This window comes from Manacus vitellinus, unplaced genomic scaffold, assembly GCF_001715985.3.
Source record: "Manacus vitellinus isolate BGI_N305 unplaced genomic scaffold, ASM171598v3 scaffold_3_pilon, whole genome shotgun sequence".
NCBI lineage: Eukaryota > Metazoa > Chordata > Aves > Passeriformes > Pipridae > Manacus > Manacus vitellinus.
Window position 1 is genome coordinate 3,663,633 of NW_021940535.1, and position 72,089 is coordinate 3,735,721.

The following is a 72,089-nucleotide window of genomic DNA, read 5'->3' on the forward strand; positions in this document are numbered from 1 at the left end:
CTGTGGACAGAGTTTCTTCCTTCCAAGAGAGGGCACTATTAGCTTTCCTTCTGCTGTTCTTAGGAGCAGGGGTAATAGGAGTAGTCCCACACAGGCTTTGCAAGCTTGGTTTCCTTTTGGAAATCTCAAATAGCTGCAGATGCATTCTACAAGTGCCCCATAGGATGTCTGGCTGCAGGGGCGAGCACTGTGCCTGAAGGATCCCACCACTGCTGTGCCAGAGCTGCATCCCTGTGACATTTATGCCTAGCCCAGCTTGGTTTGACCTAGAATGGCTTGGTCTCCATGGGCAGTGGTAGAGGTCACATGTTGCTTTATTTCTTACCCATGGCCATTAAATTCACACACACAACTTCAGCTTTTGATGATTTAACAGTCTCCAAGAGCTAGATGGAAATCTATACAACCAACCTTACTAGCTGTACTTTGGCTTGCTAAATCAGTGCCAGTACAAATTTGGCTAAATAAAAGCTGTCTGTGAGATAAGGATATCCATCTCTTATACCATCATTGCTCTTATCTGAGTGACAGTGTCTAGTCCAATGCTTAAATCTGCATCCTCCCAAAAAACAAAAGGAAAAAAAAAGTGTAAACCACTCCATACAATACAGGATAAAGATGACAAACACTTACTGTACTATTTCTGAGTTAGTTCAGTTTTACAGGGCTGTAACTCACTGAAGGCAGCAGTCTCTGGGGTTAACACATGCATTAAATAACATTCCTTCTGCTCACTTTAGAAAGAAAACACATTTTCAAGTAAAAGGCTTTCTGCAACAAGTGCTCTGGTGTTGAACTTCACACAGATGGTGCTTATTAGAGAGATTTCAATGCCCAACAAACAATTTAAAGCACCACCTGATCTGCAATTTCAACTCCTCTCTCAACTAAATAGCAGCAAGAATTCACATTGTGGGATTGGAGGCTTACTCCCCTGTATATACTTACAGGTGGGTTCCAAGCAAGCCACCTCATCCTGTGGACAGAAATGTGGGGAGCAAGGTCAGCCACGCTACTGAGCAACCTGAGCAGGACATGTCCCTTTGTGCCTTCTGTGATACCTTCTTGGGGTGCCATGGGTCTAACCCAGGTGGGCACTGGCATAAGAACTAAGCCTGTCCCAGCAAACATAATGCCACCTTAAGGAGGCCGAGTCACCTTCTCTGCTGTTCCCAGCACCTGCCTTTGGTAACTGCAAGGTCCCTCTTTCTTGCCAGACTCGTGCCTGGTACAAATACTTCTTATCAAGTGCTGCTGCAGAAGCGTTGCCCTGGTTGGCAGCCTTAGGACAGGAACAAACAAGGTCATTTGTGACCAGTTACTGCTGAAATGTGACTGCCCTGGAGAGTGACTGTGAAGCCCTTCCACGTTCAGTGCCGAAGGAGGTGTGTAGATCTGTCCCAGGTGCCATGATAGGTGGTCTGGCTATGGCTGTGTGTCTCCTCAGAGCATGTTGGCTCTTATTTCTGATGTGATCTAATGTAATTATTGGGCATTCAGATTAGTTCCTCAGAAGCTGGTTTTGTTGTTTTCCTGGGTCAAGGTCAGGAGTGCCAAAAGGTAAGGCTTGCTTAGTGCTGCTGCTGATAAAGTAGAAGCATGTTGGAGAGTTGTATTCCTATCATTAAATAGTAATTTTCTTTATCTTATCTTAATCTGCCATATCCTGTGCAGGCAGTTATGAGGGTTAAACTGCAGCTGTCTTTCTTTGGCTGTCTTCTCCTCTTGCACCCTCTGTCACTTTTATGTTCATTTGAAGTTGGCAGCAGTGAACTCAGTGGCATTTCTGCATGTTCATCCTTCCCAAATACCCATGCTTTTCTATACTTACACCATTCTTAGTTGTAAATTCTTCTCTTTTGGTGCTTTGACAATGGGATTTAGCACATCACTATCCCCACCTCTCTGGAGTAAGGATGGAGGCACTGCTCTGCCTCTGACAGAGGCAGAGAATAGCAGTTTCCGGTGTGATAAAGACTTTTGGATCTAGGAGTTATTTTCTGATCTTCACAGAGGAGGTGCATAGATGTACAACATACATTTCAGTTTCCTTCTCGATATTAATACTAATTATTCTTCTTCATAGCAATACTAACTTATCTAGAATCTTCTCAAGCCAGCTGATCGCTAAAGGGGGGAGGGAGAATTATATGCCAAAAGAGCAAAGATTTATTTAATTACTTTTATTAAAATAAAAATATCATGCATTAATACGCATTAGACATTTCTGAGAACCAGTAATATGAAGATTAAGACTACATAATTTCTGCATAAAGTAGGTTGAGCTGGTAAAACATGCAGCCTACGTACTGGAAGGGACTGTATGGAAAAATGAGAATGACAAAGGTGCTGTAGTGGCTTTCTTTTTTTTTCTGTCTACAAAGTTCACCTATTAAGACAAAAATTATTTCATTTACTAATTGTGATACTGGGGACCTATCCGGGCTGAATGCATACTGACAGTTCCATCTCCTCTCTTCTTTACTGTCTTGCCAATGCACTGTATTTTGCTCTGTTATGTTGAGGACCCTGCAATTCCTTTAATCTTTGTCTGCTGCATGTTCAACCAGTTGGATAATTAAACACCAATACTAAGGGGACACCAGGGCTTCTTTTGACTGCCACTGCTAACAAAGTTTATCTTTCTGCCTAGTGTAGTACAACAATGTAAGTCACCAGTAACTCTGGTTGAGACTTTATTTTGCCTTAGCTATGCAATTAAGAAATGGCCAGCACTGTGGCTTCACATACCACATGTCACATGGATTTCGAGGGATTGCTTTCACTCTGCTTCTGCTCTTGTCATGAAAGTGAAGTGAGAACCTGCCATGTAATTTACAAGATCAGCATTTTTAGGGCCCTGATAAGCAGCACCTGGGCTTTCATATTGCACTTCCAATGGTCACGAGTGTTACCTGTATTATTGCTCACATTATGAAACTCCAGCACTGTGCATACAGACAACCAAAGAGTCTTGGAGAGAGGAAAGAGTGCTGTTACTAGCTTCACTAAGCTCTGGATAAATCCCCAAGGTGACAAATTTTACCAGAAAAAAAAAAATCGAAGTCCAATAAAGAACCCATAATGTGAGTTCTTCTTTGGCTACAAGCTACAAGCTAGCCACTGCTTTCTTGTTCCCCCCAAATACAACAGTATATTACAATAACAGTTTTCCAAAAATTAAAAACAATTAAAAAGAATAATATACACCTCATTTTTTATCGTCATATACAAACAATCTTTGATCAACAGTATAAACCATTAAACCATATAAAAGTCAAAAGAGTTTCTTATTGTACAAATAGTGCTTTCATAGTTGAGTAACTTTACAATGCTGCAAGGGTACCGTCAGTATCTATGAATATATTGCTTGACAGTTTATAAAAACCAAGACATCATACCTTATATTCGGTTGATTGCATCAATACAAAGCAGCCTAAAACGGGCAATGGATCCATAGGATCTCTGATTATTGTGAGGGATTTTCAAAAATCACTCAACATTAGTCTTGTTTTATACTCTCAGTGTAATGAATTTAAACATCCCATTAATTTCAAGGGGAACAATATAAGGAATGTAGGATTAAAAAAGCAACCTAGGTATGTGAGCCAAGCCTCCTATCATTATAGCCAACTACTTTGATTATTCCCTTTCATAAAATATGAGGATAACATTGATGGTGCTAGCAAATGCACACTCTCTAGCTAGCTTGCAAGAGGTAAGGAGAAGAGTCTGGATAAACTCCAGTGTGACTGGAAATGATGTACCATATTGGCTATGTAGGAACAACACCTTCTACCAGTCCTATTGCTAGCGGCACTTTTGATTTCATGTTTTCACTTTATTAATCAGAAAAATCCATTACTTCAAAGTGAGAGCTACAGTGAGACCACAGGACCTGTGCTGTTGTACATCCAGACAGCTCCATCTGCATCATGTAAGACCATGACAGCAAAGTTGGTGAAGCACCAAACTTGAATCTTGGCTGAATGCATTTTGCTTGCTGCCAACTGCCTGTTGCCAGCACTGCAACAAGTGGTGCATCTTTTGTCAGGTAGGTCTGCAGTTATCAACTTTTTCCCCTGGGAAAGCCAGTTTTGGACGCTGTTGAGGGTTAGCTTGACCACTAACTGTGGTACAGCCTACTATAACCGCACTTTTATCTCCCTGCATAAAAAGAAGGGGTTGAAGCAACCCACACTTCTCAATCCACATGGCCATGGTAATACAAGTGATCTGCCTGAACACTTGATGTCAAACGCAGGCAGGATGTATGGCAGAAATCAAAGCATATCATGGGAATGCCATGATTTCAACTCCCCTGCATAATTAAAGTAATACATAACAAAAAGTGTTATCATTTTAAAATCTCACTGCCTGCCTACACACTTCCTCACCGAAAAACCCATCATTCTCATCTTCATATTATTGTATTTTTTCCTGACATTAAGCCAAAACATCATGTATTTGCTTCTTTTTTTCCTTGACTATGTCCCTGTTTAGATATTGCATTAAGTGCAATATGGAGTACAGGTTGTAGGTTTGGCCCTGAAGTGATACCTTGTCCTGATATTCAGTTAGTTTTCTATGGACAGGTCTCACCCTCCTGCCAAGCTCTCTTGGCTCAGTGGAGGTCTGACCCAGCCCCAATGAAGAGTGGAAATCTGTAGCTCTTCTCTGTAATGAGAGGCAGTGGAAGTAGTGATCAATACCCTATTCCTTTAAAGCAAGAAAACAAGACATAACATCTTTGGTCCTAATGCAGCCCATTTGACAAGCTACTTGAAGGTGTCATGGTTTTCTTTTGTATAAATTTTTTTTCCTGTTATTTTCCTCATTATTTTAAAAAGGCTCCTTGAAAGTTTTACGTCAGAACAAAGAGGGAGCATTTACAAAAAGAAGGCTAGAAAAAGGGATCCCAATATAAAATTTGAACCACTGGTGATAAAACATTACAAAGCATTCTTGCTAAGTGTTCTACCCAGAGTTTGACATTTCATGAGTATACAGTTTCCATCAAGAAGAAGGACACAGGTACATTTTCATATTTGGTCCTGATTCAGATGTTTTCTCCCAGACAAATGCTGGGGGAACAAAAGCCAGCGTACCGTAACTGCTCAGCTGAGAGGCAGTGGTCATACTAACAGATGTTGAACTCCAAATGTGAAAAATGAGCTCTTGTCTGGAAATGCAAAGTTTCTCCTTGACACATTGGAGCATCCACAGACAGACCAAGGACACCTCAGGCACCTTGTGATGGGACCTTTTCATGCTGTTTGAGGTCCTGTGACATTGTTGTAAACCTAACTACATCTCCCTGGGAAGAGAAGAAATACACCCATAGTATGAATGCCACGTACATTGCTTTTTGCACAAGCAATCTCTGCAAGGGGGCTTCACATCTAGCTGGTAGCAGGGATAGGATCTACCTATACCTGCAGGAACAGTCAGTGGTCTCAGTGGCCCTGGGCAAATTCAGCAGCTATCTTAGATATGGATGGGCCAGATGAAGCCCTTCCCTTGCATTACTCTCCCTACACAAGACCCTTCTTTTCAAATAAACCATGAGACCACATTTTCTAATGCCAAGGCTTCACGTGGCCATCTGATGGTGAGATTGGTGGGATGGGGCATCATTCCAACGCATTCCAGAAACCACCATCTAGGTCCAACTCTCTGTCTAGAAAACTCACTGCAATGTTGCCTGTTAGCTGGAAACACAAGCAGGCTCTTGGCCTCTCAATGAATTTACTTCACAAAATCAATTGCAACATGAAGAAAATTTCCCAGGCCAACTCCCTTTGCAGTAGGAACAATCCAAGGCCCCAAATGAAGTCAAGTGCACTGTACACAATCACTGGAAAACATCAAAGATGAAGACTGTTGATTTAACTTACATTTTCATATACTAAGCAGTTATTAAAAGTCCTAAATTATTATTGCAAAAGGAGTTCTGTATTAACTGCTGCTTTATGATAGACACTAAGGACTGACTTGTATTTTATTTTGCCTTCCATTAAAAATTCCGTAAAAAGGGAAATTTTAATTTTCTCAATTAGTAAGACTTAGCTTTTAAAAGTGGTTGTGACATGTTCCATTTCCCTATTTAGCTGTGTTTTTAAAATCAGCCTTTTCTACCCACACCTGCAGCTGAATTTTCAAGGTTTTTTTGGATGTTGATTTATGCTGCTACACCACGTTTGCCTGTATAAGCACCTATGATCCGCAGGGGCCTCCTTGCTGTTAAATGTGCAATGAGCTGCAGTGGGAAAACCAGGACATTTCAGCTGCTTATTGGTTCTTTTTTTTTTTTCTTTTTTAATTCTGCTGGAAATCATTTGGTTTATTGCTATTGTCTGTTACCCTACGAGCATCACACTGCACAGCACCTGTGCCTCCAGTGACAGCCATGCAGCTGCACAGTCCCATCCACTCCCAGTGCCACTGTATCTGCCCCTGCAGGCACAATCCAGTTTTTATTTTTTGCTGGCTTTTGAATAATTACTGACCTGCCAATTTACAAATCATGGCTTACAGGATGCCTATTCACCAGAAATACTTCACAATATAGCTGATCCACCAATCTGGAATTTACGTTCGTACTGAGAGTTTGTGGTTCTACATTTTCTTTCCTACTTTTTTCAACAAAAACATCACATTCAAAATGTGATGCTCTTTTAAACTTACATTGCATAATTTTTAGATTAATCTCCTTGTTTCTAGCAAGGAATTGCTACTGAATCCCTCCTAAATTGTTTTAATGGGCAAGTGTATTAACCTCTATTAAATAATTTTCATGCTACATAATGCTGGTGGATACATATTGATACTGCTCAGTGGCTTTCTTGTTTTAGCTAAGAAATTAAAACAAAACATCAATAAATTCCTTTGTGCAATAGTGTTCAGCAGATTCTGTGGGAGAACATGCATTGTGTGATTTTCTAATGTTCTGCCTGGAGACATAGCAGCTTTAGCAAATTGAAAAATTATCTGTGAATTCTGTTAAGATCTTTTTTTAGTTTTATGTACATTTCTCCCAAGGCGGTGGGTGGAGAACAGCAGCAATGCCTGTGCATACATGTTGCACGCTTGTGAGAGCAACACAGCAAATCTGCTCTCAGGAATGCAAGGAGAAATCTGCTGCTAATTGGACATGGGAACTGAAGTTTGGTTAGTGTTTTAAATACAAGCCACTAATAATCAAAGTCAAACATTGCATCCTCCAGACTGCTATGCCTGGGGCTTGGTCATGGTGAGACACACCTACCAAAGAGGACCATCTTTGGATTCTGTCCAATATCACAGAATCACAGAATGTGCTGAGTCAGAAGAGACCCAAAAGGATCATCCAGTCCAACTCCTCACCCTGCACAGGACCATCCCCAAGAGTCACACCATGTGCCTGAGAGTATCATCCAAAAGCTTCTTGAACTCTGTCGGGCTTGGTGCTGTGACCACTTCCCTGGGGAGCCTGTTCTAGTGCCTGACCACTCTCTGGGTGAAGAACCTTTTTCTAATATCCAACCTAAACCTCCTGTGACACAACTTCAGGCCATTCCCTCGGGTCCTGGTCACCCCAGTATGCTGCTTTATGCTAGACTGCAGTGTGGCCCATGAGCCACTGTACACACACAAGCTGTTAATGCATTTTACACCATGTTACTTACAAAAAGGGTCATTCCACATGACTGTTCTTCTCCTTCCCTCAATAAATCTATAAAAAGAGTGTTCTAAGGATTTGCTGCTTGATCTTGGACTTCAGATGCAATCCTTAAACTGAAACACAGACTGCTGCATTCAAACCACAGCAGAAGCATAAATTTGACTCTTTCTTGCTACTTAATATAGACTACAGATCCTCTGCAAGTCAGCTGCTTATGCTACCCTCAAGCAAGTTGCCAACATTCAACTAGTTAAGGGCCTTTGTCCCAAAATGAGCATTTGCCTTCTGATCTAGTGGTTTGATTAAAATAGCACTGCCAAGTTGCTGGTGGGATGCATCTAAATGACTGACTAAATTCACACTTTAGGCACTTTACTCCTCCTATGCTCATAAGACATGTTAATGATGGAATAGTTTTATGGGTCACTGGAAAGAGTAGTTGCTTTTGCTGCTGTGATTGATTTATACTGTCAAGCTAAAATCTCAGCCTTGCCTTGCCTGCCTATACCACACTGATAACCAGAAGACGATGCTGTGTATTTTAAAGAAGTAGTAGGCAGCCCTATGTTTTAGAAGAGGGAGATAATATATTCCATCACTCTGGATTATTTTTTCCTTAATTCATTTTCACTGCTCCTCCTGCATTGCCAGGATATGTAACCCCAAAGGGACATGTAACCAGCCCCAGCCTCTGCCCCAGTGTGGAACAGCAATTGGCAGTATTCTGCCTTGAAGTGTAACACTTATATACTCCTTTTCTTTGCCACATGTATAAGGGAAAATGATTTCTGCCCTTTAAGAAGGGAAATAAAACTGCTTGGCTAGAGCTACCTGTGTTTCTTGCCCTAGTCAAGTCTAATTTAGTATAGTTCTTCCAGTCTGTCTCGTGAATGTTCCAATTTGCCACCATTAGCATTTCCTTGACATTTAATTAAGGTCTGTTAAACATTATTTGACACTTAATTTTTCAGTTACGGCAACATCTTTAACAGTTTTGTTGAAGAAGAAAGGCATTTTGACAACTTGACAGCTGCATAAGGGATCAGAAAAAAAAATGTCTTGGGTTTGACCATTAGAAAACAGACTAGTGAGCGCTTTAGAATCATGTATGATTCAAAGATGACTTGAGGTGAGTTCCTTCTGTCAGTTCTTAGCAGTAGTGGTTAGCAGGTGATGCATCGTGCCACTTTGCTCCTTGTCCTAAGTTTCCTCTGGAGCAATCCAATCCATACTGCCCTGGGAAGAATTGCTCACACCTCCCTTAGGATCACTTCTCACCTTTGGGCCAAAAGGCAGTATGTGGAGCCAATTTGTAAAAATTCAGTGGTTTGGAATAACAGTTTCTGTTCCAGGAGTTTTGGAAAACTATTGGTAATATTTTTTTTCCTGCTGGTGATCTGAGCACCACATAGCAGAACAGCAGTACAAGCATCTGATTTTGTAAAAGATCCAAAAGTTCTGTTAGAAACATTTATAAAAATACAGACTGTAGAAAGGAATTTGACTGTACAATGTGTACAGCTCTCAAGTTCATCCCAGAGTGGCTTTTTACCATGCTACCATTTGAAAATGAAAGAAATGCATCCATATTTCTTCAGACCAGGAAGATCCTGCTTCATCCCAACAAATGTCCGAGTGCAGGCTATGTGCCTCAGTTATTTCATGGAAATGGGCAAGAAAAGATCCAAACTGCCATCAGATGGGATTTGCAGTTTCAGCCCCCATGCCGAAAAGGAGAGGTGTGCTTATTGGTGCATTGCAGTTGCCATTTGCTCTGAGCCAGAGTCCATTCTTGCAGCAGCCATATAGTTCACTTAAGAGTCTGGCTTGCCTTGCTGCAAGAAGAAATTCTCCATGGTCATGCCGAGGCTTCAATGTAGTCACTTTTTGGTGCTGCTACCCTCAAGTACTCTGGGTTTTCTGCTGCAGGAACTTTCAAGAGACCATTAGGTTTGGTTTCGTTCGGTAAGAAGTCCTGCTGGTAGTCAGGATTGTCCAGATTTATTTGGTGGTTGCCTGCCTGGATCCAGTAAGGGGAACTTTCAAAGACGGTCTTTGCCAGTGGAGACTGGTTAGTGTTGAGATACTCGGGGTTGTCCACAGCTGTGCTGTGTGAATTCTGGTAGCTGGAGTCTGTGGGGACCTTTGAGTTTGCTGTGAGAGAGAAGTTGTTGTAGATTGGATTCTGGACTGCTGAGGCAGATGCTTTCTTGGGCACCAACTGATTTACATACTCTAGAATAAAAAGAAAATAAAAATAAGAAAATGAAGACATAAAACTAATGCAGCCATTTGCGTCCCCTGACATGTAGTTTCAACCCAGCTGCCACTTGCTCTTCGCTCACAGCACATCACTGAACTTCCCCAAGTGGAAAAGGGCCAAAGGCAAGAACTGCCATTCCGTGGCACCAAATGCACCAAATGCTCTGCCCTGAGGTTCACCTTCAAGAATTTTGTTTGCAAACCAGCAGAAAGATGGCTTGGACCACGACACAGTGAGATTGCTACTGCTGATTTTAGTGACGTGTGGGTGGCTATGTCCCAGATAGTGTTCTGAAATGGCAGCCTGGGAGCTCAGCTGCCAGAAGCTGTTTCTCTAGAAAAAATGTTTGGAGATGAGAAAAATGACCAGAAAATACAGGGACTCCACATTTCACTTCAGTGCCGTTCCTCGCAGGGCCTTTCACCCTTTTTACCTATGGCATATTCTTGGAAAGGTTGGTTGGGATTTTTTAAGGACACAAAGCATCCTGAATGTGTAACGCATTCCCCATCCCCCTCAGTGCTTGCTGGCTCGCTTTCTGATCACCTACGCTGTAAGTCTATGTGAAACCATAAACTGCCTCCTGTGAATCCACTTCTGAAAGCAATGAAGCTGCCATAAAGCTCTTTATATTGCTGAAATGATTTAGGGGATGAAACCCATTTTGTAGAGGATATTTTCTCAATTAGAAAGATTTAAACATATAACCACACATGCAAACTCCCTGGCTAGATGGCACATACAGCAAACATAAGGAACCTGGCTTGTGAGGGAACTGAAATGAGAAATGGGCAGAAGCAGCCAGATAAAGTCTAAGAAAAGGATATGTGTGCACTTTTCCACCTCTGTTTGCTAAGCAAAGAAAGGTAGCAAGCATTTGAATTGCTTCCTGTAAAAAAGGAAGGGCAATGATTATATTTACAACCAAAAGGCTTGTGAATGAGCGGCCATGAGATGGAAACACAGGAGAGGTACTCACCTGGGGCTGGCAGGAAGCTGTCATCTATGCTGTCCTCCAAGAAAGCGCCTGTTGGGTCTGAGCTATACCTCTGGACAAAACTGTCTTCCCGCACAGGGTGCCCCTGCTAGGTGAAGTAGAGAAAAACAATAGTAAAGGAACTGTTTTGTAGAAGTTGATCCACACAGGAGGAGTTACTCCTTTTTTAAAGGTCATTCCACTTACCCCATTCCTGTCAATGCAGGTTGTAGCAGAGTTGTTGCTAGTAGCACTCTTAAAAGATAGAGAAAGAAAATACAGACATTATGAGAAGCAGTTCACTCTTAAAATTGCTTATCATGTTTCCACAGTGGAAAAGTTTCATACCAATGAACTCAAGAGGGGAGTGCGGGATGTCGAAGGGCTGTTGAAAAATCCCTGGTGTGGCACAAGATACTCATCCGCATCCACTATATCTTCCATGTCCTCCTCCTCCATTAGGGTGCGATAAAACTTGGAGTCCGTAGGGCTGGGCAGGTGCATCCTATCATCTCCCTGTGGAAAAAAGTCAGCATGGGAGAGGACTTGCAGACTCCTTTCAAGCCCTCGTTATCCCCTTCTCTGTGAGACAAAGTAATTTAGCAAGAGGCCCAAGATGCAAAATCTGGATCTATGCATTTAACCAAATTTCTTCAGAGTTTAGGGGAACTTGGGCCTGCAATCTCTGTCCAAGCTGCTGTAAAATAGATACATTTTGAAGAGGATCAAACTCTTGTTTTCCTCTCATGACTGCAGTATGGACTGTTGCTGGTCCTAGACTGGGACCAGTACTAAGAAAATAGTGACCAGTCTTGACATTTTGTTTGTGGTTCTAGCTGAATGTGTTAAGACCTGGAAAGCAACAATAAATCTGGCCTTAAGTTATCAGTATTATATGTTTTCATATGCATTACTAATAATTTTGGGCTTCATATTAAATGCCCATCAGACATCTTCCCACCACTGTGGTTAGTACCTGTATAACGAGATAGCGTGGAGGGTCACGAGCCATTTTCGAGAATTCGGCTATCAGTTCACGAAACTTGGGACGGCTGTCTGCATCGATCATCCAACCTGGAGGGAAAGGAATGCACAAATAAAGTTGTTTTGGTGATCAAACACAGTTTAAAATAAAATGTAACAGCAAAAAGAGCAGTGCCATGTGTGGAACAAAGAAAGAAGCTACCCCTAAGGGACCACCATAAAAAGTTCATTCACCAGCCACTGGTGTGAATTTCAGCATTTAAAATGCAGATCTTGGGAGTTTTGGGAAGAAGAAAGGAGGTAAGAAAACCCTGTGTTGGAAAAGCTGTGGGCTGAGCCTGTCTCCTCTCCTGCTGGCCTATCTCCATGTGGGCAGCAGGTCCCACCTGAGGGATAATGCAAATTAAGCCTGCTTTGAAAATGCTTTTGAAGGAGAGAAAGCAAAAAAACATCAGTGGGTGCCTGCAGAGGTACCATGATTTGACTGTCTGACAGTCACTGCACTGCTTCATGGAGTCCTGGGAAGCCTACAGCAGAAGCCTCCTTCTGTACCAGATGTCTTCTAAAATTCAAAACATCCTCACTGAGAACATTTTAAAATTAACTATATCTAAGCTGTATTTAATTAGTAAACAGACTCAAACAAAAAGCAGTCCTATAGCTTGCTGTGGATCAATGGTAGAAGAGATTTAGAATATAGATACTGGTGGGTTTACATGTGCTATTAGTTAGGAAACCCACATTTTCTGTCGTCAACTCACAGATAAGCTGATCTGGAGACTCTTGTGTTTAAAACTAAAACCAACAAAAGTCAAGCTTAGTGTGTCTAGAGGAACTCAGAAGAAACACCTTATCCATAGTAATGGAGAAATGAAGTGCTAACATGTCATCTGAAATCTGTATTAGACAAAATCTCATAATTTTCAGTGACATTTTACCATGCTAGAAATATATCTCTTGATAATTCAAGAAAAGCTTCTTGCTTTTAGACAGAGTGAAGCATTTGGAAGTTTGCTGTTCTTACAGGAGTAGCATCTACTGTTTCTCACTTTGAGTTGCCTACATTTAAGTGCTGTTTCTTAAATTAAAAAAATAGTAATTATTGTGCAATAACTTTGAACATTTCAGCTTATACTTTCTGCTTATAAAACAGGTACTCGGATTCCTGTATTCCTTTACACAAAATGGCACAGCTTCAACAGGGTCTGTGCTGTAGCCTGCAAACATGAGGTGATCAGAGCAGTGAAAGATGTGCAACTGAGCCCTGTGCCAGAAGGAAGGCTCAAACCCCAGATCCTAACACTCTTGCATTTAAAATTCAGTGCAGTAGTATGAAAGCAGATGGGGACACTCTATTGGTTATGTTTTAAAAGCAGCAGGTACCTGATTAGGTGCCTGTAAAAATTCATCCTTTCTACATCTGGACTAACCCTACGGAAAGGCAGTGGGATGAGGCGTCAATAGGGTTCAGCATCTGTGAGGAAGAGTTTCTAGGACACTGTTTTCGGGTCTGGGCAGCTTCCAGGCTAGATGCACACACCTGTATCCATTTCTTGCCTGCCCTGTTAAGCATGGGATCAGGGTCACCTTGCGTGGCACCTGTTCCAACACAGTGACATGTGGATGCTCCAGGGTTCCCCAAAAGTGCTGCACTATGGAGCGTTCGTAGTAGCGTGGCTCCGATTTCAAGAACAGGTATATGTTGCTCCAGTGCAAAGGTCTTAAATGCCACCTAGTGGGCTGCTTATCAGTATCCTCACAGCAGCAGGCAGGGATGCAGCAGTTATGGCCTAGAGATGCGTGGGAAGCCAGGTAATAATCTGACATTTTAGCAGGTGATATAGATGGAAAGGGGGTTAGAGGTCCAGAAGCCCTTTGACGTGCTGTTAAGTGGCCAAAAAGTGCTTCAGAGAGTCTCTGCTCTTGAGCTACTTTGCTGCAACAGCTGCATGCCAAAAAGGGGCCATCCAAAAACGAGGAAGAAATTGGAAGAGGAATTCTGGACCCTTATGTGTATCTGGCATTATAGTGTTGCCTGTGCTCCTGGCATTCCTTTAGTAAAAGGACATAATCCACATATGTGGTTGCAGACGGAGGCATATTAGTGAGCTAAGGGTGAGCCTGGAGGAGAAGGCAGTGGTGATTTTATTTTCTAGACATACAAAAACAGAGCATCAGGTAAACTGGTTGGTGTTATGCTAATTTATACTGCCTGACCATATCCATTTAAAATAATTGATAATATCAGCCAGTGGTGTGAATGGTGAAAAAAACATTAGTTGGTTGAATTAATGACTCATGAAATCATATCCCACGCTCCTAAGCAAAGCTCAAGGTGTGGGAACACACTCTAGTGTCACCACTCTTTTTACATAACCCTACTTCTGTGCCATTACCAAGAACACAGCACACACAAATGCAACCTAACGAAGGCAACTGTGTTACTTATTCAGCTTAGATGAGCACCCACAATCCGAAATGCGAACTCACATTTGACCATGATCATGTACACATCGATGGTACAGATCGGGGGCTGCGGCAAACGCTCGCCCTTCTCCAGGACAGAGGAGATCTCACTGGCAGGGATCCCATCATACGGCTTGGACCCAAATGTCATCAGCTCCCAAACTGTCACACCTGCAGAGTGGGAAGAGAAGACCATGAGAGCAACTTTGCCAGGAGCTAGGCTGCTTGGCATGGGTGCAGAGAGGTGGCAAGCAGAGAGGGCTCTCCTGGAAGCACTGCGTTGCCAGAACCCTAACCAGAGAAAACATTTTCTGCTACGATTTTAAAGAGAGACTAATACAACAGGTTGAAATCATTCTGCTTTCCTTTAAGGATTTGCTTTCCCCCCCCCTTTTTTTTTTTCAATCTCAGCTAATATCTTAGTGTTGAACATTCCACAAACTTCCCCAGCCCCACAGAAAGGAAATAAAGGTTACTGATTCCAACTGAGCAAGTGGTTTTAAAAATGAAAGTTGTCTTTTTGTTTGAAAACAATCTCTTTGGAGACAAGCAAAAGCAGTTTTTGAAAGATGTGCAAACCAGCTGCCTCAGCGTCATTTGCTGACATACCATGGACTCTTGCGATGTGGCTGTTGTGATTGTCTAGTAGCTTAGGATACAAAACAAGATTTTGGATGCCAAGATACATAAATGGATTAAGAGGACCCGAGGCTGTACTTCTTTTAAAAGAACACAGGATCTGACCATCTGCATTAAATATTTTCCAGAAATATAAGAGCTAATGGGGGGAAAATTTTGCAATACATTGCTTTGCAAAGTTTCCTTTCCGCTACTTTTTTTCATGCTAGCTTATGAATTACACCAAATACAAAATAAATTCTCTAAGGAGGTTATCACTTTGCTTCCCTTTTAGCATAGTCTTCTCAATACCAGGACAGTACAAGCTTTTTAGCCCACAGCAGAGTTATTTGACACTGACTGACAATGTTTTTACATCCTCCTTCTAGTTAAGTGGCTTTATTATCAGGTCCGTTATAATTCACGTGAAGCTGCTGAAGAAAACCATCAGCAGAACTTCAGCAAACAGACCAGAGTCTCTTACCTGCAGCCCTATTCAGGGGAGGGATCATTACCTGAAAGCATATTCTGCAAAACTTCTTACACCTCACTCACTAACATGCAGTTTCACGGGAATTTTACTTTGTTGGATAGGTGATTTCAGCCCAGAGTTTATATATCTGATCTCTTGTTCTTCTCACAGTAGAATGCAAAAAGGCCAGTGTAGAGTCACTAGCAAATCCTGCAATTTTCCAACCCATCTGCAAGAACTGTAGTTGCTTTTAAACTCACCATAACTCCAGACATCACTTTGATGAGTGTAAATTCGGTGTAAAATTGACTCCAAGGCCATCCATTTAATTGGAACCTAGGAAAATTCACAAAGAATCCTTAAGAGACTGATCCAAAATTTACCAGTGATATTTACCACCAGGTGGTAAATCAAGGAAGGAAAAAACCAACCAACCAACCAACCAACACAGCTATCTGAATGGTAGAGCAGGCAACTTTTGAGTCCCTTTATTATTTTTATTTTCATATATTATGATGAACCTGGGAATGTGTGGAGTATTAGACATATGAGAAATATCTCTTACAAAATAGTTTTACAACATTTTTAACAGTCAAATAACTACTTGTTAAATCTTCTGTCATAACAGGACACAAATCCAATCTCAGGCTACATGACAAAGAATGATCTACACCCATATGGTTTCTATTTATGGTTGCTGCAATATTTGCAAGCAGCTTCTCTTTAATTTCTCAGCAGGACACATTCCCTCCATCAGCACGTAGTACAACATGAAGGCATGTTGAACCAAGTCTGACAGGTCTTTCTTCTGCTATAAATATACAACATTCCCTTTCTCTTTATAAACTGCACAGTCTTATTGGTCTTGGCTACACTGATGAATTCAGCCTTTTTTTTTTTTAAATAATCTTGCTTTTTCCCAGACATTCTGAGTGGGAATTTCAAAAGCATTCACTGCTCTGCTACCTCTGCTCCCACTGCAGTCCCACTGGCCTGACGCTGCTTTGGCTGATTTCAGAGGACTTCCACAGGCTTCAAAGGCAGCATGCTGAGATGGCAGCTGAGTGCTATGAAAAACACACTCCCATTTTTTTCCCTTTGTTTAAGGCTTGTGTGGAAGCACAAGCTCTAGCGATTGCACAGCAATTGATTCTCTGATGTGCTTTACCTTGCCTCCCTCAGCGTGATACTCCTTCTCATCGGCACCGAGCAGCTTTGCCAGCCCAAAGTCCGTGATTTTCACGTGTTGAGGAGTCTTAACGAGGACATTCCTGGCAGCAAGGTCACGGTGCACCAGGCGACGTTCCTCCAAATAGTTCATTCCCTACAATAGGACACACTGTTGGGTAGGCATCACACACTTTGAGCCTGGACACACAAATAAGTCACCAAACTTCAGCTGCTCTCTGGTAACTATGCACACCACTGTAAACACATGGTAACCTATCCCACTTCCAGAAAAAGGCTGGCTATTTCAATTTACATAATGTTTATTGCAGGGTGAGGATCAGTGCTTGCACAGTTACATGGAGAAATAACTGTTACCTTCCAGGAATCTTCTTGTGGGTCCATGCACTGGTAGAGAGATGAAGGAAAAATAGACAGTAGTGGGTATAGTACATAATAGCAGGAGATGTGGTTCCTTTGGGATTTAGCTCAAGAAATACGAAATTAGGATGGAACTTACAAATAAGGGGATAAATCCTTCTTTCAGCTGCACTTGTGCAACCCCAGTGACTCCAGGAGAGCACAGTACAGAGTTGAACTACCACCTTCCATATATATGCATCCCAAACCTACAGAGAGTGTTTAGGCAATCATTCAAAGTTGCTGATACTGAGTCTTATTACAGTGTACTCTGTCTTCTCCCTGCTAACAATGCCCACCGCACAGGTGAAAAATAAAAAATTAAAAAAATCATCATTTTATGTCTGAACTCAGAGTTACATCCATTTACAAGTCCTCTTTGAAAAAGGCGAGTTCTTCCAGTTTCACTGCCTCCCACGATTAGCCTGGTTTCACCATAGCATATGTGCTTTTTTGGTACAACTGCCTCTGGAGGAAGAATATGACTAATTGTGCCAGTTTGACTTTGAAAGCGTAAATTTAAGAGCTGTGTTTCTGACTACAGAGATAATTCCCCTTTCCCTCTTGGTGCATGGAATAAAAAATGTTAATGACTTCCAAGTTTCCTGCAATATCTTTTCCAAAACTCACAATTATTCCCAGTCCATAGGTTTCTGCTAGCAGTAGCTTATGTGCTTATGATTTTATGAAGAGAGTTAATAAAACATTACTTTTAACCTACAAAGCTAACACCAAAATGATCATGTTGATGTGATGGCAGAGGACTGGAGGGAATAATTGCCTTTCAACCTCCACCCGCTTCCTAAGCCCACTGCTAACCTGGACCACCATCGAATCCTCCATCCAAGTCCCTGAGCAGAACTTCACCCGTGCACTGCTGATGCTGCCAAAACAAACCACCCAAACGAACTGGCCCAGTGCCACTATGTAGCGTGCATTGATTTACACAAATAGATCTTTAGCGAGCAGAGCTCTTCAAATAAAAACTCTTGAGCTGCTGACAGAAAACAGGCCATCTTAAAAAACCTAATAATCCCGTAATCTAGCCCCAGTAGGACAAAAAATTTCCTGCTAAACATGAGTTGCCGCAGAGACTAATAAGACTCAGAGCTGCTGAAAAGCAGAATATCAGTTTCACACTAAGCTGTTTAAGACGCTGATGGTTGAAAGGCTTGTGCACATGCATAACCTTACACTGAAGATGTTGAACTGCTTGTCTAGAAAGTTCAGCAGATCTTTAACTGTGTGCAGGCCTGGGGTTTAAACCATTTTTCCATCGTTAGGCATGAGACCTATGTGTTCCAAGAGTTCCTTGAACAGTGTTTCTGCACATGGAGAATCTATGCTCTGTCATAACATCTTGTCTGAAAGAGAGGACTCCATACCTCAGTGAAAATAATGTTTGTAGAAGATGAAAAGAAAACTTATTTCAAAGCTGTGAAAACAGAAACAAAAATAAACTTCCCAGGGAACTTGCCTCCTGCTGGTTAGTTACGAGACATATATTTGTGGCAATTTTTTTCCCCCTAGAAAGTACATTTTTAAAGAGTCAGAGAATGTCCAAAAATCTGGCACGACTTTATCAGAATAGTAACACCAGACACATTGGTGGGAAAAAGCCATATGCATGATTTACGAGTGCTTTGAGGAGAACTTCAATGTCGAACAACACAAAAGAGTATTTTGAAGGTCAGGCATCGCTGGCAAGGGTAGAGGTTGCTATGGGCAAATGTTGAACTGACATGAAAAAATCAAATAGAAGCTAACAATTGTGAATGGCAACCTTTTGGGCAAGTGATACCCCAAGGATCCATTTGGGGACTGATTTTGCCACCTTAAAGATTAAAAAGGAGAAGAAGGAGGAGGAAGAGGGAAATGTGGCCTCCAGCTAATCCTCCAAAGGGACTGAAACCAGGACAGAGCAGTAATTGATTTTAAACAAGAGAGCAAAAGAGTCAGAAAAAGGCAGCTCTTATCCCGGGTGGACAAATAAATTGAAATTCACTTGTTGTAGAATGCAATGTAAAAAAGCACACACACACTGAGATGAAAAATGTGCTCAGCAGATTTTTGGTGGATACGTTTCTGAGGTCTTCAGCATGTTTCCTCAAAGCAAACCACGGCTGGGCGAGTCTGGGATGTATACAAGGTCTCAAGGGACCGATAAGGTTTTAAGTGTGTGGTTAGCCTGCAGACCAGCATTCCCGAAATAAGCAGCATTAGAGTAGCCAGGCTTTGTGGATACTGGCATCTCATATGATGGATGTTTGACAAACTGCAGTTAGTTTTTTGCTCCATTCTTCCACACTTGCAAATGGCTAACTACCATTGAAATACAGCATATTGCTGCTAAGGGCTAAAGGCTGTACTTCAGTCTCCTTTGCTGCTCTTTGGCAAACAGTACCAGGTGTGACAATAAGTACTTTATGGCCATTGCAGTTAGATTACAGACACCAACTCAGTGCCTATAAATTATGGAACAGCTCTGGGTGCCTGAGTGTCTCTCGGTCACAGCCAGCCTGTACAAGAATGGAGCTGGTATTCAATAATCAGCAGTTTGATCTCAGGCCTCAGAGATTTCAGCCTGAAATTCTATAAGGCACACAGAAAAGGTGTATTCAACAACATCACTGTCCTGTGACACAGCCCAAAGAAACTCACTGAGGGAAGCAGCATTTTGCTATGCAAATTGCCAAATTCTATTCCCTTCCCTGCCCCTGTGTTGCATCACATTAGGATCACATTATTATTTCAATAGCAGGTGTTTGGTTTGGCTATAAATGTTTTGGTGATAATATTATTAATAGGAGCATTTTGAAGAACAGTTAAAGTTTGCTCATCAGCATGAAAATGGTAAATTGTTTAAGATGAAGTAACCACTTACTGTCACGTATAGGATATCTAGGATCCAGGTGGTGAAACAGAAAGATTTACGGAGACAGGTAAGTAAATAAATACATTACATGCTGTCAGATCTCTGAGTTTTAGCTGATCTGGAAGTGTGCTGTTGGCTTACCTTTGCAATCTGCACACACCAGTTGAGAAGGTACTGGGAGCCGATGTTGTCCTTGTGCTCTCGGATGTAATCAAGGAGGCAGCCATAAGGCATCAGCTGTGTGATGAGCTGAACAGTAGAAGTGAGGCAGATTCCCAACAAGCGGCACACATGAGGGTTGTCAACGCTAGCCATCACATAAGCTTCCTGAGAATAAAGGAAAAAAAGCAATGTGAAACACTCTCTCTTGCATGATACAAATATTTGGAGGCAGTTTAAAATAAGTTGGTCATTCAAGAGGTGGCCAAAATATTATATGCAAACTCTGTGCCTCATATCACATACAAAATACATATATTTCCCACTCTGTGGACCAAGTATTTTCCATTTAGTGGAACGTCCAGATTTTTAACACTGAATCATCACTGAGATGCCACAGAAGAGCCAGTCTCCCACTACTGGTACACTAAGCAAGCACTGAACATAAAATCCCGGGGGGATTAAAACTTACAGACCTAGGAAGACTTAATAAATTGAACATCAGCTGGGAGCTGATGGCATTTCCCCATTTGGACCACCTAATTGCAAGGGCAACACATTTTGTGAACATTTGTCATATGGTTTTTTTAACTCTACAGATCTTTTCACAAAACTGACTGGAAATCAGTATTTTTGAGACTTCTGCTCCTCTGTCAAGGTTGGTACTAACTCAGAAAGTCAGAGTTGTCATCTAGAACATGACTGACAGTTTCATTTTTTGAGACCATATTATTCTTGATGATGTTATTCTTCAGTCCATGTCAAACCAAACAGATTAATAATCAGTTCACCACTTTAGAAACTTGAATATGTGTCTTTAAGTAACACCAGTGAAAATATTGTCCCAATTTGGAAAAGGTCTTTTACACTCATATAGCAATGTAAATTATCTAAGGAAGGTACTTACAATGTGGAAGCCCAAGCATAATAGACCCTTTGGTCAACTGGAATTTCGGGTGTTAGTTTCACAAATATGTGAAAAACTCCTTTTTCAAATCTGGCTTCACCCTATGTAGCTTTAGGTACTTAGCTAAGGTACCCAAGGTACCTCCTTTTCTTTTGTTCTTTTTTAGGAAGGGAGAGACACTTTCAGAGGCTGATGCACTACACTCCAGACACACCGAATACATCCTTTAACATGGCCATCAGGTAAAAATTCCTGACTATATGACTTTGTGTGCAAAAACTACTTATGGTTGAAATTTGAGATCTATATTTATACTGAAATCCACTGTCAAGTGCCAGCTCAAAAAATGGATTCCAATTGGGGAAAAAAATTAGAGCTGCAGTTATTTGGTTTGTTTAACTAACTTTGTATCTTATTTACAGTCTGTCAATTCTAGATGTTTTAGAGGAAAAGCAATACAAGGGGAAATAAAGGGGAATTTTCCCATTCAGTGAGTGGGTCAGCATCTTAACAGCGTCTGGAGTAACACCAACTAATCATCCTTTGGTAATTCAGGCTAGTAGCCCCTCAAAGCCTAAAATAATAGTGAAGACACTATTGGGGCAAGGAAAGGAGCAAATCTGCTCTTTCTAAGAGCTTAAGAGAAGAAATACCATAGCACTTTACTCATCATCTAACAAGCGCTCCACATAGCTGTATAGCTGCTAAGAACTATTATTAAACAAAGTTATTAAAGCAATGACGTTCAAGAAATAAGCAACTCCAATTCTTAAGCAATACTTTCTGGTCTTGGTATTGTTGTTTAACATGCCAGCCTAGGCAAAACATGACGTAATGCAGGTTCTTCTGAGGTGCTAATTCCGCATTTGGTATCCTTGTTTTGGAGCCCCTGGGATGAAAGTGGCCTCGAGGCAGGCAGGTTAAAGATGATCTCTAGCACAACTGCGTAAGTGCTCCTCAACCTACTGCATGTCAGCAGGTCACTGAAAAACAACCCTCTGCCATGAATAGTACTGATTATATGGGCTAGCTTGAGGAAAGATAAAGCAAGAACACAATATGCTATTCAGTTGTGTAGATATTTGTGGCAGCATTTTTTAGAGAATCTTGCAAATTTGTTATCCAGTGCTCAGATGTAAACAGAGACCAAAACAACTTTATTTCCCTATGCTTCTAAACTGAGCTGTCATAATGAGGAAGGATGCCTGTTTTTTCCCTTGCTTCCTGTTGAGATTCAAATCCATATTGTATTCATTTCACTGAGACAGGGTGGGGGGAAGTCTGCAGAGTCAGAGCTTTTCTCACTGCCCATCTGCTGCACAGTCCACATGGGGCTGACCCGGGGGCTGAGAACTGGGAAGCTGAACGAGTGGGGTGGGCGTATGGGCCACACAGCTTTCGGAGAGCGTCCAAGTGTTGACACTGCCTCTTACATTTGATACTGCAAAGTAAAATAGGCCACTGCCTCCTCAAAGGGAGCAGAAGGGAGCTATTGTGTGGTTGTGGGTTCCTCTAAGTAGCCCAAGACATTAAAGTGGGCCTTTGTTTCAACTGTTTATCTTGGAAATCTCTTTGGTTCGCTCTGACCTGCTCCAAGTATGCTTGGTATTCAACAACAATCTTCTGAATTAGCCCTACCCTAACAAAATCAGCAAGAGCTTGACTGGATTATAAGGGATGAAGCTGCTGTGCTTGTTCTATACCTAGTGTGTTTCTGTAAGACAAATCATCTTTAATTGGACATGATTATCCCTGAGGTTCCAGTGACCCTGAAAAATTGGTTGTATAGCAAAAATCTGTTTTGAGAAGAGCTTTTGGAGTCACCTCCCTGACTTCTTTTCTGTATTTTTTAAATTTTCTTCTGAAATATAGAATGAATTCCACCAACCAAATCATCTACAAAATGAACAGGATTGAAAAAGCAAAAGCTTTTTGTTAAGCATCCTAATTCAAATGAAAAGATTATGTGGGGATATGCTACAGAAACTTCTTTTAAAGGAGAAAGTACTTTGATACCACTGAAGAGCACACAGTCCCTGCACCTACTGTTCTGTCCTGTGACTAATTTGATCTGCTGAAGGCAGGATGAAGTATGGTAGGCTTGTTCACTAATCCTTCCTTCAGGATACAGAAATGCAGTTAAGTCTAAAGCATCCTTTGTGAACAGTGTTATACTCTTTATCACTGTGAAGAGCAAAATGAGGGGCAGATCTCAGAGATGCTGAACAGCATCTCTGCCAGCTCCTCAATGCAGGGAATGCCAGAGAAGGGAGGGACCCCAGCCTGCTCGCAGGCAGGCAAGGGGCAGGGATGAGGGCCACATGGGTAAGGACCTGGGGAAAGGCTGAGACTGGTCTGGAGTCTAGCTAAACTGAAATCAGGATGGATATTGCTTCTTGTATGGATTTCTGAAATGGACCACCTATTATTTTGCAGGGTGACTTGAAAAATCTAATGTGCTTTATTATTGTAAGTAGCACAAGTGGTGGTTTGTTCACAGCCATTTATACTGACAGTTCTCACTACCAGAACTGTCTTTTTGTTAAGATCTTTGCCAGCTTCAAGCATTTGACATGAACCTTCCCTACTTGAGGTGTCATTAGCCGGACAAAACTGGATTTAAAAAAAGAAATCCAGCTAAATTCAGTTCCTACCAAAATTTTAAAAATCCATAGTTTTTTCCATGGTTGAGGAATTTGTGTGTTTGGTTAACACCACTATTGCTTCCAGACAAACAGGTCCATTTGGGACATACCAGGGACAGGACAGACTTTTCTTGTTGCTTAGGACTTAATCACAGCACCGGAAATACGAAGTTACACTGGACATCTGAGTGCTCCTCTCCACGCTTATCATTGTCCTTTCCTTTCATATAAATTTATATATCCTTCGTGCTGTATGTTCCATGGCTTTAAGATTTTCTATTTAAGATTTTCATCAGTTCCAAGTTCAGGGAACCTTGTATTTAGGACTCTAGCTCACTTGTTGTAAACTCACATATTTATGAATTCCTAAATCAGTGTTCTATAGTCTTTTTCCTTGTTTTCTGAAGTGATGAGCTATACCCAAACAAGAAAATAAAATTCTCAAGCCTCTTTCAGAGTGAGATAATTTCTTGTGTTTTATGGCAGAGAAATCAGACAGATGGGATTTTTTTTTTTAATTTTGGATTTATAGTTAATTTAATCCTATGTAAGCACACAACTAGCTTATGCCAATCTGCAGTGTCAGCATTCAGAAATCATTAGGTCTATTGTTATTTGCTTTAGTTGTATCACGATAATGACAATGAATGCTACAGTTTAAGGCCTGAAATATCAGAATAAAGAAAAAAGAATTAGCGGTAAATGTATGTTCCTGATCCCCTCCCTGCTACCCCAGGAGTATAAAACCTGTATTTGGACTGTGAGACACTTCACAGACTGGGCTGCAAAGCACAGTACTTCTAGACGGAGAATTCAGTTTAGGGTGCAAAATATTTCTTCCCATACAAAATCCTGAAACCCCTTTAGTTGTTAGAGAAGAAAATCCACAGACCACTTGAGAAAACAAACGTGAAAACTTACATCAAGTATTTCCTTGTTGGCTTTTGGTGATGTAGCCTCTCTCAACTCTTTAATAGCAACAGGAATTTTAACCTTCTCCCCTTCTGGGATCCAAAGTCCCTACCAAAACAAGTACAAAGAGTTATTCAGTCTCATATCTAACAGGTTAATTCTCACAGTTACATACATTTTACATCTTCTGAGTAGACTTACATGTTCTGAGCAACAGGAAGACATGGCAAACAACAAAAATATGCAAAAAACATGTCTTACGTATGGCTAAAAAATCCTGTTAATGCGGTGGTATTTCTCTTTCAGTCACCTCTACTACATTTTTTTGAATAAACATGTTCATTACTGTCCCTGTACAAATAGCCCAAGAGATGCATAAAGAATATCTTTTATAGATGGAAATCTAATTAATTAGAGCATCACAGCAACTGCATGTGCAAAACCTTGCCACTTCCAATTTATAAATCATGGGATGAAAAGAATGAGCATTTTTTCATTCAAACAAGATGGTATCTATCCTGCACAAATAGTCTAGTCCTATGCAGTGGCAGGGAACTCTATGTCCAGGTGGTACAGTGCTCTACCAGGTGGCAGGTCAACAGCCTGGCACTGTGAGGACATGCTGCTGAAGTACCCAGCAATGTAGGTGCACATCTTTTCGTGGCCCCGAAGTTTCTAGTCATAGCTGGAACCCTGCTTCAGAATACAGAGCTTTATAAAGAGATATATCAATCTACAGTTTCAGTACTACTGGCAAAGCCTGAAACATATATCCTGAATAAAAGGAGGAGCACAGAAAAGTGGAACTTGATGAAGAAACACAGGGGATAAATAAACACCAAGAGAAAAAATACCTTGTGGACCTACACAACTGAAGGTGTGTAGACACTTCAACACATCTGAGTCAGTTCTAATGAAAGAGTGATTGAAAATTATAAAGACAAGACCCCAGATGGCACACAAAAATAGCTTAGCACTAAGCTGACCAAAATGCATTTATTTTTTTTCTTAATATTCTCAATACGGTGTATTTGACTGTGGTATTTTTCAAATCAAGATCTTTGTTTTCCAGGTTCAGCAATGTGGCTTTGGCAACACCTTATGTAAACCTTCTCCTGTTACCCAATTCATAACTCAGCTAATGATGATTGAGTCATCTTTCTACCACTCAATAGATATATGCTACAAAATCTAGTTAAAAAGACCCCTACACAATGGTCAGAGCTCCCATTTCATACTTTGTTTGGGTGGCTTCTGCATGAGGGAGTAAGACGTAAAGGAGAAGAGAAACATGGTGATCTTACCTTATAAACAGTGCCAAAAGCTCCAGAGCCTAAAACTTTGACCTTTTTAAATTCTGTTTCCTTTAAAATTCTCAGATGAGCCTGGTTTGGTGCCTCCCCGCTGGGTGTCAGTGGTTCGACAAGCTGGTGCAAGACAGAAGATGATGTTAGAAGGATATACAGTCTAGAAGGTTGAACACTTTTGGGAAGTAAATAAATCCTTCCTTTAAAATAATGAACATTTTATTTCCTGTGAAGTTTATGGGAGGATAGCTCTACTCTGACTCACAGGAATAAACATCTAAAGTTGCTCCAAAAATCACAGAGTGGTGACTGCCATTTTGAAGGAGAATGAAGGAATACAACTACTCAAATGGAGATTTGGACTTCAAAGCCTTAAAACACAGCACGAAAAATAATGTAATTGCAGCAGATCCTAAAGGAGATTTTTTTTTTTGAACTTCTGAATACATTATTAAAATGTTTAAAATAATGGGCAAGAATCACCTGCAACCTTTCAGGTCTGCTGTTGTTTAACTGGATGAAATTCCCATGGTACCCCAGACCACAGGGTGTACAAGCAGCAATTGAAATTCTGACAGTGATTCTTTCCTCAAGAAAAAAGATGTTGAATTGGCTATTAATTTTTTCAAAATTTGATCTAAGCCTTATAGCAAATAGTAGTAATGCTCTCCAAACAAAGACATTTAACACTTTTATGATGCATAAGTCAGCTTTTTCCCTTATTGTTTTTCGTTTTGCCTTTCCTTTGAATGAAACCATATTTAACTAGATTCAATCTGATTTTAGTGGGTCAGCAACCTTTCCGTTGTGATGAAATATCCTCATTTTGAGGAGTCCAGAGGTTACAATATGAGCTGAGCACAAACTGAACTCTACTATCACAACTGTAGAATATAGTGATATGTAAAAAATATAGTTACGTAGTGCACTGAAAAACAGGACAGTTTTTTTTTTTAAGGATTTTAGTAGCTGACTCTGCAAATCCAGCAAGTACTGAAGGAAGCTGCAACTGGGATTTTAGGAGAATATTAAAAATAATTTGCTAATTATTTACTAGGACTGGACTAGAAAGAGAAGGGGGCTGATCATAAAAGAGCAGCTTCAAATCAGGATAAGGAATTTTACTGTTTTATACATGAGGTATTCAGAGGGTGATGCTATAATGCACACAAAGCCATGCAAAACGAAAAAGCAGTGTAGAAACCTTGTTCATGCCCAACAGGGTGAGCCATTCACTTTGATGGCTTTGAGGGCTTTTTGTGCTAAAAACAAACCAAAGACAAGACATAAATACTTCCTCAATTCCTTTCCCTGATCTCCTTTTTTTTCTGCAGGATCAGACATGCACCTGATCAAGGGGTTAAAAATTTCAAAAGCACTCCAAGCTGCCACAGGAGCCTCAAGGCTTGTCTGAAGGGACATGTGATTTTAGGCTGAAGGTCTACCTAGCAAGGTGGTATGGATCAGCAAACACATTGCACCTCACCCTGAAGGTATAGGTTTTTTTCTGAGTAGATAATCTCAATAACTATTCCTTAGGATTGAGACATCTTTTAAAATCTTTTGAAAATTATATCCAGAGGGATCAGATTTGAGATTAACTGAGAAGGTGATAGATGCACACCGCCTCTTTTCTGGGTAGCATAACAGACACTGTGTTTTCCAAGCCAAGGGATAGCAGACGTACAAGGCAGATGCATGGAGCTTTAATTCTCTGGTAAAAGGGGGATGGCCCCTGTTGCCCCAAACAAAGCAGTGGGTGTTGCAGCTGTGCCAGCAGCGCTCACCTCCCTCTCCTGCAGCAGCCGGCGCAGGGTCCGCTTTCTGACGATGTGGCGTCTTCGTAAGTAAAGGCCGATGCCCAATCCAACCACCACCAGGCACAGGAGACCTCCAACAACACCAGCTGCGATAGATGGAATTTTGGAGCTGCAACACAGAAGGAGATCCAGAAAGAGAAAAAATTCTTAGGTGTAAGATTTTAAAGAAGCCCTACAGAGGTTGCATGAAGCCTTAGGTTTTGATCAAACACATGCTCTGGACAACCATGAAGAGCCTACTTGATAAATTTTCAGATTTCTTGGGCATCTGTATTTTTAAGTTTCTCATCCAGTAATCTGTTCAAAATCTTCACTCTTCTCTCAAACTCGCAATTGGAATTGATCCTCATAACTTAAGAGAAGGGATTTCTTCTCTCTCTGACAAACCCACCGAGCACATAAGCATCAAATCTGTGATGCCTGTGTACTCCAGCTATGGGCAGTCTGCATGTGATCAGACACACAAAGCACATGGAGAGGAGGAGATCTGGGAAGGCATAAGCAGTTGTGATATCTGCAGTGAAGCTGACATCTCATCATTATTGGAGGGGCTGTAAGAGTCACGCTGAACGTGAGATGATCTGCCCTCCCAAGTACAAATGTCTGAGGCCAGGTATTGTGTGTGCCATCCCCGTTGTATGTACAGTTTGCTGCCTCTTTATTAGAGCCTTGATAACTTCAAATTTAAGTTGAAAAGAAGAACCTGGTTTCCAAGATTGTTTTTTTGGTTTGTACTTAGATACCCATGCCAGCTTTTTTCTAAGTTGCCCCAGGGATTCCTATTAAATGTAGTCACTTTTTAGCATTACTTCTAGGCTGAATTTGTCTTGCCATAGCATGACTCTGTGGGAAGAAACAAAATCCTTCTCTTTAAGCAAAAGAAGCCTGTTTGCTTGTTGTATGACCTTGAGCATGTCATGAGGCCAAACAGTGTAATATAAGATCTAGTATGACAAATGAGCATCCATTTGGGAACAGAATGGTTGGAGATGTACAGATCACAGGCCCTCTGTGTGTCTGAGTCCTCTGTAATGCAGGTAACTATATAAATCCTAAATATCTCTCTCTCTCTCTCTGTCCTTCATCCTTCCTTTTCCATCCCCTCTTTTTGTTGTCCAGTAACAGCTTCCAAGTCTCACCTTGACAAAAAAAGGCTAAGCAGAACAAGATTTTGAAGTCTTGTGCCAGTAGCAATATTTCTCAGTTCTTTAAACCATTTTTATAGGTCTGAGCCTGCTTTAAGCTGTCACTTCCCTGTACAGAGCTGAAGACTTAAGGCCCAGCCTCACAGTGTCCAGTGTGGAAATGTAAACATGCATGCATTCTTTCCAGCTCTGCCATTAATTGTAGCAAATGAAATACTCACCCATTTGGACAGCCTTCAAGACCTGGCCCTTTGCACCTGTAAAAACAAATGAACATTACAAACATAGCAGCTCTGGCCTACATACTTCTATAATTCCAACTAAGAGTGCTACTGATTGAAAAGCTTGTGTTTCAGAGCAGTCCAAGTATTAACATAGGAATTTATAATAGTCATACACTCCACTAAATATCAGTCAATGACCTTGCTCCAAAAATCTTTTATCTAGAGGAGTAGCTATGCTGCATACTCAGTTTAGAGAATGTTTTAAAACAAATTTCTATCATGTGGTAGAATGGGGGAAGGACGTAGATACACAAAATTCATGGATTCCCTGGCTCTGCATGGACATCTGCATTAGTGCAGGAGCCCAGGGCTGATTGTAGAGAAGGAAAGAAGTACATGTGGAAAGGATAAGGACAGAAATACATGTGGAAATGTGTCATTGGAGACCCTCCAGCATATCCTTGTTTCCTGATAAGGTAAAGATTTCAATTTTCAGACTTCCTATTGCAATAGAAAACAGGGACTCCCATCAAAAAACCAGGATTTGACAGCACTCTCTCTGGTTATAGTTTGTGGGCATGTGTCCATGACATTTTTCTTTTAGAATCTATAGTCTTATGTTACTGGTAATGTAAACAGGTATAACAGCTATCTAGAGAGCCAGGAACTCTACTAGCAAGTCTTTCACCCTCCATTTGAGCTTAAAATTCTCAAAATTAATTTTGGCAGCCCAATGCAAAAAACGACACGGACAAAAACACAGTGACTCCATTCACTTGATGGTCTAATGGGCATGAGAGGCACTCTGAATTCCCCAAGTGCTTCTGGGCTACGAGATGTATGCTCTTCATGGGAATTGTGGTCTTTGTGGTGTCTACTGAGGAAGAAGAGCATTACAGAGAGGGTGACATCACTTCTGAAAAACAGAGCACAGGAAGGAGTAAAGTCCAGTTTGTGGTATCCGCTCGCTGCGCTGACTTAAAGAAAATGGATCGTCTCAAAACAAATTCAGAGGAGGTCAAGCAGGGGATAAGGAGTGAGCCCATGCCAGGAAAACTGCTCTGAAATCCCTTTCACTAAGAGGAGGAACCAGAAAAATTTCAGAATGTTAGGTAGAGTTGCAGATCTTATAACTTGGTCTAGGTCTGGGGAAGGAAGAGGTGAAGCAACTACTCATTTTAATGGGTTTTTATTTGTTTGTTTGTTTTCATTACTCTGATCTTCCCTCGTGTATTTGTCTTGTTTCTGGGCCAACACAGTGCTCCAAGACCCAGCGTCTGGAAGGTCTTGTAAGTTCACTGGGCTCCCATGCAAGAATGTGCATCCTGGTGTCCTGGACATGCTGGAAGTGCTGTGCATACCAATTCCCAGATCCTGGGTACTCAGCCTTGTTAGCTTTCCTATCTGCATACAGCTTACTTTGTTTGCTGAGTTGTGTAACTAAGTACAGAGAGGCTGCATGTGCAGAGCAGAACCATCAGCTTGTTTATGGTCATAGGAAGCAGATCTTGCTTTGGGTGCTTGATGGAAAACTGATCTAAGACTCCAGATCTCATCCTATCGTGCTCTAATGCCTGGACATGAATTTCTACATGCTAACATAACAAAGCATGTGTGGCTGCTCTTGAATAAGAATGTGAAATTAAAAGACCTCACTTTATTTCAGAATATGATTATTGTCCCTCAAAGTATCTCTTCCTCAAAATTCTGGTTTGCCATGCTACTTTATAATGGTAAGTCCTCTATGTGCTTTACAGAATTGGCTGATAGTATCTACAATCTGAGGAATGACCGACCAGTTCTTTTCCTACACTTCAAAGCAGAAAGAGAAGAAGTGTAGGTTTTTATCTGTCCCCTTCTTTTTCCCCATCAATATCCAGTCTGGGTGGATAAAGTAAAAAGGTGTCTGGGAAGAAAATGACAGATCAGCTTGTCCTTTTCAAATCCCATGTTGTTTTCTGATTCATTTCACAAGTCAAAGAAGACACAAAGCCTATGAGAAATATCCATCCAGGACTACATATAACTATCTTTCTTATTATGGAATTTGATGATGACACTCAACATAAGTAACTCAAGTTTTGTGGAATCTAAACAATCATTTTTTCCATTCCTGAGTAATTTTTCTTCTCGTTACAGAAACTGAAATGAGACTTAGGTTATGAATTGCCTGAAGATCATATGGATATATCAGATGGATATAGCAGCAGTTGTAGTCTCTGAAATATTTCTCTACTTATTGGAAAATTATTACTGTGTACAGTTCCTGAAAACTGTTTAATCCTGAACTCAGCATTTCATTTGTCTGTGTAAATATTACTTGTCCCAGTGCAGACACAGCTATTTATTTCCCAAATCCATCAAGATCTTAACAACTTTGTCCTCGACCCATAGTTCCTAATTTGATATAATACATTAAGTTGCTATGATTTATGGCCTTTCAGAAAGGACTAACACTATAATAGCCTAAGTTACTTCACAGTCATAAAAGAAATTAAAAACCACTGGGCTTTTCAAAGCTTTACAAAAACTTTACTCTGTCCTTTCTCATTAACCTTCCAAGTGTGACGAAGGCATAGCATTTGCACTGTGCTGCTGCAACCTTCCCTCTCGGATCCCCTGGCCTCCTTCTCACCTGTCCCAAAAATCCCTTGGCATTTAACACGAAGACTGGTGAGACACATAGTGTTGGTAGCAACTGCGGAGGCAGGATGTGTCAGTATTGGCTTCTCTTCTCCTTGCTCATTCCCTCCAGTGGTTGCGTCTGTGTCTGAGTTTAATTTCTGTCCTCTGTGAGACCAAATCCTTCAACACTGAGCAGTTCAATTAAGCTAGAGAGTATCATTAGATGCTGAAGCTGTAGACGAGGTAATTCCAGGGCTTTTCAGATGTTGCTTTCTTTGTTGTAGCACATACTCTCAGCTGTACTAGAGGCATGGCAAAAAGAAGCTTGTGTACAAAATCCCCAAGAGAGTACAGGAGAATTGAGAAAGAAGGGGTCTTTTGGGCTGAGCAGGAGAAAGCTTCCTTCATTCTATGCCCTAATGAAGGCTGAAAAACTGACTTAGCAAAGAAAATGAGTCTAGAAGGGATTCTCTGTGGCATTACAAAAGAAGTGACGTACTACCAGTATGCTTACCTAAAATGAAAAAACAAAGTTTGTGACAAAACTCAGCTGAGAAAAGAAGTTCTTTACTTGCAGCTTCTTCAAGTAAGGAAAAGAGAGAGAGATCCTGGGAACCCTTACTTGCATGATTACTGAAGTCAGCACACTTAATCATGCTGATAAGATTTTGTGGGCTCTAGCTGTGAAATTGGACAGGGACAGAAATGAAGTTGTTGTTTCTTGTCATGCAGGAATTGCTGAGACTGTGGTTTCTAAGGATGCAAAAACTTTGTGAGACAGATGTTTTCCACCCACTGCTGAACAGATCCCATTCCCACAGCAAAATGAGGGAAAGGCGTGAAGAGAAGTGGCGTTACTGATGGATTGCCTTCACGAGGACAACGCTGTGCCAGACTGCATATTTCCATACTATGCCACTGACACTGGCTCCTTACTCATCAATGCCATTGGCCTCAGATGTACCATCTGTATAGCAAAAATAGCAACACTACCTCCTAGCTCTCTCGAGTCGTTCAGGTATACAGCCTATTTCTTCTGCCCCATTTGGGCAGCAACTCAAATAGGGTGATTGACCATGTTTACAATATAACTGATGCAAATTCAGTCCATGTAAAAGATGAAATTGATACTACTTTTTATTTTCTGCCTTAAAAACACAGGGCCAAATACACAGAGACATATGTTGGGTACCTCTCATTTTAAAAAAAATTCTCTGTACTGTAACCCCATCTCCTGCCAGACTCCTGTGGTACCCCATCCACTGTCAAAGCCAGGCAGGAATTGATTTCTCTGATGAAGTCTGCTCTGGGAACTTGCTTGTGCACTAAAAGCCACTGCATGACTTGTTGTTGCATCCCTGTCTGGCAGATTACATTCTCCAAGTCTGCATTTATTTGAGTCTAGTGTTTGATCTCACTACCAAGGCCGCATAGTGGAAAACTTTGTTCAGATGTGGTTACTCATTATGCTGCACCACTAATCAGCTGCATGTCCATGTGGCCAGTTAGAAGGAGGATATTGGATCTCTGTGGCCAGTTTGTATCAGAAGGGACTATTGAGGTCATTAATAAAGAGCAAACTCATAAAGATCCCTTTTCAACTGAGACAATTTGTTCTCAGGCACTGCAGTGGGAAGCCCTGATAAGCCTTGCCTGTGACTATAACAAAAATGGGGCATTGCTGTAAATTGCGGCAAATCTACACAGCTGGTACAACTACCATCTGAAAACCAGTGCACTGAACTTCACTAGGAACACTAGAAAGGGCTGTTCCTTGCTAATTTCACCCTTCATCTCCTTTTTTCCATGAAGTCGAGGACCTGGCAGTTGGATCAGCTAATACACAAAGGGATGATGGTTGGTGTGAATCAGTTATAACTTCTCTCTTGCAACACATATTACAGGCATACTATAGAAAGATTTTGTATCAGACAGACCTGCAGGGTAAAAGGCAGGGCCTGTGAAGGACAATACACCAAAATGTGCGGTTTTTTGCTCTGAAAGCATCACAGTCCAGCAACCAACTCTGAAATCCTAAAACCTTTTACTGCGCATCCTATGTCCTTTGCAGGTTGGAAATCAGGAGAGAAGACAGTTGTTACTTGTCATGTAGGCTAACTAGTTCAATTCACAGCTTGTTCCACATGGCAGCTTAAGTGTGCCCCCAAATGAGGACAAAAATGGGGTTACTGTGATGCCCATTAATAATGCCACACTCTGGAGGCAAGCAAGGCTTTGAACTCAGACCAAGTGCTAGCATATGAAAAGAACGGAGAAAAATCAAAACACCATGTTATCCCACTGGGATTTCCCTCCTGAAAATTGAAAGGTGCAGATAAAGACGGGCCATAGGAGTTCAGCATCCACCAGATGTCACTGATGTTCCTCCCAAAACTAAAGGACCCAGCAACAAGCCAGGTGGGGGAAAATAAAGTGCATCACTGCTGGGTGAGTTCTGTAAAATTCCAGGAAATTTTCTATTTAAGTTATCAAACAAACCTGTTTCAAACCCCCTAAACCATTTTTTTTTCTGTCTTCCATTGAACTTTTCCTGCTGTGTACTCCTGTGTACTCCTGACCTCTCTTGTTCCCTGTTAGTTCTTCTCAGTGGTTTGACATGGGACTGTCAGGAAGAGAAAGAGCTCAAGATGAGCTGTTCCCCTATTTCTTTTTTTCCCTGTCTCCATTCAGCTAAGATTTTACTCACCCTCGGGTGCAGTTTGGATGGCAGAGCTGGCAAACAGCATTCCCGTCGGCATATTTCCAGACCAGGGTGTCATTCTCACCCAGAACCCCTGCTGGGCAGGATTTCACACAGTGGGGGCCATCTATAAAATGGGCACACTTCATGCAATTGTCAGGGCCCTGCAAAGAGAAGCAACTTGTTTATAATGCCCTTCAATCAGCCTATTCAGGAGGAAATTCAGAAGATAAATCTAAATGCCTTCCACTGCCAGTTTTCAGCATCGTCTGGTTTTATTGCCTTGCTACCTGATATTCTTGCAAGTAATTGCTATTGTAGGATGGACCATACAACAGGTAGTCCCTGCTCTTTAAAGCTAGTATTTTCTTGCATTTCAGTGTTGCTTCTTTTATCCTGGTTTGCCTTCTGCCTGGTTGGAAAACGTATATTTTTCATTTTAAGGGGAATAATTCAATGACACCTCAGTAAGGCTTTATCTGAAAAGCATACGGCTTGGCAGCTACGTGGTACAACCTCCCATCACACAATTTAAAACATTGGACCTGGACTGGCTGACACCTCCCTGAAGTATTGGCCTCAAATCATTTACCTGGTTTCTCAGCACAGGTTCTTTCCTCTGTTAGAGAGAAGTATGGAGTAATGGAGGTAACCCAAGGAGTGCATGAATTTTTTTTTACTTTGAAAAGCGTTTAGTTTGTGTTTAAAGGAATTGCCTTTAGCCATTTTTGGCAGAACTGTTTCATGTTCACCATGAATGACCTAAATATTTTAAAGCAGGGGAACTAGCAATTCTGGGTCAGATTCTGCTATGGAGAAAAACCAGACAAGATCCAAGTGCCAGTTACAGTGGGACTACAGTAATACATGCTATAGGAAGATTATTTTAATCACTGTAATGTCTAAGGGCCACTATAATAGACTGATTACTAGATGCTGGGCAAATATGGAACAAGGGGGTGGTCATTGCCTGAAGGACCTTATAATGTTAATAACATCCCTGAAGCTACAGTGCTAGAAGGGAGGATGGAAATGCTTCACATTACTGAGCAGTGACTCTTCAAACTGATGATGGGCAAGGGTCAAACACTCAGAGGCTGCTAGGAATGGCAAGAGATGTTTAAAGAGTTGGGTCAAATAGCACAGAGGAGGACCTGTGATGAGAGCAGGAGATTTGATCTCAATTACAAGAAAGAAAAAAAAAAAAGAAAACTGAAGTTTTACAAATAAGATACAAGTTTGATCTAACTTGTTCACATCAGCATGGCAGTTCAGTATACACATGTCCCTCAAATGTTTGCCAAATTACTATATTGTCACATACATAAGTAAGTCTTTTTTTCCTATGTAAAAGACACAAAAAATTAAAGACCCTACAATGCCCGAGACTGTGGATTGCATGTCACAAAGGAAAAATAACACCCTGAGGTTTCCTCTCCTGTTCCTGCTTCCCTGTCCCAAGATCTTGACTTCTAACCACTCTCACCTCTGCTCCACATCAGAGAGGGGGTAAATGAGACCTCAGGATTATCTCAACATGGGAAATACTTATTAATACATAGTTTGAGATTTGCTAAGGTGAATCTGCTCTTACAGGTCCAGTGCAGGTTGCATTGTACGCAGTGGAGTTTTGCACCAAGCACTCAGGGTGGCAGGGTAGGCACCTGGAGTCCTTTTCAAACTCTCTTGGCTCCCTGGAAAACAACAACAACAACAAAAAAAGAGAAATAATTAAATCCCAGGCTGATTAGTGAGTGATAAATTGTGGTCTTCTCTCCTTTTCCTGAGTTTTCCACTTTAAATTGACTGAGATGATGATGGTACTGAGACAGGAGGAGATACAGGGGGACTCCTCTTGGCTACACCAGTAGCACTTGTGAGGACATAAGAGTAAGGGAAATTTGGTTGAAAGTGAAACACATGGCATACCAGATTGCACACTACAAATTAGTTTACTTTCCCTTTTTAAGCTAGTGCCACAGAATATTCACAACCATTTCTAGAGGCTTTTAAATGGTAGTGATGCAAAGAGATCAGCAAAAACAGTTCAAGTGATTCCAAGGCTACGAATAATAATTAGGAAAGCTTAACAGCAAAGCACTGATAATTAAACTCATGTCCTCTCTACAACACACAATGAATCATTAAAATATGAAAGTTGGGAACAGATGGTTTCAATAGCAATAAAGCTGTTCCACTTCAAGTAATGGTGTTATTAATTAAACTAAATCTACCCATCATTTGACACAAAAAATGCCCAGATCTGCCCTTCAGGTTATAATAGCTGCTGGAGGGAATTCACTTAAAAAAGACAGCTGCTGAACTACAAGTCACTAGAGAAATACAAACATCAGAGGCATTAGCACCCTGACAAGTACTTGCTTAATTCTCATGAGCTTTAAAAGTCAGACTTTAAAGTTTTATTGAAAAGTCTCTGTAATTTTCAGTGCTAGACGTACCTTTCCTGTCTACATCACCTGTTGAACTGCCTGAAAACCCAGCCACAGCCCTGACACACAAGCGGTAATATGTTCTCCATGGCCTGAGTGAGGCTGAAGCAATAATTTTGCCCTGAAATTGCTGTTCTCAGTGATTTTTGGATGAAAGTTCATTCTACCTTGACTGTAACTTTGCAAATTGCAAGGGTGAGCTGCTCATCTGAGCACATATGAGTCCCTGGCTCTGGGGATGACTGAGCTCCTGGGGACTGTAAATGGCTCTGGCTCTCACCCAATGTACTTGACATGACAGTCACAGCTTGGATTTTCACCGGGGCTTTAAGCTCCTTTATTTCTTATGGGAAGGAGACATAAGGCTTAGCCTCCTTGGGCCTAGAGATACTCTCCTTGTGGGCTTAAGGGGATGTTTTATTAGCAGTTCACCATAGCAGGAACAAACTCCCAAGCAATACTGACTGGGAAAGGAGAGGTACCTCAACTAGGTACTATGTTCATGTAACATCTCTGCAAAGCTGGTGAAATCCCACGCAATCAGAGACCCTTTTTTTTGCCTTCTTTCCAGTTACAACATATTTTAAAAACCAAAACCCCGAAATCATCACCGAAACCTCAAGCACCCCTGAGACAACTTACCCTTGTAGGATGTTGCACTGTTTCACACACTCCTTTTGGCGAGCAAAAAACCTGCAGGAGAAGCAGTGGAAGGGTCCTGGCCCCCAGCAGCCCACGTCTGAGCACAGAGGGTCACAAACATGCTTGGCAGCAGCTAAGAGAGAAACAAAGACAAGAAAAGCCATGAATGTCAAGGCAAGAGAGAGCTCAAACTCTCCATCCTCACTTCATCTGACCAGACAGTTTCTCCAATCTGTTCCAAAGCACATGTGAATGCTCCTGGCAGTGTGGAAGAGGAGAAATCATGCTCCTCTTAAGTTCCAAAGCCTGAAACTAAGAGTGACTTCTGGTCTTTCAAAACAAGAACAAGTTTCTCCGTGACAGCTTAACAGATGTATAATAAAGCTAAATCAGGCTGAGAGAGATGGGGTTGTCCAGCCTGAGGAAGAGACACTTTCAGGGAAACCTTACTGAGACTTTTTAGTAGGTAGAGGGGGCACATAACAACTTTTTAACAAGGCCTGTAGTGTCAGGACAAAGGGAAATGGTTTTAAACTGGAAGAGTAGATTTAGAATGGATGTAATGAAGACATAGTTACAACGGGTGGTGAGACACAGTTGCCTAGAGAAGTGGTGGATATCTAATCCCTGGAAGAGTTCAAGGTCAGACTGGATGGGGCCCTGAGCACCCTGAAAAAAAAAATCCCACTTTTCCCTCACCACCTTCATTAAAGCAGTATCACTGATTAATTTTGTAGCCAGGGAAATAGGGGGAAAAAGCTTTGCTCGAATTATGAAAATGCAAGTTTACACTTGCATTTCAGCATGAGCTTTAGTGGGGACCAGGAATGCAGTGCTGACTTACCACACTCATTTTTATCTCTGTTCTGTAAAATCTTTGTTTTCTGGCTCTGAGTTGCAAACAGGCTGTGCCAGTCCATGGTGTCAGCATAGCAGAGGTTCCTGTTCTTCATAACGGCGACATCTCCGTCACTTATTTCCTTGAGGGAGCGCAGCCCTAAGGACTGTATTTGCAAGTTAACAACAGCAAGGGAATACTGGCCACTAAAAGAGAGATGGACAGAAAGAAAACACATGCAAGAAAGATAATTAGTAAGCAGACTCGGCATGTTTTTCTTTTAGTTCTCAAATGTGTGTTGCTGTTTTCTTCCAGCAAGATCCTGCTCAGCCCTCTAAACTTATTGCCTAGTACATGACATGCCTATTATATAACAACTACAATACTCATATCTGGTTTTGCAAGGGCTTTTTAAGCTAAAACTGTCAGGACACGTCTTCTGACAAGTAAATGATGTGCAACAATGGTTGTAGGTAAAGTAGCTATTATTTTGTGCTTGTCCACCAAGTCATTCTTCCTCTTGGGGCAAGCCTAGGAGGGCACTGGAAGCGCTGCTGCTGTTGCACTGCCTGGCAGCCTCCATCCCCCACTGCCCAGCTACCTCAAATCCCAAAGTGCTTCTGATACCTTAGTAACTTATCCCAAACTGTAAAGAACCACTCTTTGTCCTGTTTGTGTTTCCATGATGGTCTGGGTGACCCTGGTCCTGAAAGCAGGCTCAGGGCAGCCTTCCACATGTGGCACAGCGCTGAGGGTCTTTACCCCTGGGACACATTATCTGCTGCTACAAAGATAGTGCTCTACTCCTCCAAAGGTTTGCCCCATTTTGCATTAGTTTTTGGACATCTGAGTCTCACACTACTTGCAACCTTGGTGTGCTCAGACAAGAGCAGCTCTAAACAGTGTTCCTCTTACAGTCGCTTTGGCACATGATTTACTTACTGTTGTTTTGTTCTGCCCCGTATAATCTCCAGATTTTCAAAAGCATAGAGATCAGTAGCATTCTCGGGCCAGGCTTGAATCAACAAAAATCCTGAAATGAAGAAAAGAAGATTTAAAAATAATAATAATGAAATTAAACCTGTGGTCAGTACTGGCAGCAAATCCTTGAGCAAATCCTGCACCAGGAGAAGACCCTGGTGCTTTCCCCATGCTTATCTGAGAATCTCAAACTGAAACATGACATTTTAGGGAGCAGGGAGATATTTTTAAACCCCGTTTTATAAACAGTTTACTTCTTAGCCCACCACGAGGGCTTAGGAGCATAACAGATGAGCATGTCAGTGAGCCGCACATCCTGCCACACCGAGTCACCAGTGACGATGGCTCTTGCCAGAGCCTGCCTGAGAGGCTGCAGGCTCTGATCCTGTGGGACAAAGGCATCACTCCATCCCATTTGTGAGCAGACCTCAGGGAAGAGGAGAACTGAAAAGCAGGAACTGAGCAGAACAGGCAGCTGCTTGGAGTGGATTGGCTGAAGCAAGCAGAATTCTCTGCCTCAGCTGAGGTGTTTGGGAGGACAGGGAGAATTTGGAAAATTGTAGGCTGCTGTATGACGCTCTGTGGTTAGTCACTGCCACCCTGAAGGGAACCAGACAGGTAAGAGAGAAAGAAAAAGGGAACTGGAGTCATGTCTGGGGACCCAGCTCCGATGTTATGTTCATTTTATAATGGGCTGAACAAAATTATTTTTAATTGATGCTTGGTGCAAGACAGCAGCTGAGCACTCTGCTGGCTGCTCTGTGCTCATGGAGATCCAGTTGCCCCAAGGAAGAGCTCTTCAGGCTGGAGAGGGTGTCTCCGTAAGGATGATGCAAGCCACTGAGCACGCTTCCCTAAAGAGCTGCTGAAAGGTTTTCCACAAATAGAAACACACTTGGCTTTTTTTAGCTGGAATGGTACGCCTCTGCATCACCACACGCTTCTTGGGTGGCTGAGGATCTCCTCTACTTTTACTCTTCTCTAGGGCTGACAGTTCAGCAGAAGGGGTGTTCTGGCCAAACCACACACCTTGGATGGGAGACCAATATGGGTTATGTGGGCGTAATGCTGGCGAGGCACTGCTGACCACCTTGGTGAAGAGTGACCCTTGGTAGCTCAGAGGCAGAAACTCTTTGCTTGCTCTTCTCTTCATATGCTTAAAAAATTTCCCTTCTGTCCCTCTGAATTTGGCAGTATCAGTCAGAACATTTCAGCTTAAAACTCACTGCTAACCTGATATTTCTTTGACTGTTTTGAAGACATCCAACTTCTTGGGGTCCAAGGGTAGAGTCTTCGTGAAGGCATCACTGAAACAAACAGAATGAGGAATTGGGAAAAAAATAGTTCAGCCTCAACTTCTCCCCAGCCCTTCTTTCCCTCCCAGTGCACAGTGACCAGCAGGTAACTCACCCTAGAAATGCAACTGGGAGAATGCTGACATCCCCATTGATCTTGGTACAGTTTTTGAAGGAGTCAATGTTTGTGGCATTTATGGAGAGGATCCCTTTAAGTTCACCTATTCCAATGCCATTGCACACTGTTAAAGGAGAGATACAAAATGAGAAGGGGAGAAGGGTGAAGCCCAGTTACACGGAAGGGGGGAAACATAGAGATGCCATGAAAAAGCATTCCAATATGGTCAAACCTACCACTCTGAGTTTCACAGATCTTTTGCCTATTTTTGCTTTTCAGAAAGTGCCACAAGATAATCGCTTCCTGCTTGCCCAGCTGTGCAGCTCTGGTCTGAGCTTCTCTGCACACGGGCTCTGTTTGGCACATGCTCCTCTTTCTCTCTTTGTCCCATTTTAATTTTATTCCCCTTGATGAGGTACTGGGAAGGACAAATGAAGGAGAAGGCTGATGTGCAAGATACGCATGCACAAACACTTTATCTGCTGTACTTGTGGTGTATCCCAACTTGAGAGCACGCCCCAAAGTCGTGTTTCCTGATCAAACCACTTGTCAGATCTCCAATCAGTGGATCTGATTGATATCAAATTTGCGCTTAATTAAGATCAGAACTCCCTGCACTTTTTCTTACAAGTTACCTATCATCTCAAAGCCTTACTGGTTTATTCCATGCTTTTATACCTTTGCTGCATAGCCCATCACACTTTTTACACTTCCGAACACCATTTTCTTCCACTTCATAAGTATCAGCATTGCATGAGCGAACACAGGAGCCATGGTCTGTCACCACGTAGTTGTCTAGGAATAAAAGGATACAAAGGTCATTGAAACACAAGAAGGATGCTTTGGGAGCTGGACAAACACTTCAATACTAGTGTAATACTTTTGTCACACTCAGAAAAGTACAGGCACTAACTATGAATACTCACAAACATAATTTGAAGGTAGATGAACATCCAGTGCTATCACCCTTTTACAGAGAGGGGCATGGTCACAGAAGGATAAAACAACATTCAGGTTCTTGATGGGTTAAAAAAATACAGACACGGAACAGCAAGAAAGGAAAAGCAAGCATCTGTAGCTAAAACAATCATACAGTTTGAGAGGGAGTGTTAAAATCAACTACTTTCTACCAGTCCTAATTAAGAAACAGTTAAGAGCTGATAATGCTTGATAATCCACAGGATTGATCCCATATAGCCATTGTTTTGATGATTTTTATATGATGCCTTTCTCTCCACCAAGAGAAAAACTTTTGGAAGTCAGAATGTAATGATTAAAAATCACGGAAGGTGATGGAGGCAGTTTGAATAGGCTCACTTTGTCAACTGTTCCCAGTTCCCACAGGAACTGAAGAGAACAAGTGCTCTTTCACTTGGCCACAACACAGAGGGATGACATAGGTCCCTTCCCACCTCTCTCCAACCCCCACCTCCTATGCGGTTGCAATCTGAAATGAACTTACGTGGACATTCCTTCACACAAGTGGCTCCGAAGCTGTATTTTCCATCAGGGTTGACATCCATCTGGTAAGTGGTGGGGTTATACAGGACTAATGGGGGACACGTATCCTTGCACGTAGCATCATCCCGAAACTTGCGGCATGCCTGTCATTGAACAACAGCACCCATTAAACAACCTTCTCCTTAAAAAGTGACAATGGTTTTACATTAGGTCTTTAAAACACTCTGACGGTCTGTTTCCTGCTTAGCTCCAATGGAAGCCCCAGGCAGCTACAGGGATGGTTCCTCAGGCTTTGAAGGTGAAAGGTTCCTTCAGGTTGGGCAATTGAGTTTAATATTTTTTTTAAAAAAGAAACCATGAACTTTTCTTTTTCTGAATAAGAAACCTTGGCACTCTGGTGCAGAGCTGCTAGGATTCACGTGGGAACGGGAATAAATTTGCATGCCTTGGACAGAAAAATTTTCCCTACAGGCAACAAGTGGATCAAGACAAATGGTACTTTTCTTGACCACTTTTTAATAACCTAAATCAAATCAAGTCCTTTCCTGCCGATTACTGAATTTTCTGGCTAAATATTAAACCAAAGCCATTATATTTGGCTGCAGGTAATGAACAATATAGCAAGTATTTTTGAAGGGCAAGTTGGTTCTTCCAATTTAAATCTGCATTAAATTAATAATCACTCTCCTTTCCCCTTTCTTCTCCCCTGGTTTTCCAAATGAGAGAGAATAACTGTCTTCCTTGTGAGCCAGTAAGGGCATCATAGCCCTGCAACTTAAAAGAGGACCAGGACTAAACATAATGACAACATCCAGACTGGATGGCTTCTATGGCAATTACTCAGATGTCCCTTAATTCAGAATGAAGTGTAGTGCAAATATGGGGAAGAGTTAAAACCACAGCATACACCGACCCCCTGAAACTCTTGTAGAAAAGCCAAGAAATTTTTTTTTTCCTAAAGAAGCTCTGTTTGCTTTTTCTCCCTCCACTGCCCCAGGGTTCCCCAAACACAGAGCTTTTGTGGCAAGTGAAACCCAGAAAGGGAAACCCTGATTTCATGTCTGAATTTCAATGAAATGCAGAAAGATGAAGATCCATCATATCTTATTCCCCTTATAAGTTCTTGCTTTAGTAAATCAAGATTATTACTGACTAGCGCTAAGGAGCACAAGGCAAACTTATGGTGGCCTGAAAAACTGCTGTAGCACGGGGACTACTTCGGACCTGGGGACCTGCCCATGTGGGGAACTCACCCTACAGCAAACAGATGCTCTGCAACAACTTCGAACTGACTGGGCACTCAAAGGCACTAAAATGGTTTAGAATGCACCAGTAAGGTTCACTGACAGAGTCAGTAAAGACCAGCTAAGGGTGCTGTGAAGTTCATGTCATCTTCCCTCCCACCAACCACCCACGAAGGGAAACCCTGGAGCACCCTCCAGGACAGCATCTCTCAGAAGGTTTCTGGGTTTGAAGAAGGCTAGGGGACATGCATCTGAATGCCTGCCTCGTCGTATCAGAGATTTAAGCAATTATGGTGGTGGTGCAGCATCATTACCAGGCAGTCACTCTCCCGAGGCCCCGTGCATCCCGCAGCACACTGGTTGTGGCAGCAGTCACTGGGCACCTTTCCCCTGCAGCGGCCAGAGCACTGCTGGGCACAGATGACTTTTGTTACTGGAAGATACAAGAAAAAATAAGAAACATCAGCTATATTTGCTGCACTGAGATCAAGAAATATGAAGAAATGGTCTGGTGCAGGATCTGTGCTAGATTTTCCTCATAGGATGCACATTCTGTCCTCACATAAGGCTAATGTTTGGGAGGGGTGAGAGCTGGTGTGGGTGGTAGTGAGCAGGAATTGCATCCAGCTTGTAATTATCTTGGCTGCTGCGAGGTGCTAAGAATGCTGACCCCAGCCAGGAAATATGTCCTGCTTAGAAAGAGCAACTAGGTCCCTGTCACATCAATGCCTAGATCAAGAAAAATTCTGTGGAGTCATTGTATCTTACATCTGGGCAACAGAGCAGGATCTGCCTCCATTTCGCTGAAAAAAATAGCTATTATTTTTGCTAGCTCTGGGAAAAACAATGTGACAGAACTGCCAGGGCTTCATACTAAAATGGGAAACCATACATTGTTGGTGTGGTGTCAGGATCCCTTCAATGCACTAAAAATATTCTGAAATTTGCAGAGAGGAGAGACTTACTCAACAAACAGATTTCATATGCACATTGAATTATTTTTCTTTAGGCTTCAATTCCTCGGCCAAATTTTATCTTCATTACACAATTCCCATAGGGTTTGCACCACTGCAATGACCCAGAGGAAGAACTGGCCCTGGTTCAGCTTTTTGCAGGGAAGCAAAAACTGCCTGCAATATTTTGTTGAGAATTGGGAAAGTGTCTCCATTTGAATAGCAAAGCAGCGAGAAGGATAATCAGAACAATTAAAAAAAAAAAACCAAAACAACCACAAACCAGAAATGGGATTGCTTGTTCTCTAGAAAAAAAGTACTGGCTCACAGAGCCTGGCATTAGACACCAGAGAAACCTGATGGCTACTCTGCTTCATTACAGCACCCCGAGCATTTCAGCTGTGCTCTGCACTAACTGTTATCAACTTTGCAGTTGGCACAACTGAGTTACAATATCACCATGAATCCTAAAAGTCTGAAATAGAATGTTGTTAATTAGCAGAAAATTATTGCAATAAGTAGTCTGCTACAGGGTATATAACAGTGACTTTTAAAAATCATACATTCTATCTTTTTCCATTACACACTTCTGTATCCAAACTGCATTATTTCATTATTCTTGTAGGCCTGTAAGCAAGATGATATACTTTCAAGGAAACAGATTATTTCCACAACAGGCATTACCTTCTTGGATAGCAACTTCTTCATTCAACTAGAATGAATAAGAGGCACATGGTTCCATATGAACAGTGTTTTGATATAATTTTTTTCATAAGCATTAACAGGGGAATAAAGCACCTCGTCACTTTGATAGCTATTGACTAGAGCTTCCCGCTGGAAACATATATCACAGCAAATGTTTTTACTTCATACAGAATATCCCACGTTCATTTTCAGGAGAAAAAACTTTCCCACATATGGAAATGTGGGATATATTTTCAGTTGGCCACATTCTCAAATGCCTGGAGAGGTGAGCAAGAGCCTGAAAAAGGTTTCATTTTATGCACTCATCAACCTCCTGAATCCAGTGAGAGTTTGTAAATGCTGAAAGTTTGCAGGGTTGAGACCTGAGGTTTTGCAAGGCCCTGAGACAGCTGTGCAGCCCCAGCTGCAAGGAAAAACCTGGGAAGGCCTTTGTGTGTGCAGTCACTGTCCACCTTGAGAGCCAAACTGCAGAGCTGACTGAAAGAAGCTAAAGCTTATACTAAATGAAGACAGAAAAGATTTGCTCAAGTTCCAAGTTATATAGATTTGGCTTGGTATTTGCAGACAAGAAACTTAGGGTTAGGTGATTATTTGCAATGGAAAACTGAATATAGGATATTGCTTCCACTTGCCTTATGTCTAGATCAGTGGTTTTTTCACTGAACTTTTCACAAAAAAAGAATTAGAAACAGTGTATTTCCCCACTTTTTAGAGAAAAAAGAAATGATGAAGTAGTGAAACAAACTGAGATGGTCTTCCTCCTCAACCTTTACTTTAGGAAAAATAAATCCTTGTAGACTCTGAAGCACATCTAAATGGATGTTTCTGTTGCTCTCTTCATATCAGGCAAGCATCCTACCTGCACAATTTTACAGTTAAACATAGGCAGCCAAACATTTCCATTTATATATCTAAAAATGGCTACACATTTTCAGAGAGCCTTTCAAAGGTCCTCCAAGTACAGTACGTAGTGTGATTATATCCACATGAAGGTGACATCTTTTGTGTTTACAAAAAAAAACCTACGGGGATTCCAAAAAGAGAAATTAAAGCCAGCAAAAATTGGGTTACATTGTTACTTCTAAGAGTAGAAAATAATCCCAAGTATCATTAATTGGCCTGCAGAATGACTCCACAGGAAACAGCAGGAAGGCAAACAATTCACCACACAGTTACTGTGTTCTCTAATACATGGTAAAATAACCGAGCGAATAAACGCTCACAAGTGCAGATGGGAGAAAGCTGTGGGCAACACACAAGTTTTCAATGCAGGAGACACCTGCAGAATTTTACTTCCGGAAGAACAGCACATCTGCAGGGAAATCCAAACCCAAGGCAAACCACCTTGAGGTTTCCCATCCAGAAAGGGAGTTACTCGTAGGGAGCAGGCATGGCTGTCTTCCCTGTGACTACCTTTTTGCAGACCATGTCCACCCATGGTGCACTTCAAGAAGCCCCAGCATAGCAGGATGCAGAGAAGGACAAGTGTGATACACATGTTACTAATTTGCACTTGACAGGTTAATTTTTCAGTAGATAGAAATTTAGTATGTCAGAGCACACAAGCGATTTCTTAACTAATCTTACATTTCTGGCAGTTCTGTTCACCAGGGCCCCAGCAGTGGTCTTCTGTACAGTTCAGATGGCATTTGGGACCTAAAACATGAGACAGAGTATAATATTCTGTAAACACAGAAAACAACAACATACTATGAACCACAGAAAACAATGACTTGAGATTTCCTGCTCAATAAACCAGTGTAGGAAGCACCTACATAACAATGCTCAAAAAACCTGAGAACTTAAATCCTTATCCTTTGTTCATCTCTGCTTTCCTACGTGCAGTTCTCCACCTCTACACCCTTGAACAAGTGAGCATAATACCCAGCCAGTCTAGCTTACGAAAGAGGTATACTTTTCCCAGGAACAGGAATCTCAGCTACTGCCCAGCTGGCCCTCCTGTTGGTGGGGTTTGCATGCAATGGCAAGTCACCACTGGCTTGCAGCCGGGCATGTGCCAGCTGCTCACTACAGGCCACATGTAAATCAGTGTTTCTGAACAACGCAGTTCTAAAAAGTAAACAAATCCAACTGGATTCACAGGCAACCGCCAGCTACTCCAACCACAAAGTAATTTGACTTGTCTGCTTTGTGCTCTCCTCCCATTCTCTGCCAAAAATACTCCTCAGTGTAGGACTACACTGCAGATGGACAACTGATGGAGAGGTGATAGAGTGGATGGACACCCTGCCTGACCTCAATGGTTCAGTGCTGGTTCTTTCCCATCCCTCCCTCCTTACTCTTTTTTTTCTTTCTCTTAATGACAAGCAGAGTCCCAGAGAAACAACTTATTTTAGACTATGGGGTTGTCATTAAAGCCATAAATGGCTGTCTAAGCAGATTAATAGGGAATTCACTACAGTTAAAAGGCATTTCCTACTAAAGTGTTTCTTCCTGCTAACATCATGTGATTCTCCCTCCCTCCATCATCCATCAAATAGCTGAACAAATGCCAATACTTGTACAAGAGTTGATTGATTTGGTGTAAGACCAAAGAAATCCTTTTCTTTTTTAAGTTGAAAAGTTAAAGATTAACATTTCTGGGGTGTTCAGAGCCAAATTCCTGTGCTGACATGTATAGTTTGCAACTCCTTGATTACGCTTGGGCTCTGCACAAAAATAAGTCAACGCAGAAGTTGGCTATTAGCTCAGGCAATTATGCAACTGGAAGAAGATAAAGAAAATATGCTTTCCTGTCAAGTTATAGTGCCAGAAATTAAATGCTCAGAAATGAAAATAAACTCTCCTTTCTTTGAAATGACTGGGGATTTTACAAGGGACTCATAAGGCTGAAGGATTAGCTTAAGCCTACTCTAAGCATACGCTATACAAACTTCTAAATATCCCCTCATCTCCCTGCTGATCTGAAGCATCAGATTTATCTGCCTGTTTATCATTACTTTTGCAAGGGCAGTCTGTGCAGCCCAAAACAGTTGAGTTTTACAGCACACAACTTGGGCCTTAACTCTAAAAAGGCTACAAGCAACTTCATGAAGGTACTCATATGGGCTTTCTAGACCCAAGCCTTATATTGTAAACAGAAGACTGCTGGAAAGCAAATGAGTGCATGTTTTTCTTAGCTGTGTTTGATTAATACATATGTAGAGTACTGCCTCGAACCAAGAGAATCACCCCCAAGAACTTTGCTGACCTATGAGTTAACGACTGAACCAACATGAAAAATTCTATCTTAGGCCAGTGGTGCAGAAATGAAAGCACTTCCCTTGGAACAGGGTTTGTTCCCTCGTGTAAAAATTGTTGGACCACAATCCTACTGCATGAAAGATGATATGTTCATTATACTGTCTGAAGTGGAGGGGGTGAGCACAGAGCATTTTTTGTAAGTTAATACTCACAAGAAGATAAGTTGCTTGCAAATTCAAGCACTGTGAGAGGCTTCTTGCTCGTGTCAATGATGTCATTCCAGAGAACAGTGTCCATGTTGCACAGTTTGGGGTTGTTGCTGATTTTAACACCTCCATTGAGAATTTCTGTTACAGAAAGAAAAAAAATTTGTAAGTGAAGCAAATCCATAAGACTTCTGTCTCTGATCTAAAGAAACAGAAATAAAGCATGTATTTCTCCACCTCAGTCACACAATGCTAACAGAAAAGGACAATTTGCATGGCATCAGCACTCCTAACAGTGTAACCAACACCAGGCTCAGACTGATGGGTTCTGGAGACTCAGCTGCTCTTGGACGCCATAAAGATGCCACTAAGTGTGGCTTTCTGCCTGGTGCCACCTCTAGGGGCCATGGCACTCAGCAGAGATGGCACTGCTGGTGTGCATAGCCAGAGACCGCGTGAGACCCTAACACACGTATCACCAGTTCCCATCGGATTTAACAGAAAATACTGACATGTATGCACTGGAATCAAATGATGCAAAATAACAAATAGATACTTCTTTGGCAGTTTGAGGGACAGAAATGAATCTCACCATCTTGTTGATGTTTTGGATTTTCTGTACCTTTCTGCAATGAGAAGTTATGACTTTCTTCACCTTTTGAAGAAGACTGGCTAGTGGGAAAGCAATCAGGAAACGACACTCAGATCCTTGTTTTTAAAGCAGGATTTGATGGCACGTGACTTTGAGAGGCAATCCAATTGGATCTGGATACCAATAAGCTAACAGTTGAAGTCTGCTTTAGAGATGCCTCTACCTCTTGCCCTCATCTCACCTGATAGCCGTTTCATTGGCAGCTGCCGGAGTCCCTGGGTTTTATTCATGTGGTAATTGGATAAAACTGCCAGGGCATAAGAGTTGTCATACAGCACATTGCCTCGGATGATCTGGAGGTTTTCTAGGGGAATGACATCCACCATGTTAAGTGCAATGAGGACGTAGCCAGCAACCTCCTGTATTGACTGAGAGAACAACAGAAGAAAAAAGGTGCTTAATCCATAGTACTCTTCAATAATCGCTTTCTACCTCCCACCCCTCCAATCCACCATCTTTCAATTCTCAGGAATGATAAACCATTTCATCTCATTAAAATAAATAGATCTGAGAACAAAAATGGACTATGTGGAAAACTTTGCCAGTTAAGCAGGTATAAACTTACCCTTCGAGCACTTACCAGGGTATCATTGAAAAGATCCAGCTTACCCCTGCTCTGTCCCCAAGCAAGGGTAAGTGGGGCTAACTAGGAGATGCAGGTAAACAGGGCAAGCATGTATGATATGGCAACTAAGTGTGATGCTTCCCTTAAATAACTGCCTAGCCTCCAAGCATTGGCAGCACAGAGATGCCATCTGATTCAGGCTTTTACATTCTCTTTTCCGCGCCCCTTTCCTTGCAGATCCTCCATTGCTCATCAGAGGGGAAGATCAGGTAAGCTTCTCATTCTTAAGTAACATATATTTACAGAACAAAAATACAAGTGAGGTACTGTTCCTGCATGTAGGTCAATTCCTGCCTTGCACTGTGAAATGTGTGCATTTCTATCTCCTACAAAAATCACCATAAATGAAAAACCCTCAGGCTACCACTTAGGATATTTTCCTGTTCTATGAAGACTACCAGTGAATTTTCAAGAGACCTGTTACGTTCCTGGGAACAGTGAGCTCCATAGTCAGGTTGTGCTTTGGAGAGAATGGCAATACCACCATATTTATAACCCATGTGTCTGAACCATTTACTGTCTGATCTTGCTTTTTACTTGCTGGTGGAGAACCTGGAGGTACCCATGTCAGACAGTGCTCCTCCCTATGCTGCGGCTGCGTTTTAGCATCCATCCCCTGTCCTTTCCTCCTCTTCCTCAGCTTGCCATAGTTACTCAGGTGCTTGTGCACAAAACAAATGTTGAGACGGGAGTAGCCCGTGTGTCAACTGCAGAGGATTATCTTGAAGATTGCTTGAAGAATCCACGTGGGAAGTTATTGCATAGGACTTGCCTGCCTGCTTAGGGTGTGAGCACTGCAGGCTACAGAGGGACTCACCACCATGGCAGGGGAAGGGGTCACTGTTTGAAGAGCACGGGAAAGGCCTCCACACTTCAAAATCTGCCATCTGTGGGTTGCCACTCACTTTGTGCTTTGCTTTGCCCAACAGCACCACAAATTCTTTTGCTCTCTGAGAAGTAAGACAATGGGTAAGGATGCAATTGCACTTATAAATAAGAAGAAACCCATCTGCATGGCACCCATTACAGGCTGGCAAGTGCTTGAAAAGCTATTTCTCAAAGTGCCTGATTTGTATAGTAGAGTTGAGCATATCCTGCAGCCTACAGGTATGCCTAGACTGTGAGCTGCAATTGCTCTGACATTAGCTAGCTATGTTTTTTGGATCACCACAATTTTATCAGTAGCTGATCCTTTGCATTTTCCTTAAAAAATGGAGTAAGATTCCTTTAGCAGAGAAGACCACAGATGAACACTAACCTTCAGGAAAGAGAGGTCACGATTGTGCTCTACGTATGTAATCTCCAGGTTGCTGAGCACCACCTCACAATTATTGTACATCCTCTGCAGGCTGGTGAAATGGTCTTCCACATGTCCCAGTTGAGTCAGCTTGTTATTTGTCCCTTGACAAACTGTGGAGAAAAGAAAAAAGCTCCATGAAGTAAAGGAAGAATACAAAGACTTGTTGCCCACTTATCTGCCCCAAATACCACAGTAAGTTAAGCATCAGTTTCATAAGAAACAAGAACGTTACATGTCATGTCTCTGATGGCAATAGTGTAGGAAGTATGCAGTGTTTCCCAGGCACTACCTGGGTACAAAGATGTACCAGAATTTAGAGCTGGAATAACCCTCCGTCACTTTCTGTTACATAAAAAACTCCAAAACAAGACTTTTGTACATAAGTAGCACTAAGTTTTCTGTATCACAAACATAACACAGTTCCTGAGGAGAGTACATTGATACAGCACAATCATCATTGTTACAGTACAATTAATACATCAATCATTACTGAAAGTGGTATGTTGCTAGAAATCCCCAAAGGCGATTTCCCTGAGGACCCATTTACATTACTGCAGGGGGAGTTGGATCTCCCTTTAAGGTCAGTGGAAGGAAGTGGGGGCTTCCTGTAGGATCCCTCAAGCTACAAATCCAGATTTTAAGAGCAAATTGAACCTCCAGGGCATACACATCTCTTGCCAGTCTGACATTTTGGGGGTATGATAAGATTCAGGAGATTTCCTGGCATATTCTGCTTTAGCACACAAACACACCTTTGTCTACTTTGCTGGTGGGGAAGGAAGAGGTGTCACACAGAGCACCACTGAGATTCCAAACATTTATAAGAGTGGGATGCAAAAATAATTCCCCACCTGAAATTATATTACTCTGCTTTATTAAATCTAGAAGAATTGATAGAAGTTATCACCACTATATTTGATTGCAATGGAAGACCAAAATGCAAATTGCGCTGAAGAAAAAACACGACACATAAACCCCCAAAACTTTGTACTCAAACAGTTTTTCCCTGGGCTATCCCTACGTAGCTAAAATGAAAACATCTCTGAGTTATGGTAATATAGAAGAAAGCAGAACAATACACAAGGCAACGTGATAAAAAACTTCACAACCCCTTCCAGGTGGAAAGCTTCAGCCCAGCTTTGCTGTTCAGTGGGAGCAAAAGGAGGCTTTTATCTCGTCATTGTTACAACGCATCCCAAGCCTGACCGCACAGCTTTCCGTAGCACACTGAAAGAATTGCATTCTTTTAACCTGGAGAAAATAATACATTGCAAAGATACTTTTGTATCATAATTCACAATTCCTAGAAGCACCAATCACAAGCTGGAACACCACTGTGTGGGGTGCTGCAAAGCAAATAATAAAGACTCTTGACAAAGCTGAAAATAAGTATCGGTGCTAGCAACACAGGATGACACTTGTTGGAAGATTTACCGAACAGCTGATGTTTTATTAGTAGGTCTCAAACCATCACAGTAGGAAAAATAACTCAATAAGCAGTGACAAAAGCACACTTACGAATCATCAAAACCATTCACTGAACATGTGCTACTTCTCAGAACAGTCAGCATTAAGGAGTTACAATGATAACAGATTAAATACTCTTGGACAATGTTTAAAGCAAGGCTATTCACTCACATTCTTCAGTTATTTCTCATTACACATCTAGATAAACATTATAGTGTTTCGGATCAAACTGCTAGTAAATGGGGACAGTATAACAGGGGCTGTGAGTACACCATCTAAGCTGCTTTTTACTTCACAAGTCTCAAATGGGAAAAAGACATTTGCTTTGAATTTTTGGATTTCTTTACATTTGCTTTAGACATTCTAAGTGGGATTTTCTGTTCCAAACTTAACTATTCCAATGTGTTCATGCTTAAAATCTGTATTTGCCTTCTGCTTCAAGTACAAGGACCACAAATTATGAGCTAGAGTCACAGAAAGGTGGGGTGGTTTTTTTTGGTTTTTGTTTTTTTGTGGGTTTTTTTGTTTGTTTGTTTGTTTGGGTTTTTTTGTTTGTTTTGTTTGTTTGGTTTTGTTTTTTTTTTTCTGTGGAGTGGTCACATTTTGAAGGCAGAAAGTTAGACTAGTCTACTCTGGAAAAAGGTGTTGTTGTGGACAGAGGTGAAGAGGTGTTGAACTGACTGGAAAAGTAAAAGAGTTGTCCCAGAGGTCGTCTTGAATTTTAAACAATGTTATCCTACAACCAAGGAAAAACCCTAGTAATAAGAGATCCTTGGACAGCTAAAAACCTCAACTTGGATGCTCAGATTAGGCATCTCATATCTGATCTTTAAAATAGTGTGATTTTTGAAGGCACTCAAACACAATGCAGGTGCAGTGTAGACTTCTCACAGAAATAAAGACATGTAACTCTGTAACTCAGCCTGCTAAGGTCTTCAGGGTCCACAAATTACCTGGTGCTCTTGCTGCACCTCTGAGGCTAACAGCAAAGATCTGCCCTGATACCCAAGACAAGGCCTGATGCAAAAGCTGCAGTGTTTATGCTATGTCTGAGCTGAAGAAGAGGTGGAAGGAGGAGCCTTCTCTGGTGGCATCTCCTGGCCATCCGTGCCCCTGATTGACCTTACGTGGCTCGGCACCGGTCCGGTTGTACAACAAAACAGACCAGCTCACTGAAAAAAACCCCTAAGACAAACTGCACTCATTTGAATGTGCTTCTCTTGGGATCAGACAAGTGTTGGAGCTCTGAACCTGGGTCAGACATCTTGAGAAACACAGACTTTTTCATTGCTTATTAGGTCAAGGCTGATGCAGCAGGCAGAGGGCATGGTTACTCTTGTACTTCTCCCTCTCCCATGGGACCACTCAGTGAACCATGCGAAAGAGTTGATCCAAGCTACAAATAATGCAGGACAATAAATAAATAATTGGACAGAGGGTATTTTTAGCTCAGAAAAGCTCTTTGATTTGGTTCAGCATTGTGCCCCACGCATTCAAAAGAGCTCCGAGGATGGCAAGGAGGCAGAAGCAAATAGTGAAGAGAAGGAGCTCGCCTGCTTGTGAAGCTGCAGAGGGAAACCCAGACATAACAAGCTTCAAAGAGGCTTCAGGTTGGTCCTCCAGGATTTACTTTTTTCCTTTGTACTGTAAGTAGAGAGCACTTTCATGGCTCTATACCAAAGGTTTCTTAAGCCATATGCAAAACCACTGATCGTCTCCATCAGGCTCATCACATCTTCTATATAATGAACAGTAGACGTAGATGAGGTGTTAGTTAAGATTTGGAGAGCAGAAGAAAATGAGTTGCTTCTTTAAAGAACTCAACAGTATGTGGCTAGCATCAGTCAGACCACCATAGAGGAGCTTTCCCCCTCAGGCAAAAATTTTCTGTTTGCTCAAGGAGATACAAGGTCAATTCCCTGTTTGCTACAAAGAGATCTAAGTACATCCACAAAGTGAATTTCATCACTCCACTATTTACCAAATGAGAACCTGGGTCATAAGCTGTATAGCTGAGCAAATAAAACCCTAATCAAACAAAACAAGCTAACCCCCCTGCAGCAGTATTACTGAACTCAGGCAAAGGTGCAGAATAATTTTCCAACTAGAACACTTGGAAAGAAAAGAAAATAATATAATTCCTGCAATTTCTTTGCCTATGGAAACTATGTTCTGAAAAGATACATGCTATAATTATCTGGATATAATATTACAGTGTGAATGCCACTCTGGCCAGAGGCTAAAGCACATACAATGAGGTGCTCGCCTCGCTCCATAGAGTTTTAAGTGGGACGCGCATGCTCAAGTGGATGGAATTTATTATGATTTAACCACTATTGAGCTTGACCTATTTGCTCTCTAAAGAACAGATTATGATGCCACATACACTCATTACACACTTTCGTTTCAATGTGCAGCAAAGCCAGCACTATCCAGGTTTAGGAGTCAATGGTGCGCAAGGGTACTTGCGTGATAGTGCTGGGGGCTATAGAAGTATGTACCACATAATACATTTTCTATGTGGGCACTTACTCATGGCTGAAGCACACTGCAACTAAAAAGAAGAGTAAAAAAATCAGGGTGACAATTTCCCTGACCAGTAGAAAAGCTGAGAACTTAACTTCAGGCTGAACCCTAAAAGATGAAAGTTTTGCTTTTATCTGTAATGCTAATATAATAAAAATACAGCCAATCTGGAAAGTTTTGACACAGAGAGGCCATCCCAAGAGGCTGCTGTCTGAAGCAGTGCTGAGAGCAGGGCTGCATGCTGGGAGCATGGGGTTCTCCTGCCCCAGCTTGCATGATCTACTGGATCCACAGAGCCTCAGCCACCACTTCTGCGACATGGAGGCAACCCAGAAATCTGCAGGGCTGCAGCACGGCATTACCACCATGCAGCATTTAAATTCTATGTCATACTGATTTTAGCAAACATGCTGCAATTCCTAAATGCTAAAGTGATGCTGATCTTGCATCAGTTACAGTATTACCTCAACAGACAGCCTAAAAAAAACCCAAAAAACCCACCAGATATTACTCAAATGTCCCGAATGCTGCATAAGGCAGCAGCAATCAAAGGCCTGAGGAAAGAGGCACACTATACCAATAGATGCAAACTTGCTGAACTTTTGCAGTTATGAAGAGTGCAGGGTTGGCTGTCCTGGATACTAAAATCCTTTGTGTGTCCACAGCCATGCTTACTAGTCCCCTTCTCTGCCACAGACTTGGACTTAAACAAGTACTTCTAGGTGATGCAAACAGGTTTATCCTCTGCACTCTCTTGCTTCTTGGCCATATTTTTTTTGTGAAGCCCAAAGTAATGAAGTGAAACCAAAGCATTTCCTAAATTGGCATTTTCCCCAAGTGATGGTAGGGAGATAGAAGGTATCCATCCAGCTGTAATGCTAAATGACTATATTCTCCCAAATCCATACAAGCTCAGATTAAACAAAGCAGTCCCTGCAGCAAGTGCCCTGATAGAAATAAAATCTGTTTTCATCTTTTCCCCAGAAAATCTCTGATTACTTAAGTCCCAATCCTGTCGGGCATATTTGCCCCAGACTTGAGAAAAACCCCGGAGAATACTTTGAAACCAAATTATCACCAATCCCTAAATCATCAGCTGTTTCTATCCATGCTTAGCCTGTGTTAGTTTCCCTGCAGCTCTGACAGACATCAAAATAATAACTCACAAAGGCAATTTCAGAGATATTCAAGTCCATTTCCATGCTTCATATAGAACTATATATGCCTTGATATGACAAATTTATATGCTTCTTCTGCATGTTTTCTAGTCATTACTGACAACAACACAAAACTTGGAGATAAGAGATATTTATTTAATTTGCCAGCACATATATAAATATTTCTCTCTTGCTACTTGTTAGTAGTAATTTCACTTTTGATATTTTTAGGTATTTCATGGAAGAGCGGTACAATCCTGAGCATTTGGTCCAAAGCTGCCACTGAAGGCCTGGGGAGACAATGCTACTCAGTATAGTAAAATCAATGCTGCCCACAGCCAATTCACCTTTACCACAGTACAGGGGGGGAAAAAAACAACTTTCAAGAGAACTGGAATATTTTTGTAAGAAATATTGCTCAATTTGGGTCTGCATGGGCAATCACACCATCCCAACCCAGTCGGTTAGCCCCTGGGTAAGCCCTACACAACACACAGGGGATCCTGGTCATGCCCTGCACCTCCACACTCTTCCCTGGGAGAAAAACTGTTTGTCCCTTATGACAGCTGCCACTGACCTTCATCTAGCAGGGTCTCAGAAATTAAATGAAGATGCTTGTGTCATTCAAGCATAAATATGCACATCAGTTAAAAGGGCAGGTCCTGTATATCAAGTATTTTTTTTAACCAGCTTCAAAGCATACCCTTACAGCTATCAAACAGATCCACATAACCTACTGCAGAAACCAGTGAAGGGCAGCTAGTACAGTCAAATGATCAAAATAATGGCATTTAAGGTTACAAGAAAGTACTAGGGCAGACAGGACATTTGCCATCGTGACTAACCTGTTTCCCGATTGAAAGAGAAAAAAAACATGCAGTGGTTTCCCTAAAGAAAACAGGGTATGAAATATCAGAGGCTGGAATAAAAAAAGAGACATTATGTTATATGTGATCAACAGTTTAAATATAAACATTTCTTATATTCACAATTTCCTCAACACAAGAGAGAGAAGGGATGGAGAAACTGGAAACCCAGTGTTGCTGGGTTGAGTGTGTTTAACATAATGGGAGGAAAGTTCACATGACACAAAAAAGAAAACCAAATCTGCTGCAATGTGCTGTGAGAAGTTATGAAAAGGAAAGCTAGGAAACAGGTGAGTACAAACAGTGCTCAGATGCAGGTAGATATTTTCCCTTGAGAACAGTAGTTGCAAACCCATACAATGCCTAAAAAGTCCACTTTCAGCTTAATGACAGCAGCATTTGGGCACTGGAAATTCTTCTGCAGAAGATAATGATTTTTGCAAATATTCAAATACTTTAATTTAAAACGTTGTGAAAAACAACCTCATGTGGCTGTAGGAAGTCCCTGCTCAAACAGTGTGGTTTAGAGTAATGCAGTTGCTGCGATTAATTCCAACTTTTAGACACACTGGGACCAAAACAATGGCAGAGCTCTTAAAAATACTTAAATGGAAACTGTAACTGCATAAGTGACCAAAACTAATGCCATAGTTGAGAAAAAGAATATGCCTTAAGGAAAAGCTTTCCCAGATGGTTTTTTATTTCCATTTACTTGACAAAAACAACTTTTCCAGCTAAATGTAATTTTAGGTTTGCCTTGCTCCAGTTAGGATTGGAGACCTGCCCTTCAGTGTCAAAAGTCATGTCCTGAATTGCAAGAGATAGAGGCAGCATGACAGTTGGATGGTCTGATTCCTGGTGAGTGCCTCTGCCTGAAAGAATAAAGAATCCTACACAAACCACCTTGCTCCTGAGTGAAGACCTTGCCAAAGTCACAGTATTTCTGACAACAGGGGATTCAGCCTTATTAATTCCCCAGGCTGCTTTTTTTTTTTTAGTAATATTTCTATTTTTCTTCTCTGTTGCCATTTTTTAATTCAGTGTGTATCTTCATTAATCCTTCAGATTAAGGCCAGACAAGGATGTGCTGAAATCAGTCTTTCCACTGGCTTCAATGTGAACTGGATGGGGGATTAAATTCTTCTCTCACTGAATCTGGTGTAAGTTTGCAGCAAGTACAAGGACAGAGAGGGCTAGCCTGGAGTTTAAGCTTTCCCCTCTGAATGCCCAAGGATGGAACCGTGGGATTTTCTGCAAATATCAGCAGAATTTCAAGGAAACGGGAATAGTCACCTTGCAATTTTCTACAGTTTGGGAAAAGGTTGATTTCTAAAGGTAAATAATAGATGGGAATTTTGAGATGGGGCATTTCTAGTGGAGTACTGAAAGATAACCCAGATTTAGACCAGTTTTCTTCACATGGCTTTGTCAGTGATCTGTAAGAAGACGTCAAATCACTGCTAAGGATGCCTGCAGATGACACAAACATTGCTGCAGTTCTAAATATCAAAGAGGGACAGATGACCTGCACAGGCTGGTTTGTATAATTTAGGAAAATAAGCTCTCTGAACAACATTATTTGAACTATAGCCAAAGGCAAGGTCTTACATCAAAGACTGCAGAACACATACTAGATAGAAAATGGGGTGCTGGGATGCAACTGCCCAGAAAAGGACTTGGGGATAGTACGATGTGACCAGTGCATTGCTTGATGCAACAGAAAAGAGCAGCCACCGGGTGCATCAGTGCGAAAACATCGAATGAAGGGAGGCAGAAGCTGGCATTAATCTCTGGCTGTGACTGAGTGGTGGCCTCGCACTAGAGGGGTCTCCTGCCCCTGCAAAGCAGATGTCACCTGGTGCAGCTCCCACTCCCAGTGGTACCAGGATGCTCCACTCAGGCTTCAGCCTTTCTCCAAGCTACATTTCAGTTCATGTCCCTGACATATGGCCAACGGCTAGTGCACTATGATTTGCCTTGAGTTTTGTAGGCTATTTATTGAGAATGGTGGCTAGAAAGTCAACCTCCCCAAGATGTCCTCACCAGCAGTTGGGGTGCTGCTGGCTGAGTTGTTCTTCCCACTGGCATCCTTTGGAGAGGCTGCTATAAAGGTAACTAAGAGCTTGTATGGGGCTTTCTCTTTTGAGCTGTTGCTCAATTAAAGGCCAGATCTATTACAAGTGCAATTACTAGTGAACTTAATGAACAAGCTATTCCTACTGTTTATTAGTGAGGAAAAATCAAGAATAAGGGAACTTCATATCTTTCAACCCCTATGCAAACATATGCACACATTTATACATAAATGATAATGACTAGTTTATAAGTGTTACACACAACACTTAATAAATTTTGTGCAGAAAACCACACAGGCACCTTCCCCACCCTTTTAACCACCTTTACAGAAACTCAGGCTATAGTGATGCTGCTATTTAAAGTCGACATGGACTTTGAGGTCACCCCTCAGAAGTTTCTCCATGTGAACCCAACAGCGCAGGGTGATGAGCTTGGCCCTACAAATCTAACAGGAGCAGGATGGGCAAAACAATGAGTTCATGCCATACCTTGCCATTTTTAGGCACACAGTTCCCTGTGTACAAAAAGCAACTGAAGATGGATGCTCTAAGGTGCAAAACGTGGCTCTTCAAATCAAAATGTCAACCACAGCTTAGGTATCCAAGTGGTGTACAGCACAGGGAAACACCACTAAGTGCTATGGAGAGGAACAAGGCTTTGGGAATCACTGTGGAGGAAATTAGAGAACGGGGGAAAGGCAGATTTGGTAGTATACTGATAATGCTGGGTGGAAGTTTTGCTATCCAACTTATTCTGGGTCCTACAAGAGAAAGCATTGCTCATGCCTGTGTTTTAGAATGGTGATCTTCACGCTCCGTGAAACCTACATACTGACCAAAGTAAGTTTGTCAGGTACTGTACTCGTGTACCCCAAACAAGACCACACAAGGGGCAACAGACCCTAGTGTCAGCCCCAGCAGGCTCTGTGTGCTCCAATGTTTGTTTCCTGCAAGGATGAGTCTACCAGGTAGCACAGGCCCTGGCTAACAGTCCATGGCTGCAGCCCTCCTGCCCTCCAGCTTCACACACTACAAACAAAGTAATATTGCTGTGCTGGGCAGACCTCTGGAGCGTGAGAAGGACTGTCATGCAGCCCCATTCATATGAGGTTCAAGCCCTGGGAAATGGCCCATAGAAATACAATGGTTCTGGCATCCATAGGGAATTTCTATGTTGCTGCAAGTGGTGTAAAGATCTGTACAGAGCACAGCAGCAAGGGGCCAAGAGACCTCCAACAACGGGCATGGCTCACCAAGCCTTGAATCTGGTGAGATATGTGTGAAAGGGCTGTGGCATCTCAAGACCTACAACTGGATATCTGGGAAAACAAGTGGATAGTAACGCATAAATAAGTACTGTGTTCCGGGGTCTAAAAAAGAATATGTTCTTCATTGTTGTTTGTTCTGGCAACATCTACAGAGCAGCAGGATTTTACAGCACAATAAAAAGAAACTGAAGATGTGTGCCCATGAAAATGTGGGACCAGTTGCTAGTTACATCACCACTGAATTGTTTAAAATTGTTTAAAAATGTGTTGAGAAATGAGTGTTAAAGGCATTAAACTACACTGTGAACATTTTAGCATGTGGGATTTCTTAAAACATTGTAATTGTATATTTTAATTTGTGCCTTCCAATGAAAAAAGTCATATGTTTTTCTTTATTTATATTAAATCAAGTCTTATGTTGCAGTAAGATGTGGTGTTCATTCACGTATTTCTGAATCCCCTGAGGTGTAAATTCTATGTGAGCACTCACACACTGGCTCAAAAAGGGCAAGAGAAACCACTTACAGTTGATTCCAAGTAGAAGACTAAGAGCTTGCTATTATGAATGTAACACATCCTTATTTTTTCACCAATAAATACAGGATTAAACATACACATATATATGTATCTCTCCCAGATAAACAGACTGACCTCTCTAGAGACTGCAACATATGTGGAGAACTGCTGGAAACACAACAGTAACCACACATGTTTCATTGGCTGCCTTGAACTGCCTGTGCCCACCTCCACGATAACCTCATCTACTTCTGTGCGTGGTTCTGTTCACTGAAGACATGGTAAGCACTGCCAGCAACCACAGTGAATGCTGCATCGAGCCTCTGGGCCTGTACAGCTGCATCACTACCCCACACTTCCTCTGAAGCTGGTTCCAGCCTCCTATGGATTCAACTTGGAAAGCTACAGGAAGAAAGATCTATGCCCCAAAATTCCCTAGGAGACATCTTGTCCCTTAAGAACGAGATCGCCTTCTCGAACAAGACTAAAACAAGATAAAAACTGCAGACAGGACTAAGATAAATAATATTTACTGCTTCAAACAATAAAGGTACTGTTAAGTTTCTAAGTAGCAAACCTCCCGTCAGCTAACTACAAAGAACAAATAAAAGCTGATAAAAAGCTTTAAAAGTTTGTCTTCGGCTACTAGGTGTTCATGGGAATAAATGCTAACACATTAGACTTCCAGCCTAAATTTAGATATTTGTGCATGTTGACAAGAAAGCAAGTTAATACATGCTGCTGGGTTTGAAAGGCTTCCAGTAATATTTTAGTTTAAAGGAATAGCAGAAGAACATAGTAGATGTAAATGAGTTCTGGATCACCTTCTGATCTTTATTTAAGCCTTGACTAAAACTCAGTGGAAAGACTGCTGTTGAAATGAATGGGATCTGAATCAAGTTCTTATTACACTTAATTTAACTGTGTGAAATTTAATAAATGAGGTAAATAGACTTTCTACCACCCTTTATTCTGGAAGGAGGAGAACTGCAACAACATTTTGAAAGCACAGCTAGAAAGCCACAAAATTATTTAACGACACCTGGGTAAGTTTTGAAGATGAAGACCAATTTTTCTTCAAAAGTCTGGGAAGAAAAAACATTGAATTTAGTCATCATTACTATAAATGTTGCATGTTATAGCAAGTGGACTGCTTTTAGAGTTTGTCTTATTTAGCAATAGGGAATCTCAGCCACATTTAATGCCAGAGTTCAGTTTTATGAAGAAATGTAAACAAGTTTGAACCTTTTAAAAGGTACTTGAAATGCATGATTACAGTACATTATATGCTGTTCAAACTCTGAAAAAGTTCCCTGTCCATCTCATGATTTGCATGGTTAATGTCTGTCAGGCAACCTGAGCTGGAAGGAAGGCAGTCTTCCTCATGTTCTTTCTTCTTTCACCTTTTCAGCAAAGTAAATGCTCCATGGCTCCATTGCAGAAATTCCGCAATCTGAACCCTAGAAATACAACATTATATTGGATAAAGCTCTGCTAATGCTCTCAGACTTCTGTCATCGTCATGTCCATTTGCACAGGTCCCAGAGAATGAGATGGTGGGGTTTATCTTTCTTTTCTTTTGTAATTGCTTAGAGAATAGGCCCCAGGCACAAGCTTTATGTATCTCTGACTTGTCAAAACACTTCCTCCTTCTTATTTTTCCCCAGCACTTGAAAAGAAACATTTCCGTTTCTGCATAAAGTATTTGAGACCCACATACGCAATGTGCTGAACACAAGCCTGTAAAAAGCAACTGTTACTTGTGGCAGACTTCTGAGGACCCCTTATTTATCACTTGTCATTGAAAACACTAATACAAGAAACATATTAAAAAATGGGTAAATGAAATTATTTTCTTTCTTCGGGAAAGAACAAAAGACCAGATTTATCAAAAGGCTGCACCTTATATTAAAATGTGTGTCTTTTTAGGTCACATTATTGTTTCATATACACTCAGAATTTATGGCTGTTTAGTTGTGAGCAGTTCAAAATCGTTATGAAGGTGACTGCAGCTGCTAGATTTGATTTTGCAACTCCTCTGTCCCCAAAGTTTGAGGGATGGTACCGATTTTATCTTCCTCATGGACCTGTTCTAAGCAACAAGACAGGCAAAACAATGCACAGCTTTCTCAAACACAAAAAACCCCCTACATGCAAATATGAAAATCCAGATGACATGCAGATAAGGATTTAAAAAATTCCACCCTTACATAAATGCCACAAACCTGCTTTAACACATTCCACACCCTGCAGAAAAAGTTGCCTGAAAGAAACTGCTCCATCAGTTTAGTCAAGAGGGGAATAAACGTCCCCTTGTACACAAAAAGTTGGTAAATCAGCTACAACCTAAGCTGCAGCACAGAATGTGAAAATGTTATCGGTAGTAGCCATTTGGACTGTGCTTATCTTTGCCAAAGATGTCTTGAAGGGGGAAAAAAAACCCAGAAGCTTTTTACTAGTGCAGTGAAATGCGTGTAGAGACATGAAAGAAGCCTGACTGTAAAACTGATCTCATTCACTCCTGTTCCCATCTGCTCCTCTGTTCCTGCAATGTTTCTTCTGCAAAAGATTGCACTCAAGTGTTTTGACGGATGGAGAGGTTTGTGTAATCCACTGGGTTTGGGTTTTTTTTCATGCTTTTTTTTCCCACTATGACTAGAAATAATCAACTTTTGTCTTTTATTATATTGCAACATGTTGGAGACTCATTGCTGTACATGGGTCCCTGGTTTGGCTTTTTTTGTTGCTGTTTGTTTGCTTGTTTGTTTCCTAGAAGAGAATGAAGGGAAATAGAGCCAGGAATATCCCAGTTCCTGCTCCACCCCAGAACACTCCAGCATCAGCATTACTGCTGTGTGGCATCTCGGCAGTGTTGCATGAGTGCATACAGCCAAATGCACACAGCATGTACATGTTTATCACTCCAATGCTGCTAGGGTGCCTTACACCTTCCAAAATACAACAACAACAACTGCCTAAGAAACCCACCGCGGTTTGTGTCTCCTGGTACTTCCTTGCCTTCAACTTCTTGTGGGCAGAAGTTTCTTTAACAGCAAGAAAATTAAAATCACATTCTACCATATGTCTTGTGCATCATGTGGAGGTGCCACATTTTTCTCTAGCCCATATCTTAGGTGGAAATTCAAAGAAAGGAAGAATTGTTAGAGTAGCACCCTCTGAAGATATTAGAGGTAAGCAGTGTAAAGATCTGAGATCAACTACTCCAAGAATTTGCATGCTTGAATCTTCCAAGGACTTTTACGGAGTACTAAACTATCAGGGGAAAAAAGTTATGTGAGGCAGGCATTTATGAACCTCAGTTCATGAAAAATAAATGAAAAAAATCACACTTAAGTTTTCCACAAAATGACATTAACTTCAGAAGTATCTGGCTTTGGCCACTGCAACACAGAAAGTTTCCGACCGTGCAGAACAGTTGCCTTCTGAGCAAATGGGCACGTCACACAGCCAACCCTCCTGCTCCATTGAGAAGCTGCTCCCTGCATTGTCAAGTATCTTTTGATAAGCCTTACTAAAACCAGAGCCACCTTATCTGGGAAAAATGACACTTACCAAGTTTTTAAAGCTGTAGGTCTGTTTGTCTGCCTTTGATGCATTTGCCAGTCTTCCATCACTATCTATCAGTTCATGCAGGAGCTGCAGCAGCTCTTGTGAGCCCAGCAAACAACCTCGCTACAAGTGATGAAGTGCTACCAGTTCCAGAGAACAGAGCAGCTCTGTGTGTTAGCAGCTTTGTGTTGCTTTCATCTTTACCCCCCAAAGCCTGGGAACAAATACTCATCTTGAACAAATCAAGTTATTTCTTCCATGGGCTAGGAAATAAATTTCGAAGTGTTGAATTGGAGACTACATTGGTTGCATGGCCAGTCTTGGAAAAATAAAGCAGAACAATCTTCTTCCTAATACTAGAAGTAAAGGTCTGCATTACAAAACCTCGATGCAAAGAATTTAAAGAGATTTTCCAAAGTAGGAATAGGAGTTTGGCATGCAAATTATAGAGCAGTGCTAGTGGGAGATTTCCATCAGCACTGTCTAATGAAAATCCTCTCTTTAAGATGGATCAAACAAGGATGGAAGTTCTGCCACTGAGAAGTAAAGTTTCCAAAATCTACTATGCCTCCGCGAAGGAACGAGAGCCCAAATTTTGCCCCAAATGCCAAATTACTGTGTTGATATCAGTGTTTCATGAAAGCATTTCAAGAGCTTGTCTCACTCCAAAATGACTTACTTCACTTGCATTGGTTCTACAGTACCTCTGAGCAGTATCCTCATTACTAAGCAGAGCACAACACAGCCTTAAAAGTAATAGTGGTAGAAAAAAAAAATGAAAGATGGGCTCAGAGGAGACAGAAAACAGCTGCTGGTAGATGCATTACATTTAGCTTACAAGCTCCCCAAAAGTTCTGGTACAGGAGCTGAGCAAACCCATGGGAAAATCGAGCTTGTGATCTGAATATGTTATACAGCTACAGGATGTCTCTGCTGTCACCAGCTTTCCTTTTATGAGAGAAACTCTGATAGAAGCAGTTTGTGTTTTAGCTCTTGGATCCCATAAATAAAATTACTGAGTTCTTTCAGACATATGCCAAAATAAGTTTCCATTAAAAGTCTCAAAACAGTCTATGGAAAGTTTCTGCTACGATTTGCTGAACTCTCCCAGTGAATGGCAATACAGTTTATCCTTGAGGGAAAAAGCTCTGTCTGTGTGTATCTATTCTGGATAACGTGCTACTAATACAACCCAGAAAAGAAAATGTGGATCTGATAGTAGCTCAAATGTGGTGATTAGGGTGTTGCTTTTCTCTCTGCATGCTGGAGCCCACAGTTCCAAGGAGGAATCTCACAACCCGTGCAACTGCACTTCGAGTGATATGACTGACACACTGCAGGATGCTGGGACACAGCAAATTACTGGCTTTCTGAAACCTCAGGATTGAGGTGGCACTCTTGAGAGGAAAAGCCAAAACTGCAAACACATTCTTACCTGTTCCTAACAACACGTCTTCAAGCATGCAAAATTGTCTGCCTTTCTTTTACCACTTAAATGCATTTATTTAAAAACTTGACTTTCCATCAGCAAGGTATAATAAGTTTTACACTTCAAGAATACAAAACTCATTAAGTGGAAAATCTGTATCGGCCTAGGTCAGTGACCATGTTAAAGATGAAGTTGCTGAAGTTGCTATTGCTTTTGAAAATTTTGCCTTCTTTTTGGTTTTAAACAATTTTTTAGATTTAAATTTCACTATAAGTAATCAAACCCTATACTACAGAACTGGAAGTCCATCTCCTGTTGGAAAGCATTTCAGCGTGGTTGTTATGTGAAAACTTACAGAGAGGCAACAGGATTTCGAAAGCAGTGAATAAATATGCACAACTCTCAGACAGAGCACTGGAAACTTTTTTATTTTCCTGATTTTGGTAAAAAGATGCTACTAGGTCTCTGTGGTTATTAATGCAAAAGTGTACTATCTCATGCATTCCAAGGCATCACTTGAAGTGCTTCCTCACCAGTGATTTTCAGCCCGTGTTCTACACCACCCTGGAAGTCCCTGCATTATTTTCATGCCCATGAAAGGTAAATAATGAAAAGCAGGTTTATATTCTCTAGAGAGTACCCCATCTCCCTTGGAAATATTGAAGGTGCCTGCATATTGAGCAATGCTGGAAACCACTGGTATGCATAATCCTATTCCAAATGTACTGTGAGCTCCTTCAAAGCAACTCCTACCACTGCCTTACTCCCCACAGCATTGCATATGCATGCACACACATATATATTTATTTTTTTAAAATATATATAATATTTAAGTCACCTCTTGAAGCCACCAGAAGTCTACTTGAAGTATTTACAAGTTGAGACTAAACTTGCAATTCTTGGGCTTGGAAGACAAGTGTAAATTCTCATTTTGTAGACAAAGAAAATGGATATACCTAAATATGATTAAGAATAGAAAAGTGAATGTAGGGAATAAACAACTTAGTTGCTAGAACATCAGTTCTGCTTCATTTAATCATCACAAGCCCCTGGCTTCCTTGCTCATTGACCCCATCAGTACTGCCTCTCCATGAAGGCACATGGCTGCACAGCTACCACTGCTGCACTGTGACAGTCCCATTCCCACCACGGTACCTACACTCCTCTGGAGTTTGCTTGGACATAGAGAAAGCATGTTTTATTGTCAAAAAGGCATTGCTGGGCATTTTATCATTGCCAGACAGTGATAAATGTTCTTTATCCCACTTCAATACATCTCTTGTTCAGGAGTCAGATACATGAGCAGACTGCAGGGGTGAGGTGACTCTTCAGTTTGCAAGAGTGGAAATGAGCAATAGGTGAACAAGCTATTCACACCTTTTTGAGTTGATATATATATAAAATTTCTGAAAGGAAATAGTGCAGTAACTATATCCTAATCCTGCCTCCCACTCCTAACATGAAGCTTCAAGTTTTGACCTGCATAAAGAATTTAACATCTTCTGAAAGCACAAAACCATACTTGACCCCAGCACCAACAATTCACAGGGACCAACGGTCTGGTTTTGGGAAGCAAGCAGTACACCCTGAGGGGTCATGCCCCTTTCCCAGTGGGTCCCCACCTCAGCCCAGAATTGTGCAGGGCGTACAGCTCTCAGCACAGTGCTGCTTATCCAAAGCTGTGCTCCAGCAGCCTTGGCAGATGTTCCTCAGGGTTGCCCTGGGGTAGAGGGATGGTATAAGCATTGTACACAGATCTCCAAGCTCTCCCTGAGCATAAACAGTGCCCACCACTCTCCCATAAAATCTTGTGTGCTAATGCACAGACCCCTTAAACAAATAAACAATCCCAACCATGCACATGCTTACATGAGTCTCCCCATGGAGCCACCGTCATTTCTTCTTCCCTTATTTTCAAGGAATACATGTAATCAGCTTTAATTTATACAGACCAATTAGAGTTTTTAGATCAGATGAATAAACACCCCTCTAATTGTGTAATGAAAATTCCAATGTTGAAGACACAGTAAGTTAGGAAGTGCTCTGGAACAGTTCAGAAGAACAGACACTCAATACATTTTATAGCTATATATGAGAACACATAGTTGACTGTGAGTGAAAAATAATGCTGTCTCAATTTCCACAGGAGTTTATCATCACATAATACTGTAATATCCCGGATACTATACCTATTTCCTTGCTATGATATGAAAAGTTTCTTTCCTTGTTCACTAATTGGTTGGAAGAAAAGGAGGGGGGAAGTTACTGGGGGGGAGGGGGTGGGTGGTGAAGGAGAAATGTTCTGCTATGACAACCACCCAAGTTAGTACATTAATTATTTTTTAGCACTGTCATGTAACAGTGAGTCCCTAAATAAAAGCAGTCAGCATATTTATCAGTGACTTAAAAATGTACTTTATCCTCTGTGGCACAATATCATGACTCAAAACAAAGCTTGAATTCTTCAGTCAGTGTTTTTTCCTCTAGGGTCATGCTCCTGTCTTGATTAGGAAAATAGTTAAGTTTTTTGTTTGTTTGTTTTGGGGTTTTTGTTGGTTTTTTTTGTTGTTGTTGTTGTGGGTTTTTTTTTGAGGAAAGCACAGTATTTTCTTTAGTTCTGTTGTGAGATATTTACTACTGAACTCATGCTACAAATATATGACAGAGCAATAAAGACAATTTAATAGCCTGGGAATCTCTTGCTCAAGAGGACTAAGAGGTCAAAAGTTATGGCTTTGACATATAACATATGCCTTCTGAGTGCCTTCTAATTGCAGGAAATGTTTTGATTTCGCAATCTTACAAATATTCCTGAAGACTCTGAGGTATTTCTCAAAGTGATTTACTTATGTAGGATTTAAAAAATGGACACTTCCTCTGGCCACCTTATATTACCACAGAGTGCCTTCATTAATGTGTACTTTAAGAGGCCATGGACAGCTATTGAGGTATTTCCCCTCCTGGAAAGGGACTGTAAAAATTATATTGTATGCAAAGCACTGCAGATGGAGGAAGAGATCACCATTGTTATGCTAGACATAGGACAAACAAATATCAAGTCCAACTGTACTGCAAATATACACAAACCCTACCAATCCCTGCCCCTGAAAGGGCAGAAGACCCGCATCATGCCACAAGCCTACCATTCCTACCAACTGGGTGCTGCTGACTCACTCATGATGAGAAAAGGAAGCAAGAGACACAGCTGCTTTCAAAGGACTCACTGGTGTGAGCTGTCACTGGACCCTGCGCAGTCAGTGGGTAGAGATAATTAAACCTAGAGAACTATTCATTCCTTCTGCACAGGATACCACGTCCCTTTATTTGCAGACAGCTAAAGATTTCAATACAGACACAGCACAAATCATATTTCTCTACAAACACCTGGGTAATAAGACCTAACTTGCCTGTGATTTATTAATTTAGAAACAATTAGGAGACTAACAGAAATGAATGGCACCAGTGATAGCTATAAGCAAATTACTTACCCATTAGAACTCATAGGGTCATGTGATGTTTCTATAGGTTGCCTGTGCAATGCTCAGCTGTGCCATGCCACACCCCTCTGGAGATATTTGGAGCTCCTGGGAGGCAGTGGGGCTCTCTGACATTTCTAAAATTTGCTTCTAAATGTTCACCCTAAACTCATGCTCTAGGTTTCAGACTATTTATATAAGTTTCAGTAGCATTGTTCTTTACGTTAAAGTAGCTTGTTCCTCAGTCTGGTAGTATCTCCAATGCATATGCCATGTCTAAGATTAATTTGATTCATTCAACTCTCTTAGCCCTGTTTCCTAAGCCAGTGTATTTTCCCTGATTTTTCTTTTATTATATCCATCCAGTTAATATCCATCTTCCATTAAACTGGGGACCAGAACTATACACAGTATTCCTGCCAAGGACTTAGCAGTGTATTGTAAATGGCATTAATGTTTTATCACTACTGGGACTTTCTGCACAGTGTATCCTTATTTTCTTCATACACACAAGGGCTCCCCTGTTCTTTGACATTAAAACAGAGTAAGTATGCACTTTTGGGTTTTATGCAACTTTAACTTTTGTTCCATTTCTTAGCATCCTCCAATTCTATTTAAAAGCCATCCAGATCTTCCTCTTCATTCTTAGTATCTTTCAGCTCTCCATTGTGAAACCTTGTTGGAAGAAGCGTCCTTACACCAAGATCCTTAATGAAAATATTTAGACACGTCCCAAAAACAATCCTTAAGGATACCCAGTAGATACCTGTCTCCCCATCTTTTTTGATACAATCTGTTCTGTCCTCTTTAATCAGCTCTTCATCCAAGTTTAAACTCTACTACTAAACTTCACCTCCTTCAAGTTATGTAGTAACTCCCACCATTTCATTACTTGGGTTACCGAAGTTCAAGTAAGTAATTATCTCCACAAAATGAAACAAAAGCAAAAACCCAACCATCTCAACAAGAAAGACAACCTGGGAGGATTGATCTTTGCTAATACAACTAAAGCTTTTGACTAGTCTCCCTTTACTTTATTAACTTTAATTTTCCTTTCCTTCAAAACACTTTCTGAAGCTGAGCATGATCTCAAAGGCTGAATAAAGGTTCTATAGCTATGAGGCTTTCTTCATTCCTTGAAAATATGGGGACCTCATTTTATTGCACAGACACATAGAATCATGATTGCCTGATGACAGATAAAATTGCTTACTGTTTAAATAAAGTATTTATCACTCCTTCTAAAGTATACACAATAGGAGCTTGACCCAGGTATGCTGTGATTGGAGAACGAGTGGAAAAGTCGAGATGATACATTTCTCTCAGTGAAGTTACAAGATTGTGAAATTCCATTATGAATTACTTTCCTGCAGATACTCTCCTGGCCATGCACCTTTTACTGTACATGCAAACATCCTGTCTGTCTCCAGGATCATATAACACATTTCACAGTGACAAAATTCAAGCTGACACAACTTGGAGTTAACCTCTGATTCATTTTCTTCTTAATGTAACTTTCGGGCATTCACACCCTCACTTTGCAGCGAAATCAGGAAGACTGGTCTTTTAAATCCAAGTTAATTTTTAAGGACAAATATAATTTTAAAAAACCAAACCCAGACAGTCATATCTGTGTCGCTGAGGCTTTATGAGCTGTACCTGATAAATTGCCTGTCTGCAACGCCACAGAAAATACTCCATGCTGCCTCCTGCACACCTTGTTTGTAAAGCTCTGTTTACCTACCTGTCACTATTTGGCTAACTATTAACCACAATTAACCTGATGGGCTTTTTTTCCAAACAGATCAAATATTTATCAGAAAAGCAAAACTTATTCAGTAAGCTGAGTGCAAATGTTGTCTCAGGCAAGGTCAGAGAGGTCATGGGGAGCAATACGGCTCTATTTCCACATACAGTAGTTTCTTCATTATTGCTGGTTGCAAATTAGAGGGAGATAAGTAGAAGATCAGAACTGTAATTTTCTGTTAATTATTGGTTTTCTCTAAAAGTATTATTTGCACATTGACAAAAACATTTTAAAATTCACTGCAATGCTACTGACCAATTTTAGATTTTTTTCTTTCCTACCGGCTGGTTCTGAGTAGCAAGCAACAAAATATTTCTGGAGTGCAACTGATGTGACATCCTACCAGCAACTCCTGTATCCTTTGCTAGCCTCTCACTTGCACCTCCACTTGCTCTAACATCAGGGTGATGGTTTCTGTTCCCTTCATAGTGTCCCCGGGACAGGCCCACAGAGCTGCACCTGTGACAGTCTCATTGCTCTGAAACACTGCTCTCACATGCAGTTAAAAGTCTTGTCCCTCCACAGTTAAAAAAATCACTAGTAGTTAAAGGAGGTAAACCCAACTTTTATATTAATGGTGCCAAAATTAGCCCAGGCTATAGCTGAAATAAAAAATGCAAAAGAGACCATAAGATGGTACTGTCAGTTCTGGCAGATCAGTCTTACTCCCATCTTCCTCAGGGAGGGGGTAGGAGGTGTTTCAGCAGATATTGCAGAAATCTAAGCTGAGAGCTCAAATTGTAATAAAGCATTTCACTTTTCCCAGACGGTGTTCTCCTATTCAAGGATGTTTGTGAAACCATGCTGCCAAATCTGTGATTTCACAAACTTTTCCACGGTGATAACATAAACAGTGAGTAGTGATTTATCTGAGGGATCAAGCTGTGTTAGAAGGGGAATGTGAAAAAA

At 41.3% G+C, this 72,089-nt stretch overlaps 1 protein-coding gene across 2 annotated transcripts; it reads right to left on the minus strand.

Annotated features, from left to right (window-relative positions):
* Window positions 1–7,583: 7,583 nt before the first annotated feature.
* On the minus strand, window positions 7,584–51,129 carry EGFR (epidermal growth factor receptor). 2 transcript variants are annotated; one of them, XM_025895427.2, is made up of 27 exons: window positions 50,982–51,129; window positions 49,280–49,466; window positions 48,453–48,587; window positions 46,624–46,692; window positions 43,693–43,811; window positions 42,136–42,277; window positions 41,352–41,468; window positions 40,671–40,797; window positions 40,494–40,567; window positions 39,222–39,312; window positions 38,286–38,485; window positions 37,442–37,574; window positions 35,944–36,043; window positions 34,356–34,513; window positions 29,021–29,056; window positions 27,622–27,763; window positions 25,832–25,954; window positions 24,537–24,635; window positions 20,046–20,231; window positions 16,611–16,766; window positions 15,703–15,778; window positions 14,377–14,523; window positions 11,879–11,976; window positions 11,251–11,418; window positions 11,110–11,157; window positions 10,906–11,008; window positions 7,584–9,898 (listed from the first exon to the last, which is right to left on the minus strand). In XM_025895427.2, exons 1-27 carry the CDS (start codon window positions 51,060–51,062, stop codon window positions 9,522–9,524), a joined length of 3,492 nt encoding a protein of 1,163 aa, XP_025751212.1. In that variant the 5' UTR covers window positions 51,063–51,129; the 3' UTR covers window positions 7,584–9,521. The 2 variants fall into 2 exon arrangements, with proteins under 2 accessions (XP_025751212.1, XP_017931334.1); XM_018075845.3 differs by having other exon boundaries at window positions 10,906–11,011.
* Window positions 51,130–72,089: the final 20,960 nt, after the last annotated feature.

Bases quoted from the DNA above. Each gene is read 5' to 3' on its own strand.
- EGFR (XM_018075845.3), bottom strand. From the start codon at position 51,062: ATGTACAATAATTGTGAGGTGGTGCTCAGCAACCTGGAGATTACATAC. The intron at 43,812-46,623 runs GTAAGATTAGTT...TGTATCTTCCAG, and splicing joins TGAACAGAACTGCCAGAAAT to TAACAAAAGTCATCTGTGCC. The intron at 27,764-29,020 runs GTGAGTATTTCA...TCTGTGTTGCAG, and splicing joins CTTGAAGGCTGTCCAAATGG to CTCCAAAATTCCATCTATCG.